Genomic DNA, 72,089 nt, shown 5'->3' with positions numbered 1-72,089 from the left:
TGTACCCCAGTCCTGTTACATTGTGTGAACATAGCCTATATATATACATGCCAATGTTTACGCTTACTAGACGGTCCCAACTCCCGACTTTCATCCACTGTGGGCCGAACAGCTGCCCTTCTGTGGCGCCGCTGCCTTCATTCTTCCATTAGATCTTTAAAAAAAGAAAAAGGTATAGAAGTCATCAGCATCAGTATCATCTACTTTAGCTGTTTTATTATAAACGATGGCTTCCATCATTTAGGGAGGTTTCATGGGGGACTTTGGAATTTGGATTTCCAAGTGGCGAGAATTTTTTCCCCATAGACTATAATGGGATCGAATATTTGTTCGAATAGTCGAATATTGGTGCCTATTCGATTCAAATTCTCGAAAGTTGAATATTTCACTACTCGCTCATCTCTATTAAGGATGGGTAGACAGCTTTAGGAGTCTGACCTGGTAGTGGGGCTGGCAGAGGCTGGGTGGAGGTATCTGGGGGGGGTGCGCAAAGTCTCTGTGCAAGGTGACAGTCTCGTGCACTGGGGAAGGGAAGCAAGATGGCGTAGCTCCCTGGTGGTAAGATAGCCGACCCCCGCCACAGGCGCTGTCACCTACACACTGCCCCGACACAACGTGCGCTGGTGAGCTAAAGACCTCAGAGGTGGCTGCTGGAGTGCTAGATGGGAAGTCAGGCGAAGCTTCTGGTGATCCTCCAAGCTGCCGCAACTCCCGTCCCATGTGGTGGTGAGGTGGTGCCGCTTCCAGGAGTCAAGATGGCCGACCCCCGTTGCAGGTCCTATCCCCCACACTCTGCTCCGGCACACCGTGCACCGGGGTACCACCGACCTCAGAGGCGGCTGCAGCAGAGCTGGAAGGAGAGTCCGGTGATCTTCCGGGCCACCGCGGCTCTCGACCCACGTGGTGGCAAGATGGCTTCGAAACCGCTGCAGACCCAGGCACCGACTGACTGGAGGACACACCTGGTAAGGACTGGGTGGTGAGGGGGGTCTTCACAGCAGTCTTGGCTATCATTCATCCCGGGGTAGGGCCAGTTGTAGCGCCGGTGTGGGTCTGGCTCGATCTCCTCGGGGAGAGAGGACCTGCTGGACTGAAGCGCACCAGGAACCGCTTAATGGGTGAAGTCCCTGAGACGGTTCGGGGGGTTATGGAGGGTGTTTGGTAGGGTCTTCTAGTTTTTTCCATGAAAGGGGTGCCTAAGTATGTTAAGGGCCTTCTATAGCTGCTGCGTGTGTCAGGAGCTCTCCTCTACACGTCCTCCTCAATCGGCTGCTCGCTCCGCCCCCCCCCCCCTATTTCTTCATTTCTTAGTGCAGCCATATCCAAGCTCACTGCTAATTGAGGGTGTAAGAGGGTGGCATACACTATATAGCAGCACTTACAGACTCTATACGACTACCTCCAAAAGTAGCCTGAGTAATATATTTTCTTGGCTTGCTGTGATTTGTAGTGCAGCTATCTCAGTCTTAACTGTGCAGGACAAGGACGACGGAGTGGGGTTCCAAGCGATGCAGTGGGCAGAGGCCATGGTTCTGGGCAGGGTGACACAGCAGCACCCATTGAGGGAGCAATGGCACACCTCAGACATTCACTCCCTAGCTTCTTCAGGCAACTTACGGGTCTCAGGGTACACCGCTATTAAAACCGCAGCAGTGTGAACAGGTGATTACGTGGATAGCGGATGTGTCCAGTAACTTATCCACCACCCAGTCTTCAATGCAGTCCACCCACGCTAGTCAAGGGAGTGAAACCCTTGCTCCAGCAGATCAGCTTCTTTTCCCACAGCCTGGCCCCTCCAGAAAAAGGAGGGATTCAGATCCAACATGCTCCCAGGAACTCTTTTCTGGACCCTTCCCTGAGTCTGGGCAACCGGAGCAGTTGATCTGTCCCGATGCCCAAACTATGCAGCTCACGCAGTCAGTGGGTGATGACAGTGGGGACTTCCAAGTGGGGTTTGAAGAGGTGTCTGATTATGACGATGAGACCCGGTTGTCAGACAGTGACTTTTTATAGCTGGAAGTCAAAGTGGGGAGCAGACTGGGGGGGGGGGCCACAGGTGAGTCACATGATAAAGGGAAAATTACCCCAACTGCAAAAGTAGTGAGGGGGTGTCATGTGATCACGTGGAGAGAACATACAAACTTCATGTAGATGTTTTCCTTGGTGGGATTTGATCCCAGGACCCCAGCGCTGCAAGGTTACAGTGCTAACCATTAAGCCACTCAAAATCAAACTCAAACTCAAATTCAAAACCAAACTCAAAATCAAATCAGCGGTGGGGAGAAGTGGTGAGTTACATGATACAGGGAAAATTACCCTGACTGCTAAAGTAGTCAGGGGGTGTCATGCCCCAGCCCAGGTCAGTCTTGTAACTTAAAAAGACAAGTTATTAAGGGGGGAGGAGGGGAGCAGTCAGCTTGTCAGGCACTGGCCTTTGACCTTCAAAGTGACCTTCAGACCTTCATGGTGCGATTAGGCAGCCTCAGAGGCATCCATGCATGCTAACCCTGCTGTTTCCTGTCCATTTCAGTGGTGTTCTGTGGTGTCTGGCTAAGTTTTCAGGCGGTTCATATGCTACATCTGTTTTAATGGTTCTGTGTGTTCTTACTGCCATGCTGTGTCAGGCTATATTTTGGGGTGGTTCATATGCTACTTCTGTTTTAATGGTGCCCTGTGTCTTCATTGCCATGCTGTGTCAGGCAAAATTTTGGGGTGGTTCATATGCTAACTCTGTTTTAATGGTTCCCTGTGTCTTCACTGCCATGCTGTGTCAGGCTAAATTTTGGGGTGGTTCAAATGCTTCCTCTGTTTTAATGGTTCCATGTGTTCTCACTGCCATGCTGTGTCAGGCTAAATTTTGGGGTGGTTTATATCCTACCTCTATTTTAATGGTTCCCTGTGTTCTCACTGCCATGCTGTGTCAGGCTAAATTTTGGGGTGGTTCATATTCTACCTCTGTTTTAACGGTTTCCTGTGTTCTCACTGCCATGCTGTGTCGGGCTAAATTTTGGGGTAGTTCATATGCTAACTCTGTTTTAATTCTTCACTGTGTGATCACTGCTATACTGTTGCCCAGAATTTGGTGTAATGGTGCGATTAGGCAGCCTCAGAGGCATCCATGCATGTTGCCCTTGCTGTTTTCTGTCCATTTTCGTGGTGTTTCTGAGGTTGACAGGTTTTTCCACAACCTTCCCTGTGCCAAGCTTGGGTCCCCTGCAAAAATGCTCAAGTTTTGACTTCAATGGGGTTCGTTACTCAAAACTAGCACCCAAGTGTCGGGAAATATTTGTCTTGAGTAACTAGCAGCCGAGCATTTTAGTACTTGCTCATCACTAGTTGTGACCCTATCCTTGCTGGAGCAGGTGGCAGGGGGAATGCAGAATGGCATCTTTAGATTAGCGTTTGAGCAGGGACACTGAGCATTGTCAGCTCAGCCAATCAGCGGCTGCAGACTTGTATATCAGTGTGCCAGGCTGTGCTGAAGAAAGATGACATCGGAGTATCAATAGGGCCCCCCCATCTCCCCCCATCTTCCCCCAGCACTGCACCCATCCCAGCAAGAAGTTGCTGATCCAAAGAAGACTTAGACTCCAGAGTTAACCCTCCCCTATGCCCCCTGGAACAGAGCACAGTCTTGTCCACAAAGGGTTCATTAAAGTGATGTTTTTCTGAATAAAAACGCCTCTAAAAACCACCATATGCATAGGCTTTGGCGTTTTTTTAGTGGAACTGAAGACTTCATAGAAGACGTCTATGGGAGAAAAACGTCATAGTTTGCCCCAAAAAAACGCCAAACCCTCAGCCTGCAAAAAACAGCAACATAAAAGAAAAAGCCATGTGTGCAGATGTGTGCACACAGATCATAAACTTCCACTGACTCTTGACTAACATCTGGCCGCAGTTGTTTTTGGAGAAAAAACCCACTATGGTATTTTTAACAAAAAAAGAGGCCTAAGTCCATACATGACAGACATTTTCCATGAGGATTTTGCTGTGGATTCACTGATTCACCCTTTAAATAAGTGAATCCACAAAGAGGGTTTCCCAAGCTCCTGTATATCTGCTATCTGGAATGTCTCCTCCTCCCCCTTTCTGCTTGATTGACACTGCCATGGCCGGGGTAGCTACTAGATAGTGTTGTGGCTAGGTGGGTGTGGGTCACTTGGGCACTTATCACGGTGGGTAGGAAAGGTGTTGGAGCCCACCTCTGGACATACATGCACTGGGCCTGAAAAAGGGCATAGCCCAAGTGCAAGGTGTAGGTGCAGAGTAGGTGCAGGTGCAGCAACAAACATAGGATCTTAACCAGAAGAACCGCTTTACGTTAAAACTTCAGTGCAATACAGGTGGGGGCTGGGTTCACACTATGTATATTTGAGGCTGTATTTGGTCCTCATGTCAGGTCCTCATAGCAACCAAAACCAGGAGTGGATTGAAAACACAGAAAGGATCTGTTCACACAATGTTGAAATTGAGTGGATGGCCGCCATATAACAGTAAATAACGGCCATTATTTCAATACCACAGCCGTTGTTTTAAAATAACAGCAAATATTTGCCATTAAATGATGGCCATCCACTCAATTACAACATTATGTGAACAGAGCCTTTCTGTGTTTTCAATCCACTCCTGGTTTTGGTTGCTATACAGCCTCACAAATACAGCCTCAAATATACATAGTGTGAACCCAGCCTAAGGCTGGGTTCACACTATGTATATTTGAGGCTGTATTTGGTCCTCATGTCAGGTCCTCATAGCAACCAAAACCAGGAGTGGATTGAAAACACAGAAAGGCTCTGTTCACATAATGTTGTAATTGAGTGGATGGCCGCCATATAACGGTAAATAACTTCCATTATTTCAATACAACAGCCGTTGTTTTAAAATAACAGCACATATTTGCCATTAAATGACGGCCATCCACTTAATTACAATGGGGAGCACACAAGTAACTCCTTCATAGCCAGAGCACACAGCAAATGGGTGGGGCTGAACACAATACTAGAAATAGGCCAGTGTTCAGACAGGGTTCAGGTTACTGCACAAACATACAAAACACTGAATTTCAGCGCAATCTCAGACGCGCAGCACGAGCCAAGGGGTGCACAGAGTTCGGCACAGGCAAATTCATGACAGCTGCGTTCTGGATGCCATTGTCTCCTCACTCACTGTGCTGTACAGACTGCTATCTCAGTATATCATTGTCTCCCTGCATGCAGCCATTTCAATTAGACAGAAAGGTAGTGAGATTAGTGATATTACTGAGATAGGTATTGAGATTAGAGAGTTTAGTGGGTTGTTTATCAAGGCTAGGCTAGCATATTTGCAACAAGCATTTTCCTGTCCATAGACAGCATTGCAGTCACAGCAATACTTAGCTTTGGGATTGCAGACTGCATATTGGAATTGCCAATTTATACATAGTTCCCAAAAGTGTATTTTGGTCTGCTCCGTTATCTATTACACAGTAATTAAACGTACATCTCATTTGTGTATGTGCATTTGTTTAGTGATTACAGCTCTATTCTTATAGGCTGAAAAACGTCCTCTGTTCGTCACCAAAAATAAAATATACTTGACATCTCTTATACAGTAAATAAACATACATCTCATTTGGGTATGTGCAATTGTTTAGTGATTACAGGTGTATTCCTATCAGCTGAAAAAAGTTCTGTTATACCCAGTAATTAATTGTACATCTGATTTGTGTACGTGGATTTATCGAGGGTGGGTAGATCTGTTGATTTTTTTTGTTGTATCTTCTATCTAAGATTTCAAATCTATCTTGTGAACATGGGGAGAACCAGAGGTGGTAGGCAATCAATATCAGGTGTAGGAAGGGGAGATAGAGGTAGTGCACAAGGCCCTGTCATGTCCACAGTATCAGATGCCTAGCAGGCATTTCTTTGCAAGGAAAGCTGTCCCTGCTCTGGCCCAGCATGTTGCAGAAAATATCTCAAGCGCATTGGCTGCACCAAGGTCCATCTGTCTACAGACACATGGACCAGTAAGCACGGTCAAGGTCGTTACATATCCCTGACTGCTCACTGGGTGACTTTTGTAACTAACACTGCCTCTGGTGCCTCTGGGTCTCCGTTGACAGTCTTCAAAACTGCTGGGATGGTGCACAGCCAGGATCCCCACAGCTGCCCACAGCTAGTGTTCCAAGTGTTCGAAATGTATTTGTGAAAAATACACCTGTATGAACTAGATCCACACTACATACAAACTCTTTCTCCTCATCCTCTTTGTAGGCCTCAAAATGGTTACTTTTTAAATGCCTTTTTTTCTCCTGCCATGTTCTGCTACCTAATTTAGTTGAACCGCAACCTCTGTGTTCCCCGCTGGGCTCTTCTCGCTGCTACAAATGGTACCAATTTATCCTCAGTGGGTAAAAAGCCTATTTTTGACAGTCTGTATTGCAGAATAATTTTTTTGTAAAACAATCTCTTCATCTGTTAGATGAATGAATGTTTTGAACAGAGGAGTTGGTGGTTAAATTTATCCTGAGTGGGTACAGAGCCCATTTTTGACAGTCTGCATTGCAGAACAACTTTTTTTTTAAATAATGTCTTCATCTGTTAGATGTAGCAATGTTTCGTACAGAGGACTTGGTGGTTAAATTTATCCTGAGTGGGTACAGAGCCCATTTTTGACAGTCTGCATTGCAGAACAACTTTTTTTTTAAATAATCTCTTCATCTGTTAGATGTATGTTCTTAAAGCCAATTTTTAGGCTATGAGTTCTATGTTCCATGTTTCCAGTTTACTGTTGGGGAGAATAATTACAGTTTCTCCTACACATAGGTGTCAAAATTAACCCGAACATCTTCCATTGAGGGGTGTCCTCTGCCTTCCTTTCATTTTGTAGTTATTTCGAAGGCAGAAGCCACTTTATCGTCTGTTTTTAAATCTTCGATTTCAAACCAAATCAAAGGAACAGACAGTGAAAATGCAGCATGGTCATAGTGATGCTTTAGAACATCTTCACATTCTCGCAGTTCTCTTCTGTATTTCAGGTACACTTAGTAACAGCTATCCATTTCATTAATTTCCTGTAGAGTTGAGTATAATGATTCTCTAGTGTGGTTAATGACTCATCAAGTTCAATTTAATCTTTCATTTATTTTTATTTATTTTTTTAAATTGAATCAAATTGAATACTTGAGGCACGCCGTGGCAACAGGCTAAGGATATCTGGCTATTCATGTGTTTTGAGACTCGCAACCGAGGCTCCACAGACTCCTCTTTTGCATATTTAAATTTTGGGGCCATCAGTGGAGACTCTTGATTTAGGACCTTATTGGAATTTTTTCACTGATCTCCTTGAGCTCAGTGATTGCTGTTATTTGTTGATTGATTTGTCATTGCTCCAACCAGCCAGAATCCTGCTCCACACTGACGAGGGGCAAATACCCCAAAACGGCTGTCTGTGGACAGATGCCTGCCTTGGCAAGCCCTTTTCATGTCGCAATACTCGCACCTTGAGTTAGACTTTGACACACACTGTTGTCTCCCAAATTATGTTCCAATACTCGCAACCAAGTGGGACTTAATGGGTCATCTATCAGGGTGCTGTGGTGCTCTCCCCTACTGGAGGCATCCTGTGCCAACAGGCTAGGGATATCTGGCTATTCCCGTGTTTTGAGACTTGCAACCGAGGCTCCATGGACTCCTTTTATGCATATTTAAATATTTGGGGGCATCAGTGGAGACTCTAGATTGAGTACTTCATTGGAATTTTTTCACTGATCTCCTTGAGCTCAAGAATTGCTGTGTTTTGCAAATTGAATACTCCCAAGGGCCAAAAAATCAATTTTTGTTTTTAGGTCGAAAAAGTCACTGTTTAGCAGGCAGGATTAATCAGGTCGGTAGAGGCGGTAGTAGTGGGTGGTTTTTCCATCTAATTCAATTTAAATTTGCCTTCTCTTAGATACTCTTTAAAGGATTTAAAGTGTGAATATTTAAATTATAGGGTCTCTTACATGGTTTCTATGACATCTACACCACTGTAGTCTGACCAAATAACTTAGACACAATGACAGTTAGTGGTGGGTGCTGTTTGCAGGGGAAGAATGCCTGGATGCATCTAACACTAGTGATGAACGTAAAGTAGAAGCATACGTTTCGGTCTAGCGCGAATAGCGTACTATTCAATCTAATACTATTCGCTCTTTACTAAATGAAGTATTTTACCGTCTAAATTTTTTTTTGTCATTCTTAGAGCCCAATTTTCTTCACTATATTGTTCCATGTATCTAGTTTCCTCTTCTGGATGGTAATTCCAGCTTCCCCTCGCCTGTATAGGTATAAGAATTAAAGGGAACTATTCACCCCGTAGCCCCCGGCAGAAACTGACATACAGTGACATAAAGGTCAATATACTTACCACATCGCTCCCAGTCCCGTCCCGGATACCGTTGTTGACACGGAGAAATTGCCGATTCTTCTTCTCCTGCCCATTATGGTAATGAGCTGAGATGAGTCCAACGTCCATAGGAAACGACGGACGAGTCCAACTTATTCATGAGGTCCTCTTCTCGTCGCCGCCCATCCACGCCTCCTGGAACTTGATTGACTTCTTCAGTCTTCAGTCTTCTGACGAATTCCCGCGCAGGCGCCGTTGCGATGGTCTCGCAACCTCTTCTGCGCCTGCGCGGTAAACAGGATACGTGTTCGAGACAATCGGCGCACGCACAGTAAACAGTGAAACTGTGGAGCGGCTTCAATTGTGAACTGTGCATGTGTCGAAAACGACTGTCACGGCGCCTGCGCGGGATCCGGCAAGAAGAAAGAAGACGAGGAGGAAGAGGACCCGGTGTCAATCAAGTGTCGGAGGCAGTGAGAAGGCTGGACTTCGGACCCGGTGGCGCTCATTACCATAATGGGCGCGAGAAGAAGAATCGGCGATTTCTCCGTGTCAACAACGGGATCCGGGACGGGACCGGGAGCGATGTGGTAAGTATATTGACCTTTATGTCACTGTATGTCAGTTTCTGCCGGGGCCACGGGGTGAATGGTTCCCTTTAAGCCGAACATCTCTAATTGACTTTAATGGGGATTTAGTTCGAGTTGAACTTCAAACCGAACTTAACTACTGTTCGAGGTTCAACTCGAACTTGAACATTTTACTGTTCGATCATCACTAACCACTGACTAACAAAAGACCTCGCATCAGGAACAAGCTCCCTTTTATAGGGGTACGTAAGGCGTCCTCTGATTAGTGGGGATACTGGAAACAGGTGAGACAAGTGTAATATGTGGAAAAGAAAGGGAAATATATCTGCACCGTGGTTGGATAAGAACATAACACATGATAATAAACTTTAACCCATTGCCCGAATCTTATTGACAAAGAGTGACACCTAGTGGGGAAAACACATACCACCTTTATCTCCTACTAGTGCGATACCTGACAGAGGCACTCTACCTAGGTGGAATAAATCTTAGTGGACCAACCATACCGGGACACCACAGGCAACTAAGAACAACATTCGGCTGTGTATCCACCTGGAAGCCGAGTCCCAAGCAGGGTCAGGTATGGGAGGGGGGAGTAAGGAGGTGTTCCAGCTTACTGCACTCCATGAGTTCAAGAAAGCCTCTTTGTTGAACAGAGATGAGCGACTTTACATTACAAACAAAGCAAATCGATTTGTTAGCTCAGCAATCAGCCAGCTTACTTTGAAGCCTGTGCCGCTCTGCCCCAGATGCATGTTAAAGCTGGATGCAGTCCTGTGAGAAGTTTCCCAGGACTGAATCCAGCTTTTCCAGGCATCTGGGGTAGAGCAGCATGGACTTCAATAGCAGCAGGCTGATAAGCAGATTGCCGAGCTAACGAAGAGATGCACTACTTTTGTACTGTAAATTCGCTCATCTCTATTGTTGTTAGGGACAGGATTACTCCACCTCCACCTATCCCACCAAGGTGGTGTAATCACTTTTGCCGGTATAAGATGGATCTTGCATGCCCAGAGCATAGGCGTATTTCATGCCATGGAGAAGCCATAGTACAGTGTAGGATTACCTTGATATGAGGCCACCTTAACGTGGTGGGGTAGTTTACACCGTTTGCAAATGGTAACCAAGAGCCTCATTATTTTTGTGGGAATTTTATTTAGCAGTTGGAGGGGCTGCTTTTAACTATTTTCGTGTCTGTAGTGGGTCTGTATCTTGCCATTGCGGTGAGCTGTTGTATTTTTCTGTGTTTTTGTGTGTTTGCCATTTAACCCCTTAACGACAAAGGGCGTATAGGTACGCCCTATTGCCGGTAAGGGTGTTCAGAGCGGGGCCGCGCGGCGACCCCGCTCTGAACCGCGGCGGTCCCGGGTGCCGCGTGTAGCCCGGGACCGTAGGTATTAGCGGGCACGGTCCGATCGCCGTGCCCGCTAATACAGTAATCAGATGCAGCTGTCAACATGACAGCTGCATCCGATTACCGGATCCAGCATCTCCCTGGTGTCTAGTGGCGGAGATCGCTCCTCCGGGATGTTATCCCGGAGAAGCGATCTCCGTTTCTGAAGCCGGCCGGGGACCGCTCCAAGATGGCACCGTCCCCGGCTCGGCACTCGTTTGTTTCCGGCTGCAGCAGCCGAAAGCAAACGAGTGCCGATCTCATGGATCTCTGCAGGATATCTATGCTGCAGAGATCTCAATGAGAGATCAAAGTGTATATACTAGAAGTCCCTCAGGGGGGCTTCTAGTATATGTGTAAAAAAATAAGAAAAGTGTTGTTGTGAATAAAAAGCCCCCTCCCCTAATAAAAGTCTGAATCACCCCCCTTTTCCCAGGTTATAAATAAAAGTAAATAAATAAATAAATAAACTAACATGTTTGCTATCGCCGCGTGCGTAATCGCCCGAACTATTAATTAATCACATTCCTGATCTCGTACGGTAAACGGCGTAAGCGCAAAAAATCCCAAAGTGCAAAATTGCGCATTTTTGGTCGCATCAAATCCAGAAAAATTGTAATAAAAAGCGATCAAAAAGTCGTATATGCGCAATCAAGGTACCGATAGAAAGAACACATCATGGCGCAAAAAATGACACCTCACACAGCCCCATAGACCAAAGGATAAAAGCTCTATAAGCCTGGGAATGGAGCGGTTTTAAGTGACGTATATTTGTTGACAATGGTTTGAATTTTTTACAGGCCATCAGATACAATATAAGTTATACATGTTACATATCGTTTTAATGGTAACGACTTGAGGAACGTGCATAACAAGTCAGTATTACCCCAGGGCGAATGGCGTAAAAACACATTTCGCCCAAATAAACAAAATGCATTTTTTTTTTCAATTTCACCACACTTTGAATTTTTTTCTGGTTTCGCAGTATAATTTATGCAAAAATTCAGCCTGTCATTGCAAAGTACAATTAGTGACGCAAAAAATAAGGGCTCATGTGGGTCTGTAGGTGTAAAAAGTGCTATGGCCTTTTATGCACAAGGAGGAAAAAACGAAAACGCAAAAATCGAAATTGGCTCTGTCCTTAAGGGGTTAAGCTATAGCAACATGCTCCTGCCTAGTGTGAATGGTGTTCTAGGAGAGCTGACCAAATTTGTCTTTTTTTTTTTTTGTGTTCCACATGGGGGGAGTGGCTGCCTCTACTTGGTCGTGCACTCCACCTATCCCACCCAGGTGGTGTAATTACTTTTGACGGTATATGATGGATCTTGCATGCCCAGAGCATAGGCATATTTCATCCCATGGAGAGGCATAGTACAGTGTAGGACTGCCCCGGTCCTACACTGGTGGGGTATTATTTTTATTTTCAGGGTCTGTTATGGTTTCAAACCCAAACATTTTGACAGGTTCGCTACTCTTTGACTTGATTGAATTGATCAAGCCATATTGCTCCGTGTACCAACGTGCAGGTCTCCTGGCTCACACAGGTCCATGCGCTAACTCCACACCGTGTCGGTCAGCGACCGCCACCCCCGCAAAGTGTGCACACGCAGGGAAGGGAGGCCATGGAATGGCCTTGCAACCCCCATGTCACAGGACCAAACCCAAAGTGCCCCCCCAAAGTCCCAGCCAGCACCACCGGCGGGGAAGGCTGCCCCCAAACAACACAAGTGTGGATATGGTATTACACTCACCAAAACTGCTGCAGACAGAATGGGAAAAAAGTGGAGGTACTGTCATGTGAGCACACTTAGGTCACATGGGTCACATGTCGGATTATGTTCACAAACAGTTTAATGAGACCTAACTTTATAGCTTAAAAAATGGCTGTTTTTAGTCATTATTTATTTCATTTGTAATGTTTTCCCTGATTTTTTTACCCTTTTTTTTGAGTAGCAAAAGATATGGGCCAAAAAAATGGCCCCCCAAAAACTAAATTTTTAAAACATAAAATTGCCATTTTATCGCTTTAAAAACACAGTGTTTTTTTTATAGCTCTACTGAACTCAATATAAAAATGGCTGGTAACTCACATTTCAAATACCATATAAAACATATAACTGAAGGGGCAATTCCATTCAGGTTTTTTTTTTGTCAGAGTGCTGGGGAGGTTGAAAGAAATAACATGGACTTAGCCCCTCCACTCCAGCATTGATGCCTGCATCCTGCATTAGAGAGGGGACCTAGAACATGATGCTCAGCCAGTCAGCGGTCATGCCGGTGTTCCGCCTGAGAGTGGGATCCTACGCATTTTTTTAAAATAATTTATTTAAAAAAAACAAACATGTGGGACCCCCACACTTTTTTTCCCATAACTAGCCAGGTAGAAACCAAACAGAAGTAGCCTAGTAATACCAGGGTGGGAAGGGCCATTTATTTTGGTCCTCCCCATCCTAATAATACCAGCCTGCTACCGCCCAGTCCAGGAGCGCTATTCTTTGATTCTCCGGAACTACTGGTACCCGGCTCTTCCTAGTACCCATGCGGCTGTGGGTACTGGGGTAATAATGGGGGGGGGGGGGTTAATGTTTGCCATTTTAACGGCTAACACTAAGCCTCAACTTAGTAATGGACAGCACCTATTAGACAGCTTCCACTACCTAGCCTGTAGATTAATTAAAAAAAACATAATACACCAAGAAATTATTTTATTTAAATAAAGGTCCCCACACCCCTTGTTTATAATTTTATTTAACATTAAAATCTACTGGTCGTTGACGTAGTCCAAACAAATCCGACATGATCCTCTGGGATATGGATATCTGAAAAAAAAGTGTGCCCAAATCAGCAAGTAAGGGGTCAATCAGCGCATCTCAGGTCTTCTTGATCAGACCCAGCACACTGTGGCTGGACACCGCTGCAGCCACAGATTGACTCAGCGGATTATACAGCAGCAAACCCGGCACACAGAGGGCTCAGTGTGCCCGGTCTGATAAAGAAGACATGAGCAGATGGTATGTAATGATACCAACTCCCCACCCCCTCCCCCCATAGCAAGTGCACTGTGCCTGCCCTAGCAAGAAGAGGGGTCACTTAATCCCCATCCTTGCTGGCATAGGTACAGTGGGAGAACACTCTTTCCCCCAGGGGGTTTAGCCTCCAGCTTTATAGGGGAATTCCCTGCTCCTGTACATTAAGGAGCAGTGCACTATGCACTGCTCCTTACTGTACAGACCCATAAAGTATTTAGCGATACTACTGCATTACTACTCAACCTCTTACACTCCGTGGACCAGGTCCACAGAGAAAACCAACTGTACATTAGGTGGTGAGATAACCTCCTCTATAGTGGAATTGATCTGCGACCCATGTGCAACGATTTAAGATAGTTGCACATGATAAATTTTGGTGTATGCTAGCACTGCCCTGCCGGGAAGCAGAGACGGTCGCCCGGTCACAAGTTAGATGGAACAGCGTGACTCCACGGTGTAGTGGTTGGCCCTGCGCAGTGATATTTTGTCGCGAAGCCAGTGCAGGTTGGGCACACAGGTATGCTGGCCCACCTGCTTTTTTTTTGAGTGGGCTGGCCATTTCCCCTATGGACAGTAACCTGGCGGGCTGTTTGGGGGTCCTTTAAGCAATTGTCACAGTGGTCTGGAGTGGAGTAGCGACCCACCCGGACTATTGGCACTGCCACTCACAGAAAGGGGAGATAACCCAGGGAAAGTGTGATTACTGTGTCAGTGCTTGGTGAAGAACCAAGGTCTCTTGTTTACTGTGAAGATACTTGATAAAGGAGAGTACAATATACTTTCGTCTTGATATGTTACTTTTAGACTTGAAACAGGAACAGATCTGTACTGAGAGTGAAGACAGTGATACAGCCGTGCTGAGAGGTAGAAAAGGTTCAGAGGAGTAGAGAGGAGGATGTTGAGAGAGTCCCAACCCAAGTAGTAGGAACTTTAGAGGTAGAATAGGTAGAATACTTGAAAGTAGGGAGAATATTTGTGTCAGTGTTTTGACTCCTTGGTCTTTCCACCACCTATTGCCCACCAGTGTTGGGTGACCCATCCTAGAGGGTAACACAAGCCCCAGACTTTGTTACCTGGGATAAGCAGATGTCACGGCTGCGGCGGCGCCCCGTGCTCCGGGCCGCCGCCGCAACCTCCCTCTGTCCCAAGCAGCCGCCGGTGTCCATGTGCAGGGACCCGGCGCTGCTACTAGCTCGGCCCCGGGGGGCGCCTTACCTCGCCCCGCTCCTGTCTCCGTCTGTCCCAGCCGACGCGCGCGTCCCCTCCTCCTAGGGCGCTCGTGCGCTGGCTGTCTCATATTTAAAGGGCCAGTCCGCCCCTAATTGGTGTGTACACACTAGCACTCCCTATAAATCCCAGCATGCCCTGTTCCTCGTGTTGGAGCCTCTACATGCTTCCCATAGCGTTTGGCCCAGCTCCCTGTTGTACCTGTCCGCTGTCCTTGTCCCTAGTTCCTGCCCGCTGCCTAGTCCATTGTTCCTGTGCACTGCCTCTGTCACCTGCGGTTACGCCTATTGACCACTGCCAGCACTATCTCCTGCCTACTGCTCCTGCCACACCTTGCCCGCCGTCACTAGCAAACCAAGCCAGGGGTAGCGACCTGGGGGTCGCCTGCCGCAGCAAGCCCTTTCCCGCCTTGCGGCGGGCTCTGGTGAAAACCAGCGGCCCCTTAGCCTGGTGCGGTTTATGCCATCGCTAGTGACGGTACAGAGGATCCACGACTCCAGGCGTTACAGTAGGCTCCAACCATGGATCCCGGCGAGGTGACTGATATCCGTGACGTAGCCAGAGTGGTCGCCCAGCAGGCTCAACAGATCCAGCAACAGTCACAGCAGATCCAGCAACTGACTGCCGCCTTACAGCAGCATACTACGGCCCAGCGCTCACCACCTCCAGCATCCTCTTCGAAACTTCGACTGGCTCTCCCGAGTAAATACGGTGGTGACCCCAAGTTGTGCAGAGGATTCCTGACTCAATGCACCATGCATATTGAACTCTTAAAGGGGTTGTCCGGCGATAAAAAATTATTCACAGAATAACACACATTACAAAGTTATACAACTTTGTAATGTATGTTATGTCTGTGAATGGCCCCCTTCCCTGTGTCCCCCCACCCCCCACCCGTGTACCCGGAAGTGTGGTGCGCTATACATACCTGTCACGTGCCGACCACGGTCTCCGATCCTCAGCAGTGACGTCTTCTTCGGGCGGCCAGCGGATCTTCCCGAGTGCTGGCCGCCCTCTGCAGCGTCATCCGAAGCTCAGCCACGATTGGCTGAGCATAACTGTGCTCAGCCAATCGCAGCTGAGCGGCTGATGATGTGGCCGCGTCATCAGCCGCTCAGCCGCGATTAACTGAGCACAGTTATGCTCAGCCAATCGCGGCTGAGCTTCGGATGACGCTGCAGAGGGCGGCCAGCACTCGGGAAGATCCGCTGGCCGCCCGAAGAAGACGTCACTGCTGAGGATCGGAGACCGTGGTCGGCACGTGACAGGTATGTATAGCGCACCACACTTCCGGGTACACGGGTGGGGGGTGGTGGGACACGGGGAAGGGGGCCATTCACAGACATAACATACATTACAAAGTTGTATAACTTTGTAATGTGTGTTATTCTGTGAATAATTTTTTATCGCCGGACAACCCCTTTAAGTAGTCAGTTCTCCACCGAGCGCTCTAAAGTGGCTTTCATCATCAGCCTAATGGAGGGTAGGGCCCTGGCTTGGGCCACGCTGCTGTGGGACCGAGATGACCCGGTTGCTGCCAATCTCCGAACCTTCCTGGCCGAGTTTCGCTCCGTCTTTGAGGAACCTGGCCGTGCATCTTCGGCAGAGACTGCTCTCCTCAACCTCTCACAAGGGAGTTCCTCCGTTGGCGACTACGCCATCCAATTCCGCACCCTGGCAGCAGAATTAGACTGGAATGAGGCCGCTCTAGTAGCCACCTTCAAGAAGGGCCTGTCTAGTCGGGTGAAAGACGTGCTCTCCGTCCGAGACCTCCCTACCTCCTTGCACGATCTCATTCTACTGGCTACCAGGGTCGACATCCGGTTTTCCGAGAGAGAGGAGGAGGTTCGGCAAGAACTGCGACTAAGCCTACCCCGTTGCCATCACCGGCTGGCACCGGTTTTCCAGAATCCTGTCGCTCCAGTGCCCCAGCCGACTCCGGAGGTTCCCATGCAGGTGGAACGAGCTCGCCTGACGTCTGATGAGAGAGCTCATCGTCTGGAGCTGAATCTCTGCCTCTACTTCGGTGGCTCTGATCACTTCCGGCAGAGATGTTCCCAACGTCGTCAGCGTCCGGGAAACGCTCGCACCTAGGTCCGGTGGGAGAGGCCTCCCTAGGTGTGAATGCCACCTCTCCAAGGTTGTCTATGCCAGTTTCCGTCCAGACGCCCTCAGGACAAACTCACCAGACTACTGATTTTATTGACTCCTGGTCTGCAAGCAATTTCATTGCAGCTACGTTGGTCCAAAGATGGCGGCTACTCGTGACCCGGCTAGCCCGATCGCTGACTATCTCCTCGGTCACGGGCGAGACTCTTACTGATGTTGTGCACTACCAGACTGCACCTCTAGTCCTCCAGGTGGGCGCTTTACATCAGGAGAAGATCTCCTACTACGTCTTGCACCATTCCTCTTCCGACATCCTGCTGGGTCTCCCTTGGCTGCAATTACATACCCCTAAGCTAGACTGGAGAACCAGGAACATTCTCAGTTGGGTACTGGACTGCTCTAACCGGTGTCTGAAGTCCCCTCAGCCTAAGTTCTCTGTGACGTCACCTGACTCCGCCAAGCCTCTACCCGGCCTACCGGCGGAATACCAAGACTTGGCTGACGTCTTCTCTGCCAAGGAGGCGGGCTCTCTACCCCCTCACCGGACGTACAATTGTCCCATAGACCTCCTTCCTGGGACTTCTCCTCCACGCGGTCGGGTGTACCCTCTTTCCGTACCCGAGACTGAGGCCATGTCCTCCTACATCGGGGAGAACTTACTGAAGGGTTTCATCCGCAAATCCTCGTCCCCTGCGGGTGCAGGATTCTTCTTTGTGCAGAAAAAGGACGGTTCTCTCCGCCCATGCATTGATTACCGGGGCCTAAATAGGGTGACTGTCAAGAACCGATATCCTCTTCCGCTCATCCCCAAACTATTCGACCGTCTCCGTGGAGCCCGGGTCTTCACCAAGCTGGATCTCAGGGGAGCGTATAATGTGATCCGAATACGTGAAGGTGACGAATGGAAGACCGCCTTTAACACCAGGGATGGGCACTACGAATATCTGGTCATGCCATTCGGCCTATGCAATGCCCCGGCGGTCTGCCAGGAATTAGTCAACGACATATTCCGTGACCTTCTCTACATTTGCGTCATCGTCTATCTAGACGACATTCTGGTCTTCTCCCCTGACCTGCAGACCCACGTGACACAAGTACGTTAGGTTCTACGACGACTACGGGCCAACCATCTGTACGCCAAGCTGCAGAAGTGCGTCTTCCATCAGCGCAGCCTTCCTTTCCTTGGGTACATCGTCTCCAACCGGGGTCTACAGATGGATCCAGCTAAGCTCTCGGCCGTTCTTCAGTGGCCACGCCCTGTGGGTCTCAGAGCTATCCAGCGCCTCCTAGGATTTGCCAACTACTATCGGCAGTTCATTCCACATTTCTCTACTCTGGTCGCACCCATTGTGGCTCTCACTAAGAAAAAGGCGGACCCCAGGCATTGGCCGCCCGAGGCTGAGCAAGCCTTCACTAGCTTAAAGTCTGCCTTCGCTTCTGCACCTGCTCTAGTCCGCCCGGATGCCACCAAACCCTTTTCACTTGAGGTCGATGCATCTTCAACGGGCGCTGGAGCCGTCCTTTCACAAAAGGATGCGTCTGGCAAGACCAGAACTTGTGGGTTCTTCTCAAAGACTTTCTCCCCTGCTGAGAGGAACTACACTATTGGAGACAGAGAACTTTTGGCGATTAAGTTGGCCCTGGAGGAGTGGCGCCATCTCCTAGAGGGAGCTAGGCATCCGGTTAACATCTACACGGACCACAAGAACCTTCTTTACCTCCAATCGGCCCAACGCCTCTATCCCCGGCAGGCCAGGTGGTCGCTTTTCTTTTCACGTTTCAACTTCGTCATCCATTTTCGTCCGGCTGAGAAGAATGTGAGAGCCGATGCTCTCTCCCGAGCATCTGATGTCATGGGGCAAGAGGACTTTCCTTGCCACATCATACCTCCCGATCGTCTAATGCCAGTCGCCACCTCGGCTCTTCAGAGAGTACCCCCCCGGAAAGACCTATGTTCGCCCAGCACTTCTAAGAGGGATTCTGAAGTGGGGACATTCCTCATTGGTGGCCGGGCACCCTGGAGTCCAAAAGACCGGGCAACTGATCTCCCACCACTACTGGTGGCCCAGCCTACTCCAAGATGTCAAGGACTTTGTGGCTTCCTGTACCAGCTGTGCCAAAAACAAGTCCTCCCATATAAGGCCTGCCGGCCTACTACAGCCCTTGCCAGTTCCAGACCGTCCCTGGTGCCACATAGGCATGGACTTTGTAACAGACTTCCCTCCATCTGCGGGAAACACAGTCATTTGGGTGGTCACTGACCGCTTCTATAAAATGTCTCATTTTGTGGCTCTTCCGGGACTACCATCCGCTCCTCGTCTGGCCCAGCTGTTCTTCCAGCATATCTTCCGCTTACACGGCCTTCCTCTTCACATCGTGTCTGACAGAGGCTCTCAATTCGTCACCAAATTCTGGTGCGCTCTGTTCACAACTCCAAGTGAAGCTGGACTTCTCATCGGCCTATCACCCCCAGACCAACGGGCAAGTGGAGAGGGTTAATCAGATTCTAGGCAACTATTTGCGACACTCCGTCTCTGCACGCCAGGACAACTGGTCCAGTCTGCTTCCATGTGCAGAATTTTCTTACAACCATCTGGACTCGAGTTCCACAGGCAAATCACCCATCTATGTTGTCTATGGTCGTCAACCTCGTCCTCCTCTGCCTCTCTCTTCATCCTCAAAGGTTCCTGCCATCGAAGAACTGGTGTCAGACCTTCAATCAATCTGGGGTCAGACTAGACAGTCTTTACTCAAGGCATCCGACCGCATGAAGGTCCAGGCGGATAAGAGGAGAAGACCTGCCACTAACTTCTCCCCTGGTAACAAGGTTTGGCTTTCGGACAAATATATCCAATTCAAGATTCCCAGCTACAAGTTGGGGGCCCGATTCCTTGGACCTTTTGCGGCACAGGAACGTATCAACCCGGTCATCTACAAACTTCGCCTGCCCCCTACTATGCTGATCCCGAATTCTTTCCACGTCTCCCTCTTAAAACCAGTGGTCTTCAACCGTTTTTCCAATAAGTCTGCCTTCACTCCTCTACAAGCCATCTCAGACGACGTCTATGTTGTGAAGGATCTCCTGGTTATGAAGACTGTCAGAGGAAGACGTTTCTTTCTGGTGGACTGGAGAGGGTTTGGTCCTGAGGAGAGGTCGTGGGAACCCGAGACTAACATCCTGGACCAAGATCTCATCAAGAGGTTCCTGCAGGCAAGAAAGAGGGGGAGGCCAAAGGGGGGGTACTGTCACGGCTGTGGCGGCGCCCCGTGCTGTGGGCCGCCACCACAACCTCCCTCTGTCCCAGGCAGCCGCCGGTGTCCATGTGCAGGGACCCGGCGCTGCTACTAGCTCGGCCCCAGGGGGCGCCTTACCTCGCCCCGCTCCTGTCTCCGTCTGTCCCGGCTGGCGCACGCGTCCCCGGCCCCTTAGACTCCGCTCCCTGGTGCGGTTTATGCCATCGCTAGTGACGGTACAGAGGATCCACAACTCCAGGCGTTACAACAGAGGGATCAGAGTTCTCTGATTACACCCGTGCTGCGAGATTGAATGCTTAGGCTTCTAGAAACTTTGCTCTATCCGGATCAGTTCCTTTACTTCTTGTGGATACTGTCCTGCACTGTGTTACTCTTGTCCATGGCGTGAGTTGGGGTGATCCCTGACTTGTCCTCTCTAGTAGTGACTTTACACTGCATAGTGTGTAATAACGTTGTTTGAGGGAAAACTGTGTCTAGGTCTCGCATACTGGGGAACTGGCAGGAGCCAGGGCCCAACTTAACTGCTGTAGAAGGTGTCCTATCTTGCGTCCTTCCTCTACAGAATCCAAGTCAAAAGACCCCACAATTCCTCTACCCATGTGACTTTCTTCCTACATCATGTGTAAACTGTGCTGTGAGTTGGTGAGGAGTGCGTGTGTAAGAAGTAAAGAGAAAAATGATAGGTTAGAAGATGAAAAGAACTCTCATTGGTGTAAAGATCCATGTAGTATATAAGAAAACAATAACTGTTTAGTTCCTACAGCTGTGTAATATCTAGGTACAGTTATACACAACAAAGACATCTTGTGGTAAAATTTTGGTACTGCTACATTACCACCAGGGCCGTTTCTAGAGGTGGGCGCCGACAGCTAGTGGGCGCTGGTGGCACCCCAGGCACCCCGCTCCATCACTTGCCCCTGCGCCCCTTTGCCCCATCACCTGGCTGGCAATACTGGCGCCCGAACGCAGCTCCGCCCCCTCCCCGGACTGCGCCGACCCAGCCGAGCACTCTGCATGTGGCAGGCCGCGGCAGACATCTTCTCCCTCGAGCAGGCGCTGCTCGGCTGGGTCGGCGGGGTCTGGGAAGGGGGCGGAGCTGCGTTCGGGCGCCAGTATTGCCAGCCAGGTGATGGAGAAAGAAGATGTGTGTGGCTTCTTGCAGGCTGGAGAGAAGAGGAGAGAGGGACCCACCGCATGCCAGAATAAGGTGAGTATAATGTGCGTTTTTTTGTTTTGTGTGTGTGTGTGTGTGTTAAGCAATACAGGGGGAAATATTACTATGGGAGGGGAGCAGAACATGGGGGGAATATTACTATGGGGGGGGAGCAGAACATGGGGGGAATATTACTATGGGGGGGAGCAGAACATGGGGGGAATATTACTATGGGAGGGGAGCAGAACATGGGGGGAATATTACTAGGGGGGGGAGCAGAACATGGGGGGAATATTACTATGGGAGGGGAGCAGAACATGGGGGGAATATTACTATGGGGGGGAGCAGAACATGGGGGGAATATTACTATGGGGGGAGCAGAACATGGGGGGAATATTACTATGGGGGGAGCAGAACATGGGGGGAATATTACTATGGGAAGAGCAGAGCATGGGAAGGAAAATTACTATGGGGGAGCAGAGCATGGGGGAATATTACTATGGGGGGAACAGAGCATGGGGGGAATATTACTATGGGGGGAGCAGAGCATGGGGGGAATATTACTATGGGGGGAGCAGAGCATGGGGGGAATATTACTATGGGGGGGAGCAGATCATGGGGGGAATATTACTATGGGGTGGAGCAGAGCGTGGGGGGAATATTACTATGGGGGGAGCAGAGCAGGAGAAGGGAATATTACTATGGGGGAGCAGAGCATGGGGGGAATATTACAATGGGGGAGCAGAGCACAGGGGAAGGAATATTACTATGGGGGGAGCACGGGAGGAATATTACTATGGGGGAGCACGGGGGGATATTACTATGGGGGGAGCACAGGGGGAATATTACTATGAGGGGGAGCACAGGGGGGGAATATTACTATGAGGGTGAGCAGAGCTCAAGGGGGGAATATTACTATAGAGGGCGCCTAGGGGGGATTATTACTATGGGGGGAAGCACAGAGGGGATTATTAGTATGGGGACAGCACAGGAGGGGGGTTATGGGGATAGCACATGGGGGATTTTTAGTATGGGGACAGCACAGGGGATTTTTTTCTATAGGGGCAGAGTACAGGGGAGGATTATTACTATGGGGACAGCACAGGGGGGATTTTTTCTATGGGGACGGCACAGAGGGGATTATTATAATGGGGACAGCACAGAGGGGGATTATTACTATGGGGTAGAGTATAGGGGAGGGATATTACTATGGGAACATAGCACAGGGAGGATTATTACTATGGGGTAGAGCACAGGGGGGATTATTAGTATGGAGACAGCACGGGTGGATTATTAATATGTGGACAGCACAGGTGGTATTACTACTATGCGGCAGAGCACAGGGGGATTATTACCATTGAGGCACTGCACAGGGAGCATTATTATATAGAGACAATTATATTATATGGAGGCAAAGCAGGTGGCATAATTACTATATTAGGGTACAGCAGGGGGCATTATTACTATATGTGGTACAACAGGAGACATTATTACTATATGGGTGTACAGCAAGGGATCCTACATACAGGAGGCAACCCATATACCTATTAACTCTGCACATGACACAAAAAAGTAGAAGTTTTTGTAAAAGTGCAGAGCCTAAGATGTTTGTCTGGCAGGTTCAAAAGAGATGAATTGTAGCTGCAAGAAACTGTCATGGACGCCGGGGCCAGATGGAGAGGAAAAGGAAAGTGAACAAAGAAGAAGTCACCTGTGAGTCACTGAATGCCTTTTTTTTTTAAAGGGTTGAATAACTGTGGTCTATGCCATAGTACACACACTGCTTCTCCTTAGCAACAACCCCCCCCCCCCGGCATCACTTGAGGGGGGGGGGGGGGCGCTTTTAGCAAGATTCGCCCTGTAGTTAAAATTACCTAGAAACGGCCCTGATTACCACTTACACTTTCAAGTACAGGCTTTTGCGAAGGGTGTAACCTATAGCAATACCCATGGTAAGACACCACAAAATCATGCCTACTTTCAGCGTAAACTGAAGTAGGCATGATCAGCCTACATCGGTGAAAAGAAGCTAACTTTTGTACAGCAAAAAAAAAAAAAAAAGTCTCTCCCATTGTGGAAAAATTTGGAAAAGTTCATGTCAGGTCTCCATCAGTCACATTCTTCAAAATTGGGGCCTATGTGCACGCAGGGCCACCTTCAGGGCAGTATTGCCAGTAGTGCTGTAAGGGACCCGACTGAGATGTCATACAGAGGGGGGCCTGCCCCCTCCCCTGGTGCTGTGTAACAACACAACCAACCCTCCCTGCCCCCCTAGTGATTTCATCATCTCCTTTTTGCTCTGCCATCAGTACAGAAGGGGAGGGGCACGATGCTGGCTGTGAGTAGGGAGGGAGACGTTTTCAGCACCTGAGATCTAAGGAGCTTATTCATGAAAAGTAATTGGGTGTTTTGTCTGTGGGTGTGAGTGCATATGTGCAAGGTGAAAGTGTATCTGTATAGTGTGTTCAAGTAAGAAATGTGCACAGTATGGGTATTGTGTGTGTAGAGCAGTGGCGGACATATCACTTGAGCAGCCTGTTCAGCTGCACAGGGGGTCAGGCAAATAAAGGGGCCGATCACATGAATAGGTTTCATCCACGGCTTGGTTAAAACGTAGAAAATGTATTTAAACATCACAAAAAAAACAAAATAAAACAAATAAATAAAAAACACGCCGACGCGTTGCTGGGTCAAAACCCCTAATCATGGCTGATAAAGGGGCCGGCCAGGCTCAGACTCTAAAGTGTCAGTGTCAGTAATGGGCCCACTTAGTCACTTGATGCTGTGCCCGGCCGGGGCTGGTTCTTCTCTTATGTCTCCGCCTGCACCCTGCTGCTGCAGCTGACAGCCCCTCCCCCTCTTCTCCTCCACTGTCCAGTGTACCTTGTGTGAGGAGCAGAGGAGAGCAAGCGTGTGATGACAGGTGCTGGAGGGATCCTTCAGAGTTATGGCTGTTAGGGACGGGACCTTTTTTGCCAATATCTGTGCCCCCTCCCCTCTAAAGCATGGTTGTTTTTCTCTTTCATCTCCCCCTTAAGCAGCCACATACAGTACATGTATCCCACCTGTACCCCAACAGTGATTAAGGGCCCCTTTGTTCTATCCCCTATTAGGGCTGTTCTAGGGGTCACTTCCACACTCTGAGCTATATATTCTAATCTCTCACAAAGCATCCAGTGTACAATGCACCAAGGACCCTCCAATTACAACAGCTGCAAACACTACAACTCCCAGAGTAAGCAGTACAGTTCCGCACGCTGTCCGCAGAACTCAACTGGAATGACACTGCCCTAGTTGCCACCATCAAGAAGAATCTGTTTAGTCGACTGAAGGACCTACCATACTCCTTGAATTACTTCATCCACATGGCTACTTGGATGTTTGAGAGAGCGGAGGAGGTTCGTCAGGAACGCGAGTTGGCCCATCCTTGCCGCATGTTCTGGTTGACATCAGCTTTCCAAAATCTGTCCTCTCCATCATTCCAGCAAGCTAATGAGGAGCCCATGTAGGTGGAGAGAGTTCGCCTTAAGTAGGAGGAGAGCACTTGTCATCGGCAGCAGAATTTGTGCCTGTACTGTGCCAGCCCCTACCTTCCGTCTGAACTGCCCTCAGTGTCCACAGCGTCTTGGAAACTCTCACACCTAGGCTGGGTAGAAGAGGCCTCCCTAGATGTGAATGCATCTTAGCTCCATCTGGACAAGCGTCTCTGCAGGCAACTTAATTGCTGCATCCCTTGTTCAAAAGTAGCAACTCCCTGTGGTCTGACTTGCTAAACCTCTGACCACTTCCTCAGTTACAGGCTTGTCCATGAGTGAAGTTGTCCAGTTCCAAACTAAGGGTGGGATCAGACTAGGGAATCTGCACGGATAAATTCCGGTGGATTCCGACGCTAGTACGTGCTTACTGCCGCGCACCTTTCCGCTGGCTCCATAGACACCATTCTATGGGCGGGCCAATTCCGCTGTCTGCCAAAAGAATTGACACATCAATTCTTTCAGTGGAATGCGGAATTCAGCCTTGCATAGAATGGTCTCTATGGCACGGGTGGAGAGGCGCCGGCCGTGAGCGCTTACTAACGACAGAATCCGCCGGAATTTATCTGCGCGGATTCCATAGTCTGAACCCACCCTAAACGCGTTACGAGTAAAGATCGCCTTCTATGAATTGACTTGCTCTTTTAGGACTCCCATGGCTACAGCTCCGCGCTCCTAACCTCAATTGGAAGACTAGGGAGGTCCTACATTGGGGCCTGGACCACTTCAACCACTGTCTGCAGACTTCCCATGGTGAGTCCTCTTCGCCACCTCCAGATACTTCCAAGCCATTGCCTGGTCTCTTAACTCAATACCAGGATTTTGAGTGGAGAAGATGATGGCAGAGGCTAAGGGGATTGGCTGCTGAAGAGGATGATGGCAGAGGGATGCTCAGTGTCCCTCCAGTGCCCTGTGTCCCTCAGTGTCCCCCTGCCATCATGTCGGGTCATGACATCACCATTTTATCCAGGAAGTGAAGCCTTGATGCAGTAGTAAGTGCAGGGAAAAAGAACTTTATAGAACTTTATTTCCCGTAATAAGTGTATATTGGTAATTTGTATAACTTTTGGAGGGCAATAGAATACTTTAATAAAAATTTTCGCTGGACTTCTCCTTTAAGGATATAGGTGTATTGTTAGCAGCAATAGATTGTTTGGCTGTGATGTAAGTTCCCCCCTGTGGTCTGGTTAGGTCTTCGTACATGAAGAGACTTTCTTGAAGGATATAGATTTACCCTATGTTAACCTCTTTTTCTCTTACGTCATCTTGACTATACTTCTGCGACGGTGTCCCAGTGTAGGGGTTATCTCCCGTCTGCCTTAGCCTTATGCTTTTGTATCAAAACCTCTTTGTATCAAAAATTTAATGAATTTGTATATTTATTGTTCTGCACTCAAACAAACTTCTGCACAATGTCTGCACTATCCTGTGTCCACCACATTAGTCATTCTTCCAATTTTTTTCTGTTTATGTAGCTATACTCATGAGAACCATTTAGGCACCTTTCAACTGTCTGTAGACCTCAATTACTGAACTTCAGTGGGAGTCACCCAGAAAGATTTTTCAGGAAAGACTAGAACATGTGGCTTCTTCTCCAAGACATTTTCTTCTGCTGACCGAAATTACACCATAGGAGATCATAAGCTATTGGCCATCAAATTGGCTCTAAAGAATTGCGCCATGTTTTGGAAGGGGCAAATCATCGGTTTACCATCTATACGGATCATAAAAACCTCCTAAAAAATATTCAAAAAAGGAAATTAGTATGTATGTATAGTTTGGAGGATGATAAGGTGTAACGTGTCGTTATAATTACAGGAAAAGTTAGGAAAAAGGACAATAGTGTTTGACACATTTAGATATGGTGATACAAAAGAGAAAATTTATTGGTAAAGGTAAATTGTATTGTAATTGTGGTATCCCACTAGGGGTGTTACTACTTTTTGTGGTCCTGTAGTACTAAAAGATGACCACTAGATGTCACTGTGCTCTGTATTGAATTGTGGAAGCTGCACGGCTGAAGTATCTCAAAGAGTTGTTTATATGTACCAGATTCTGTGAACCAGTAGGTTCCTTCCTTTCTTCTCTCCTATCACCTCTCCCCTTTCTACTCTTCTATTGCACTCTTTCCACCCAACCACAGCGCACCTTATACACTGGTTAGGAAGTTAGTCTGTTGGGTGAGGGAGGAGTATTAGTTGTGCTTCTGTGGAGAAAGGACGCAGCTCAAAAAGCTCTCCACAATGGTCCTACCTGGGCCCTGGTACTCTGCCAGTTTCCCTCAACAGAGAAGTTGCAGTCTCAGTCAGTACCCCGCATGGGTAGGACGCAGGAGAGAGCCCTCTTATAAACTTCTTTCTTGAAGTACCTGTATCGAGAGTGATGCAGTGCTAAACCCTTCAGGAGAGGACTAGCAAACAGATCATCTCAACCCACACCGAGGAGTAGGAGTTACAACAGTGCAGGACAGTATCCATTATAAAAGCCAAAGAGCTAGAAACTGATCCGGGTGGAGCAGTTACTGGAAAGTCTAGGCACTCCATCTTGCAGTGCGAGTGTCAGCCAGGGAACCCTCAGCACTCTGCTCATTCCAGGTAACAAGGTCTGGGGCCTGTGTCACCCATAAAAGCTAGGGGGCATAATTTGGTGTGAAGACTATAGAAAGCTCAATACATGGGCACAGGTTTTCTTCTTCTTCTTCTACAAGTATCCTTTTCTACACTCCAACATCCCGGCAGAGCACATTACTACTTGGGTTGAGATTCTCCTGGCACCCTCCTCTCTACTACACTACCTCAGTACAACCTTATCAACTCTACTACATCCTACTCAGCACTTACCAAGCAGATCTGGTGGTTTTACGTCTCAGTATTTATTGGAACTTTGTCAAGTATATATATATTTTCAAGTACTTCTTTATTACCTGTTTGGCACATTTGCCAATAGTAAACCAAGTCAACGTTATCAACAGAGTCTGTTATTATTCACTACCACCTGCACAGCACTTACACCGCAACCTTGGGACACCTCCCCTTTCTGTGGGTGGCGGGTCCTACGATTAAAAATGAGGATGATCGCGCTCCTGTGTGAGTGCAGCAACTAGAGGAATAGATTACTCTGCTAGATGGATACCCTGTCTAGCCGGATGAAACAAGGTCCTAATGATGCCCTACCTGTCTAGGAAAAACTATCTCTTCCACTTTGTCAGATTACAGTCATCAGTCCGAAAGGAAAATGGAATAGGAAGTTCAGAAATTAGTTTAGAGACCATAATCAAAACCTTTGCTCCTGGTAACTCTGGTAAGTCTGGTTTACTGCCAAATATGTGCAACTGAAAATCCAACATGCGTGGTCTTCTCCTGGCTTCTTCTCATGATCGGTACGGGGCTGAACACTCAGACCCAGACTGATCACAACTTTTGACATGTCTCTATGACTGGTGCTGGGTGGCTGGTGCTGGGTGCTGAAGACTGATGGGGGTAGACTGGTAAAGACTGATGCAGGGTGCTGCAGACTGGTGAGGGCAGACTAGTACAGGTTGCTGCAAATTGGCAGGTGCAGACTGGTACAGAGTGAGGCAGACTGGTGGGTGCAGACTAAGGCCCCATTCACACTACAGAATCGAGGCCGAGATTCCGTGTGGAACCCACCTGCTGCTCCTTGGCTCTCCACTTGACATATCAATTCTTTGAGCAGATAGGCACGGAGAGCGTAGGCATGTGAGCCCTCCTATTCAAAGAGATTGAAGGCAGGATCTGCACCATGCGGGGGTTTCTGCACGGAATCTCAACGCCGATTCTGTAGTGTGAAGGGTGCTGCAGAAGGGTGCTGTAGATGTGGAGGCAGACTGGTACAGGGTGCTGCAGGCTGGTGGGGGCAGTGGTCTGCAGATTGTTGGGTGCAGACTACAGATCAATTGTGCCTATATTGCCTGCAATTGCAGATACTCAATTACAGTCAGTATGTGGAACTGGAAATATGTTAATGTGAAGGAGGCCTTAGGTAACAAGCTACCTGTGGAATCACTTCTGTTTCTTCTTTGCCCTAGATAACTCTTTTTGTCATAGATGATATGAAAAGTGTCAACTTCGGAACCTTGTCTTCTCCTTTTACTCTAGTTATGGCAGTGACTTTAACCCTGACGGTAACCCCTCCCCTCATGGAACCTGGTCTCCCAAGGCAGCACTTTCTGCCATCATGTTGGCACAAAGAATTGCCTGTTCAGTGGCCAGAATGGAACACTACCACAGCCAATGATTGGTAATCCCTTGGGCTCACACATTGTGCATCACAATTGGACTGGATTTGCTGATAATGGTGGTAGTGGTGGGGAGAAGAAAGGTGAGTAAATGATTTTTTTTTTCTATATTTTCACCAGTCTGAGCATAAATATATGGAAATAAACGGAAATACCCCTTTAACCAGTTGTGAAAAGCAAGAACCAGAACTATTTCACAAATTACTTTCTTAATCAATAGTTTTGAAAAAGTAAAGTGGTATAATATTGGAGAAATGAAGCAACACAACTACTGACTGGACAGAAACAAAGAGAAGACACAAGGGTGCGACAGTGGAAAGATTAAATTACTATTCAAGCACAGAAGCTATGCTAGGCCAGACGACTAGGCCCATGGTTGCTATGGTAACCTAGTGAGTACAGCGCCATCCTTACCCTACCCAGAATACCACGCGCCCACGCCCCAGCACCAACGGAAAGAGAACAACCAAGCCTGACGTGCAGGACGTTCCGCCCTGCGCGAGGACTGGGAAATCCGGCTCTCCAATTGGTCGGCTCAACTGCCTGTCAAGGAGCAGTTTCTGACACGCAGGTTAGGTTGTGGTTGCTCCGGGGGCTCAGAAAGCGGAAACCCCGGTCACGGCCAGGCAGGGAGGGGAAGTGTTTGGTGTCCGCCCCCTCCCTCCTCCTGTATCTTCGGCTGGATGCTTGGCGCCCTGTGAGGAGGCTCGGAGACCGGGGCCGTGAGCAAGTGTGCCCCCCGGGTGGGAGAGGCCCCCGGTGCGGGCCGTGGTGCCGGGGGAAGGGATGACTCTGGACTCCATGATGGCCTGCTGTCTGAGTGAGGAGGTGAAGGAATCAAAGAGGATCAACGCCGAGATCGAGAAGAAGATCAAGAGGGACAAGAAGGAATCTCGGCGAGAGCTGAAGCTGCTGCTGCTAGGTACTGGGGCGAGGGGGTAGGTGGGGGCGGCACAGTGCCCGGGCCTCTCTGTGGGCAGGTAACCTACCTCTAGGTGTGCTGATGGATGGCAGAGGATACATAGATAGGAATAGCAGCTGGGACTGCAGGGAGCCGCCTGCTGAGCTTCTACTGCAGCCCCCTCCATAAAAAGGGCCATTCAGGGGCTATGGAAATACACAGGTATAGAGAGGTGGTGGTCACAGTGCCCCCCTCCCCATGTATCTGACAGCGGCTTAGTCCCTTCTCTCTATTGAGAGCATATGCCACTCTGCTGCCCTAGGTGTGGAGGAGCTAGGATGGATAGATGTGGGCATAAGACAGCTGTCTATATGGGTAGCTAGAGAGCAGTGGAGGCCTGTGTGGTACACTATAAGGAAGTGATGGCCACAAGACCTGTGAGAACCCAGCATTGTGTGTCCTGGAGCCCAAGCTCTGTGAGAACCCAGCATTGTGTGTCCTGGATCCCCAGCTCTGTGAGAACCCGGCATTGTGTGTCCTGGATCCCTATGTTTGTGAGAACCCGGCATTGTGTGTCCTGGATCCCTATGTCTGTGAGAACCCAGCATTGTGTGTCCTGGATCCCTATGTCTGTGAGAACCCGGCATTGTGTGTCCTGGATCCCTATGTCTGTGAGAACCCGGCATTGTGTGTCCTGGATCCCCAGCTCTGTGAGAACCCAGCATTGTGTGTCCTGGATCCCTATGTCTGTGAGAACCCAGCATTGTGTGTCCTGGATCCCTAGGTCTGTGAGAACCCAGCATTGTGTGTCCTGGATCCCCAGCTCTGTAAAAACCCGGCATTGTGTGTCCTGGATCCCCAGCTCTGTGAGAACCCAGCATTGTGTGTCCTGGATCCCTAGGTCTGAGAGAACCCGACATTGTGTGTCCTGGATCTCCAGCTCTGTGAGAACCCAGCATTGTGTGTCCTGGATCCCCAGCTCTGTGAGAACCCAGCATTGTGTGTCCTGGATCCCCAGCTCTGTGAGAACCCAGCATTGTGTGTCCTGGATCCCCAGCTCTGTGAGAACCCGGCATTGTGTGTCCTGGATCCCCAGCTCTGTGAGAACCCGGCATTGTGTGTCCTGGATCCCCAGCTCTGTGAGAACCTGGCATTGTGTGTCCTGGATCCCCAGCTCTGTGAGAACCCGGCATTGTGTGTCCTGGATCCCCAGCTCTGTGAGAACCCAGCATTGTGTGTCCTGGATCCCCAGCTCTGTGAGAACCCGGCATTGTGTGTCCTGGATCCCCAGCTCTGTGAGAACCCAGCATTGTGTGTCCTGGATCCCCAGCTCTGTGAGAACCCGGCATTGTGTGTCCTGGATCCCCAGCTCTGTGAGAACCCAGCATTGTGTGTCCTGGATCCCCAGCTCTGTGAGAACCCGGCATTGTGTGTCCTGGATCCCCAGCTCTGTGAGAACCCGGCATTGTGTGTCCTGGATCCCCAGCTCTGTGAGAACCCAGCATTGTGTGTCCTGGATCCCCAGCTCTGTGAGAACCCGGCATTGTGCGTCCTGGATCCCCAGGTCTGAGAGACGGCCTGCTCACCAGGCTTTATGGAATGACAGCTACAGTATTATTGCCTGCTAGTGCAGCGATAGGACTCATAGCTAGGACACTTTGAAATCTGGAATATCTCAAGGTCCTGTTTCATATGTTCTTTAGCCTGCTGTCTTTGAAGATATTTTTTTTTTTTGCCCTTAAAAAACATCACAAAGCAACTTTTTCTTAGTACTCCATATTGCAGTTTTTGTTCCATATTTTGCAAGATAATCTGTTATCTGCATATTTCTCTTTACAAGTCATGTCTTTGTTTAATCACATGACTCAAGGGTTTCTATTTAACGCTGTGAGCAAAAACGCCCACACACCACACATTTACACATGCGCTTTTCCAAGGCTTTTTTTTTCATCCTATAAAAATCGATAAGAGTTAAAATGTCACAAACCAGGTGAAAAAAGAAACGCCACAACTGCAGTAGCTATGGTTTTTCCCTATGGACTCCTAGCTGACATCTGGCCACAGCATGAGCTCAGTGTAGGTGACAATGACTGTTTTTTTATTTATTTTTTTTTATTTACTACTTCCCTGACAAAATATTAAAAAAATAAATCCATGGACAACCCCTTTAATTGACTTTTTTTATAGGTCATCCCTGACCTATAAGGGTAACACTGTAAGCACGGTTATTCCTATATGTTGTACAGTGGATTAGTGGTTAGCACTTTGGCTTTGCAGTACCAGAGTTGATGAATGAGACCAAGGGCATTATCTGCCTGGAGTTTGTATGTTTCCCTGTGTTTGCTTGCCCCCACCCTTCAAAACATACTGATAAGATAATTTAGATTGAGTCCCACTACTACAAGCCAATGCTGCAGAAATGAATAAAATATATAAATGGGAATTTCTGTGATGTGCAAGTTTACAAAATGGCGTCATCAGGAGTTGATCTGTTATGTAACTATGCTGGTAGGATCTCTTTAACTCATATTTGAGGTAATTCTGGTCATGTAGCTTTTAAGGGAAACAAATCTTTGTCACGGCACCATATTCTGCGTCAATTCACAGTTGACTGAGCATACATACAGTTTAGTGTAACCAATAAGGGTAAGATTCCCATTGGTTGCTAGTTAGCATCTTTGCGTTTTGTGGTAAGTCCCACTGACAAGGAAGGCAGTAGTGCTAAACTCCAGTTATATCCTTTTAAAGTTTTCGATTTTTCAGTCAGCGGTTGTTGAAACCTGTGTAGTAGCAAAGTGATGCAATCCATAATACCTGTGCATGGTACTACCAAGAATGGAATTGCTGTGTTTCTTTGCCTGGCAGGGTTTAGAGACTACACTAGACTTGTCCTCGGAAGTGGGCTGGCTGTAATGAATGAAACATTCTTTTTGTTGGATTGCTAGTTATATGGACACTTTATGACCTCTGTCCAATTGTACTTATTATTCAGCTCTGTGGGCATTGGTATATTCCGGAACTGTGATACCACTGCTTTGTTTTATTTTTATTTGTCCATGTTTGGCACAAAATATAGGCAGCATTGAGTGCCTTGCTGGCAGCAGTGATTCTAGCACTTCTGGGGGAATATACTACCATATATGGCACCTAAAGCAGAACGGCGCTCGGTACTGTACCTATAATAATACATTGGCCCAAGGCATAAGATACTATACACTACACTATTGCCTATTAGCCTTTTTTCCCCTGTACAATGGCATTTTATGCCAAAGATTGGCCGGTCTGTTATAAGCTTAAGTGTCAAACTTAGCAACTCTTCTACATAATTAAAACATTTTTTCAAATGTTTCTGAAGGAGATTAAGTCATATCATTCTTTCATTTGATAGATGTGTAATTTTTTTTTCTAATGTACATAGCTCTTGTTTTCTGCTGTATTTATAGTGATTTATTAAATCTCTGTTTTAAGTTACCTTTGTAGTCATGTACTTTGGCTACATACAGTCACACATCTGTAGCCCTCCCCATAGCTCCTCTCCATGGACAGAACTATAAATGTGCATCTGCAATTGTCCACAACCTGTCTGCAGTTACACAGACACTTTAATTTAAAATAAGGGCAATTGCGGGACATATTATTGCTCACCATTATTTTTTGCATCACAGATCAGGGACCTGTAACGGATATGTGTATGGGGCCAAAGAAATAAATGGGACAGACATATCGGATGTGTTAGGGTGCCTTCACACATACCGACTCGCAGCAAAAAACTCGCTGCGAGTTTCTGCTATGAGCCGAGGTCCTGGAAGGCCCCTATCACTACATACAAGCAGTGGTCTGAAAGACCGCTGCGTGTATGTAATGCAGCCGCCCCCTTAACCCCTTCGGCTCCCGCACCGGTCCTGCACAGCTTTCTCCATACATTACCTGACTCTGGCTGCACCGGGTGTCGGGGTCCTGCTCTGCCGCCCAGCCAACCAGTGGCTGCGGCTGGGCAACACACTGGCTGGGCGGCAGAGCAAGACGCCGGGACCCCGTGCACCCAGAGCCAGGTAATGTATGGAGACAGCGGTGCAGGACCTGTGCGGGAGCCGAAGGGATTAAGGGGGTGGCTGCATTACATACACGCAGCGGTCTTTCAGACCACTGCTTGTATGTAGTGATAGGGGCCTTCCAGGACCTTGGCTCGTAGCAGAAACTCACAGCAAGTTTTTTGCTGCGAGTCGGTATGTGTGAAGGCACCCTTAAATTAAACATCATAGGGCAATTAAACATCATAGGGCAGGCGCATCGACTGCACATCGTTAGATGCAATTGCCTTGATAAATCTTGCACTTTTCTTTTTGAAATGTAGGGTAGGAGTGGAGTACTGCACAATTTTTTTTTATTACAAAAACTAAAATTGCCAATGATAAATCTAACAAAGTTACTAATAAGAAACCGCGCCACTGATCGTAAAAAAAATAAAAAGACACAGCCTGCTTAAAGGGAAAATATAAGTAGGTTAGACAAATCTACAGACGCACCTTCATCCTCGTTGACTCCTGTACACTAGGGGGCTTCAGGTTATATTCAGACGCCTTTATGAATAGAGTGCAAACTTTTACACCATGTGCAAAAATTAAGCATTAGCTAATGTAATGGTGCAATCACCATGCATTCCCCTCCCACCCCCAAATGTTTCTCCAAAAATAGGTCCTAGCTTGATTATGCAGGTTTTTTGAGTAGGCTTTAAATATAAGCCCTTCTTAAAAAATAAGCCCTAGTTACAGTCAGCATCTCCAGTGCTACGTTATGTCAGGAAATAGGCATACCTTAGCTTCCCTGCCATCCTGGACAAGTGCCTCTCTACCTCCTGCCATAGCTCAAAATATGCTCGCCCGCTTCTGAGTCTCACTTCAGATTCGAGCTAAATCTACAAGTAGATTTGCTTATCTCTAACTGGTATACTGTATAGGTAACAGTTTAAAAAGAAAAAGCTACTCTGTGGATTACAAGTAAGGGATTGTTCATGGGAAAAAAAAATAAGTATGTGTAATAAATAGAAATAATGACACTATATGGATAAATACAATTAAAAACATTAGTGTCATATATATAGTCATGCTATGTTATAAAAGCTTTGCATTACATGGGGGCTTGTTTGTATGTATTATATGTAAAGTGGTCCCTTAACTTACGATGGCCTCAGGATACAATATTTGCAACATACAGTGGTCTTTTTGGACCATTGTAACTTGAGACCAGACTCAACATACAATGCTACAGTCAGGATCTGTGAATAAGTACATGATTGATCAATAAAAGTGGCCATTTTACTGGTAAAACCCAAGTATTAATGCAGTGATAGGTGCAGTAAAGTGCATGCAGTGATAGGATGTCTAGTATCTCCTCTCTGTAGTGCAGTGTGATACTACATGTTCTGTACTGCTGTGTATGTGTGGTATCTCCTCTCTATAGTATTGTGTGATACACACATACACACAGCAGTACAGAACATGTAGTATCACAGTGTACTATAGAGAGGAGATATTACATACACACAGCAGTACAGGACATGTAGTATCACGGTGTACTATAGAGAGGAGATACCAGACAGACACACACATACACACAGCAGTACAGAACATGTATTGTGTGTTTGTCTGGTATCTCCTCTCTATAGTACACCGTGATACTACATGTCCTGTACTGCTGTGTGTATGTAATATCTCCTCTCTATAGTACACTGTGATGGTACATGTTCTGTATTGCTGTGTATGTGTGGTATCTCCTCTCTACAGTATCGTTTGATACTACATGTCCTGTACTGCTGTGTGCGTCTGTCTGGTATCTCCTCTCTATAGTACACCGTGAAACTACATGTCTTGTACTGCTGTGTATGTAGTATCTCCTCACTACAGTACAGTGTGATACTACATGTTCTGTACTACTGTGTATGTGTGGTATCTCCTCCCTACAGTACAGTAAGATAGTACATGTCCTTTACTGCTAACTTGCTAAGTATCTGTGCCAGAATGAGTTGATCCTTTAGGCACTAGTTCAGAGCGGCTATATTTTATTTTTCTGGGACCCTGACGGAACTGTACAGGACCCTGAAAACAGTACAGTCTTCTACGTAGGAAGTAATTTACAGCTTCCAGTAGATCTTTCTGACTGTTGTATGTAAGGATTTGCTTTATCTATCTATTGGGGCGATATTTTGCAGCTTTAGAACCAATTACCAGTTTTCCATAGAGTTATGGACCCAACATACAATAGTTTGAACAATGGACGTCCCAGAACCAATTAATATTGTATGTTGAGGGACCACTGTATATGGGGTATATGGAGATAGGGGAGGGCAGTATGTGCAATATACAGCTATGTTCCCACTTTTAGAACATATCCGGCAAAGAAGGCCGCCTCATTATATATTACAGGTATATATATATATACTTTACGGGATCAACAAAGCGGTGGTAGCCGCGAAACTGAGGTCACCCGACTTCTCTCCCCAATGTTACTTCAAGTTGCCTGAATAAAAGCTGGATTGTTTGACAGGGCTGTGGAGTAGTGATGCACGATGCACCGAAATATCGATACTAATATCGATATTTGGGGCAAAAAACGGTTCGGTACCAGGATTTCCTGGTATCGATACTTTATGTTAAGATGTGCAATAGCGCAGCTTAACATAGAGTATAGTGCAGAGAACACGGCCGGCGGCTATCTGAGCACCGGTCGTGTTCTCTGTGTGCTCCCCACCCCCCGCGCGGCTCACCAACTCCTTCTCCATGCTGCCTGGTCCCGGTGTCATCTTTCTCCCCCACGCGGCTCACCAACTTCTGCTCCATCTCCATGCTGCCCGGTCAAGCAGGTTAGTGAGCCAGCGTGCCACAGCACATGTGTCACGGCCGGGGGTTAACCCCACACTTCCCACTGGCCGACCCCTGGTCTGCAACCTGCGCGGGCTGTCCGGGTATGGCATGCCGCTGTCACTAATAGAGCGGTATTTATACTGGGCTGTGCTCCGTTGTGACTCCCAGCCCCCGCACACAGGCCGCAGCCTCCTCACTACGGGACAATCTCCAAAGCCATCGGCTGCGGCGTACGGAGCAGCTCGGATGCTGCTGAGTGCTGACACTTCACAGCGGCATCTACACAGTTACACCGGCTATTTAACTGTGTAGATGCCGCTGTGTCAGCAGCATCCGAGCCGCTCCGTGCGCCTCAGCCGATGGCTTTGGAGATTGTCCCGTAATGAGGAGGCTGCGGCCTGTGTGTGGGGGCTGGGTGTCACAACGAGGAGGGAGGGAGGAGTGATGCCGGGACCGGGCAGCATGGAGCAGGAGGTGAAGGTTCTGCTCCACTACAACTATTACTATCCCCAATGTACTATACTAGTGCTGGGTCAGCACTAGTATAGTATGTTGGGGATAGTAGTTGTATAGCTATGTGTCAACCATACAACTACTATCCCCAATATACTATACTAATGTTATGTGTCAGCCATACTACTACTACCCCCAATATACTATACTTGTTTTATGTGTCAGCCATACTACTACCCCCAACCTACTATACTGTGCATCTGCCATACTACTACCCCATCATACTATACTGTGCATTTGCCATACTACTACCCCCAACCTACTATACTGTGCATCTCCCATACTACTACTACCCCCAACCTACTATACTGTGCATCTGCCATACTACTACTACCCGCAACCTACTATACCGTGCATCTGCCATACTACAACTACCCCCAACCTACTATACTGTGCATCTGCCATACTACAACTACCCCCAACCTACTATACTGTGAGTCAGCCATACAACTATTATCCCCAACATACTATACTGTGTGTCAGCCATACAACTACTACCCCCAACATACTATACTGTGTGTCAGCCATACAACTATTATCCCCAACATACTATACTGTGTGTCAGCCATACAACTACTACCCCCTACATACTATACTGTGTGTCAGCCATACAACTACTACCCCCAACATACTATACTGTGTGTCAGCCATACAACTACTACCCCCAACATACTATACTGTGTCAGCCATACAACTACTACCCCCAACATACTATACTGTGTGTCAGCCATACAACTACTACCCCCAACATACTATACTGTGTGTCAGCCATACAACTACTACCCTCAACATACTATACTGTGTGTCAGCCATACAACTACTACCCTCAACATACTATACTGTGTGTCAGCCATACAACTACTACCCCCAACATACTATAATGTGTGTCAGCCATACAACTACTACCCCCAACATACTATACTGTGTGTCAGCCATACAACTACTACCCCCAACATACTATACTGTGTGTCAGCCATACAACTACTACCCCCAACATACTATACTGCGTGTCAGCCATACTACCTTCCCAATCTCGCACAGTATACAGTGTTTGCACCAAAGTCATATATGCAAACACGGTACCAATCAAAGCTGCAAATCACTGCGCACTAAAAAAAGACTCTCAGACAGCCCTACTGGCTGAAAGATTTTAAAAGTTATGGAAATCAGAAAACAGCATTATATTGAATCAAGTATCGAAATGGTATTGAGTATTGACATAAAAAAGTTGGTATTGGTATCGAACTCAAAATTCTGGTATCGTGACATCCCTACTGTGGAGTCGGTAAGCCGCAGCTCCGACTCCTGAATTTTATCAGGACCGACTTCTGCTCCTTCATAAATGGACAGTCATATACTAGGGGAGTTATTTATCACACTAGCTCAGCAGCTTCTCCTTAATGTCCTACATAATCCTGGGGCAACTTCTGAGGGAATGAGGAAAGATATAAAGCAGCTCTCCTGAGTGTGCAGTGGATGCAGCCAGTCTCCAGCCTCCATGTCCTGAACAACTCACAACTAGACTAGAAGGAGCAGGTGGTCTTTTAGTTTCTAACTAAATTATTCACCATACCCACAAAAACACTGCTAACAATGCCAGATACCTGTAATATAGAGGGGTCACTGTGTGTGTAGGGGCATGCCATAGCCCACACACACAACCTACTGCAGCCATAGCACACACTCACACGGCCTGCTGCAGCCATTGCACACACTCACACGGCCTTCTGCAGCCATAGCACACACTCACACAGCCTGCTGCAGCCATAGCGCACACACACACAGCCTGCTGTAGCCATAGCATACACACACAGCCTGCTGCAGCCATAGCGCGCGCACATGCGCAGCCATAGTACATACACACACACCCTGCTGCGGCCATAGGTCACATACTCTCAGCCTGCTGCAGCCATAGTACACACACACACACACACACACAGCCTGCTGCAGCCATAGCAAACACACACACACACACACACACACACACAGCCTGCTGCAGCCATAGCGCGCGCGCACACACGCACAGCCTGCTGCAGCCATAGAGCACTATAGAAAAACACCATATTGAGGACAGAGGTTACTGCTACACTACTTATGTCTTCTCCTCCTCCTCTATATTACGCAGAATATCTCCATATTACACTGCTGCTCATATAGTCATCCAGCATCCAGGAAGAGAACAGCACAGATCTCCCCCCCCCCACACAATGGACTCTTCCAGCTCAGAAACAAACTGCCAAATAGTGACTGACAACTTTTCCCTGACCACCCTTATGTAATAGGGCCAGTGTCCTATTACTGATATATTCTCCAACCACCCTTATCTAATAAGGGCCAGTGTCCTATAAGAATGTTGCTCATAATATATATTGATGAGCAAAACTCAATTCTAAATTCTGTACTTTTTTTCCGACTCCATGGCCCTGTTGTTTAATCACGTTGGTGAGTGCCGTCCTATACTTCCTGGAATATCCTCATTATATAGATGCAGTCTCTATGAGGAGATTGCGCTCATACCGCATGGGGCAAATATTATACGTCCAGCAGTCAGGGAAGCCATTTAGGAGCCCTCGATCAGACAGTGACAGGAGCCGCTCTTGTTACTTTCATTTGAATGCTGTGATCGTTGCTGTCTGTTATTGACTGTGAGGACACTTTTATGAAGCAAGTTCATCTCCGTAGCTCCCTTCATAGAGCTACAGAGCATTATGGCATACAGTTATGTCATGGGTCCTTAATAATGTTGAGCTGATCTGTCAAAATGTTGGGGTTTAGCAACGTTATCAGAACACTGGATATCCGAACATTATCCAAAAGGGGATGCTTACTTATGGAGTCCTGGGAAACATTTATACAGCCATAGGCTGTATTCATGCTGTCCTGGCAGCCCTAGGGTGGCATCTGACTTCTGCAGCTGTGAGAAATCAAATGCTGAGTGTTAGGGTTTGGATAATGTTGCGGAGTGCAAACATTTTGCCAGATCCACTCAATACTAGTCCCAGGCTTCCCAAACTGGTACATCATAGGTCCTGAAATGGGTTAAACTTTCAGCCACACCCTGCAGCTTTAAAATCTTTGGAAGACTGCCCCAGCTGGCCCCTGGTTGGTCATTCTGAGTTGGCAAGGCTGGAAAGTATCATGGGTATCATAGGTTTCGACAGGTGTCTATGACACTTGTGAGTGCATTAAAGTGAAAGTCCGGTGAAATAAACTAATTTGCCAGCAGGGCAGGAGGGACATACAGTGGGGAAAAAAGTATTTAGCCAGTCACCAATAGTGCAAGTTCCACCACTTAAAAAGATGAGAGACGTCTGTAATTGACACCATATGTAGACCTCAACTATGGGAGACAAAATGAGAAAACCCAGAAAATCACATTGTCTGATTTTGTAAGAATTTATTTGCAAATTATGGTGGAAAATAAGTATTTGGTCAGTAACAAAATTTCATCTCAATACTTTGTTATATATCCTTTGTTGGCAATGACAGAGGTCAAACGTTTTCTGTAAGTTTTCACAAGGTTGGCACACACTGTTGTTGGTATGTTGGCCCATTCCTCCATGCAGATCTCCTCTAGAGCAGTGATGTTTTGGGGCTTTTGCTTGGCAACACAGACTTTTAACTCCCTCCTAAGGTTTTCTATAGGGTTGAGATCTGGAGACTGGCTAGGCCACTCCAGGACCTTGAAATGCTTTTTACGAAGCCACTCCTTCGTTGCCCTGGCGGTGTGCTTTGGATCATTGTCATGTTGAAAGACCCAGCCACGTTTCATCTTCAATGTACCCGGATCAGTCATGCCTTTGCAGAGAAACAGCCCCAAAGCATGATGTTTCCACCCCCATGCTTTACAGTAGGTATGGTGTTTGATGGATGCAACTCAGTATTCTTTTTCCTCCAAACACGACAAGTTGTGTTTCTACCAAACAGTTCCACTTTGGTTTCATCAGACCATAGGACATTCTCCCAATACTCTTCTGAATCATCCAAATGCTCTCTAGCAAACTTCAGACGGGCCCGGACATGTACTGGCTTAAGCAGTGGGACACGTCTGGCACTGCAGGATCTGAGCCCCTGGCGGCGTAGTGTGTTACTGATGGTAGGCTTTGTTACATTGGTCCCAGCTCTCTGCAGTTCATTCACTAGGTCCCCCCGCGTGGTTCTGGGATTTTTGCTCACCGTTCTTGTGATCATTTTGACCCCACAGGGTGAGATTTTGCGTGGAGCCAGGTGACGGGCGTACCGGAGTGTTAAGGCAGCTCTGTGGAGGCACGGGAAGAGGTAAGTAGAGCTTGTTTGTTTTTTTTCCTCCCTGTCCCTGCTGGCTTGAAAATGATCATTTTCACTGGTTTTCTTTAAAGGGGTAGTGCGGCGCTAAGAAATTATTCACAAAATAACACACATTACAAAGTTATACAACTTTGTAATGTATGTCATGTATGTAAATGGCACCCTTCATTGTGTTACCCGCTCGTGGACCCGAAAGTGTAGTGCATTATACATACCTGATTCGTGTCGACCCCCGTCCGCATTTCTTCTGATAATGATGTAATCTTCGGGAGGTCGGCCGGCCCTCATGTTGGCCCCCCTCTGCCGCGTCATAACTGTGCTCTGCCGCGTCATAACTGTGCTCTGCCGCGTCATAACTGTGCTCTGCCGCGTCATAACTGTGCTCTGCCGCGTCATAACTGTGCTCTGCCGCGTCATAACTGTGCTCTGCCGCGTCATAACTGTGCTCAGCCGCGATTGGCTGAGCATAGCTACCCCTTTAATACGACTTCTGGGAGAGAGTGTTTGGTGCGCAGCTGGGGTATGTGTATGGGTACTGTTAGGCAGACAGGCAACACAGTAATGGGAAAATATTGTACTGGCGCCTAACCTTTTTAGGCTTTGTATTTATCTCTTTAAAAATTATAGATATTATAGGTACAGATTTTTCTATCATCATAGTTCTGAAAAACATTCTTACTGTACAGGACAGGTGTTTTCTTGTGAGCCTCAGGTTTCTTTGTAGTGTAGCGTATGCCTTGACAAATAGTAGCCAGGTCTAGGAGCCAGCAATGACTCACAGGAGATCAGAATTTATACGGACTATTTGAGGTGCATTTTGCTTATTGGGGTAAAAAAACAAACACTTTGCTTTTAAACTTTTGCCCAGAATGCAGACCAGTTTTTAATCTAGAAAACTGTCATTCCCCTTAATGTATTTAAAAGAAACAAAAAATTAAAGAACAAAAATTTATTCTGTGCCAAGTAGAAGGGAATCACAATGTAAATCTTTATGGCAGAATTACAGTAAGGGGGACATTTACTAAAGAGTCTAACTAAGGTGTGACTCTTCTAATGAGGATTGGTGTATATTTTGTTCCAATATCGTGACTTATTTATTAAAATGTAGCTCTGCCATAGTGAATGTATTTAAGTAAAAAGTCTCAAATGTTGCAAAAATTGCACAAGCAAATTCACCTGGTACTGATCAGACATAGGACTGCACCAGTTTGTGCGACTTTTTAAAAAGTCGCAAATTGTGGGTAAATGCTCAAAAAGGGCAGATTAAAAAAAAGTTGCATCTAAAAAATATTCACCCGTTAAATACTGGTTCATACATAGAACTTAGACCAAAAATGGATGAAAAATCCAATTATTCACCTAAAAATAGGCGCAAAGCCATTGATAATTTTCCCCCTAGGTCATTTTGACAATAACACCAATTAAAAAAAGCCAAATTAACCTGATTGACCTATTCATCTTGAGACAATACCAAATCACCCATCCAATTTCTTAATATGATTAATCTGGCATAGAAATTTTATTAAGAGAACCAGGAACAGGAACCAGGAACAGATTAAACAGAGATCAGGTAATAAAGGAAAGACTGAGAGTTCCCCTCTTTTCAAATCCATTCCTGGCTTTGGCTTGTAAAAATCTGTCAGATAATCTGTTGGTGTAATAGGACCCTTACTCAGAAGCACTCCCATAATATCACCCCAATATTTTCTACTCCAAGAACAAGACCAAAACAGGTAACCTAAATTGGCACCTTTTTGACTACAATACCCACAGGAGGAATTACTACTTGCCCCAATCTTATACAGAAACTGTGCTGTATAATGTGTTCTGTGGAGAATTGTAAACTAAATTAACCTGTGCTCCGGATTCAGTGACACACTTTCACATTTCTTAAAATTCCCACCCACCGTGAATCCAAATAAAGTCCACAATCCATCTCCCATTTACATCTATATCTAGGTAATATTATAATGTACTTTTCTTTTATTCAGAGCTTATAAATTCTAGAATGCAAACTCTTGAATCCCTGAATTTTTATATTTCTGTCTACCCCATCATTTTGTGCTACATGAAACATATTTTCATCACGTGTTTTACTAACAGCATTGCTAAGCTAAAAATTAGGGATGGTCCGAACAGAGTTCGTACGAACCCGAACCATCCGCAATGATTACCGCTGTCTGCCCGCTCCGTGCAGCGGACGGATCCAGCGGAAGAACCGCCTGGAAAACTGGCATACAGCCATAGCCATAGGCTGTATCCCAGTTTTCCAGGCGGTCCTCCCGCTGTATCCGCCTGCTGCACGGAGCGGGCAGACAGCGGTAATCCGATGCCGAGCGTTCGGGTTCAGCCGAACCCGAACCTCGGCGGGTTCGGACCATCCGTACTAAAAATACCTAAATTTGTGACTCCACGACCTACCACTATTCCCAAAAATATCTCTTGGTTCCTTAAAGGACAACTCCCACGAAAGATTTTTTGGCTTATTTAACACACATTACAAAGTTATATAACTTTGTAATGTGGTTAAATACACGGTCTGGCCACCTTCCCCCACTTTCCGACCCCCGACCACCCCGGAAGTTAAAGAATGTATACATTACCTATTACGGTCGTCATGGTCCTCTTCTCCCGGGCGGCATCTGATGACAACGATGTCAGAGCCGGGGGGCGGTCCGGGTCTTCTTTCTAATCGGCCTCTTCATTGAAAGTGAATGGGAGAGAAAAGGCTGCTGGTGCACATGTGCACCAGCAGCCTTTTCATTGGCTGGAGCGCCACACATGGCTTCCAGCTTGCTCAGCCCTGATTGGCTGAGCTTGCTGGAAGCCATGTAATGCGCTCCAGCCAATGAAAAGGCTGCCGGTGCGCAAGCGCACTGGCAGCCTTTTCTCTCCCATGGACCCGGAAGTGAGAGACATCGCTGGACGGCGGACGCAGGTGACGGTGAGGCGGACGTCGGGCGAATGGAGTGGCGATCGTCACCGGAGGGATGGTGAGTATGGTGTCTGTGTGTGTCTTGTTTTTTTTGTTTTTTTGGGGGGGGTCCCGCCGGAGTTGTCCTTTAAGGACACCATCCACAAAAACTCACAAACTTTACAAAGTGCATGTTCCTTCCAGAACTTCTGCATGGACAACTCAAAAAATTTAGGGAAATTTTAATTATTCCAAATTTCCGTGCATACTATATTCCCCTCTACCATACAAATTTTCTTTGTAAGTGAAACATACAAATTCCTCTCTCTTCTTTTAAACACGTATACCACCTAGTTCTAGTCTACTAAAAATATCCTTACCCCTATTTAGCAAAGTGTGGGAGTTTAACCAATTAGATTCCTTATGTGCTGGTATAAATGCTAACTGAAAAGCGCAAAAAAAAATAACCAAAAATAAGGCAGGCTATATCCTCGCCTATCAATACTCGGGCAGAAATAATCGTACCGGATCCTGACTCTCTTCCTCCCCAAAATGAGTTCATCCAGCAACCTTTCTATTCTTTGGAACCATTTTACAGGAATCCATATGGGAGCAGCTGCCAGAAAAAAAAATTGATCTGGGGAAGGAGAACCATCTTTATAAGGAACATCCTTGCAGACATTCCTATAGGTAGTTTAGTCCTGTATCACTGCTGGTAATTTAAGAGAAATCCGGCGAAAATTCTTATTAAAGTATTCTACTGCAAATTACCAATATACACTTATTATGAGAAATGCCTATAGTGCTTTTTCCCTGCACTTTCTATTGCATCAAGGCTTTACTTCCTGGATAACATGGTGATGTCACGACCCGACTCCCAGAGCTGTGCAGGCTGTGGCTGCTGGAGAGGATGATGGCTACAGCAGTCATTCTCTATGGGCGTCGGACTCATCTCTGGTGAGCGTGTGTGGGGATTTCCGCGGCGGGATGGGCTCCGGGACCGGGACTTCAAGGAATGGGGTCAGGCGGGGTTCATCCCAGCAGCCAGGGTGACAAGTCCCCTTTAAATTCTGAGTTAGTCATCCCATTAATCATAAACCTCTTTTTTGGGATGTCTATATAAGGTTTGAACCCAACTTATTAGTTTATTTCTAAATTGGAAGTTTTCCAAAACTTTTCACAAGTAGGGCCATTCGACCTGGTCAAAGACTTTACATGCATCCAATGCTACTATAGCTCGATCTTCCCCTCCCTTCACTTGTAAATTAATGAAGGCTGGCTTTATATTATTAAATAGGAAAATATTAAATGCCATTACTGCATGGTGTTTGTGTATAGGGAAAAATACCATGGCTATATGCATGTTGGTATTTTTTCACCCAGTCCTTCAATAGAAATCTGGGAATCACATGACTTTTAAAGAGGAAGTCTGGCGGGGGGTTGGGGGAAATTGAAAAAACAAATCTGCTTACCGCTCCCTGAGCCCGCTCTGCGCCGCATATCTGAGCTCCTGGACCCAGTCGGCTGTCGTTTTCTCCTCACGTCACGACCCGGCATCCACGTCACAGGCTGGTGGCATTTAACCGGCTCCGCCAATCAGTGACTGCAGCAGCATCCTGCCCCAATTACTGACTGGCTGAGTGAGCATCCGTCAGTCGGGTCGGGACATTAACCGGCTGGAAGCTTAGAAGACAACCGTTGATATCCAGGAGCGGGTCGCGGCTCAGTGTAGGTGGCTGCACAGGTAAATGTAACCACCCCCTGTTCTTAAAGTGTCACTGTCGTGAAATTTTTTTTTTTGCAGAAATCAATAGTCCAGGCGATTTTAAGAAACTTTTATTATCGGGTTTATTATCCGAAAAATGCATTTTTATCATGAAAAAGCAGTTTGAAGCTCTCCCCCTGTCTTCATTGTTCTCCTATGGAGAGAGCTAAAGAAAAGACCAAAACAGGACAACAAAGAGTTAATCTACAAATCCCTCACGGGATATCTCCTGTGACAGTCACCAGTGACCTGTCTGAACTCAGATTACAGCTGTCACTCAGCTCCGTGCCTGTAATCCTCTGTTATCTGCTTTCTGCTGCCGGCTAACTCCCTCCTTCCTCCTCCCCCCTCCCCTCTCCCTAGAACAGACAGGGTACGACTCCTGCAACAAGTCACAATTTTCAGATTTTTCAGAGTGGATGAAAAAGAGGAAGGAGGGGGGGACCTGGGAAAAGGCTTTTTACATGCAGATAATGGCAGATTTGGCTAATAAACCCAATTACAAAGTTTCTTAAAATCGCCTGGACTATTGATTTCTGCAAAAAAAAAAAAAAAAAAAAATACGACAGTGACTCTTTAATGATTTTTTTTTTTTTGGTTCGCAGCCGGACTTCTCCTTTGATTTAAAAAAAAAAAAAAAAAAAGGGGGATAAAATGCCAAATAAAAAAACACCAATACTATTACACAATGACCCACTGGAACCTCACACCTGTGTATTATCCTGTGCAGAATTTAAATTGTAATACCCCTTTAAGGCCATGTTCAAATTGTGTAAGAACATAGGCCGTTGTTTTACACGGCAGGGTCAAACAATGGCTGCTGTCTTACATGTTTACCCGGCTGATACTGTAGTATTGGCCGGATGAACATCATTTGATTTTAATTGGAATGTGGGCACATTTGGGTGTGCCCGCACTCCAATTTACCATAGACCACAGTGTAAAGTACGGCCTGGAGCAGTACTTTAGACTGTGAGCACAGCCTATTTTCTATGGCCACTGTTGAATGAACTGCAGCCGTAGAAAATAGACCTGTCAATTATTTTCTGCAGCCACAATCGCTGATCGTCCGGACAGCCTATAGGATACAGCAGCGTCTGTTGCCGATGCTCCTATTTAACGGAGCGCCGGCAGCAGATCGTTGCTGTATCAGTCGCTTGTTTTTCAACATGTTGAAAAACAAGCGACTGCAACGATCAGCCAACATGAACGATGTCGGCTGATCGTTGCACTCTATTCCACGGGACGATTATCATCCGTAGCGGCCGAATGCGGACGATAATCGTTCCGTGGAATAGGGCCTTTACTTCAAGGAAAGCGGTGTTTTACTTCCTTATGAGCTATTAGGCAAACCTACTGTGTGAGTCTGGATTATATAATGGTTGCCAGTCACACAGAGCTGTGTAAGTAACTGGCATGGCTGCAGAACTGACAATTTAATAAAGTTCTGTTGGTTTTATGACTTGTTTTGATTCGCTAAGGAACATTGGCACCCACCCTCCTTTTGTAAATACAATTCCACCCTTTTATAACAATAAGGCACAGCATAGAATATGAACTTGTCCTTAAGGGCACATGACACATCTTTCCTCAGATTTTCTCTGTGCCGTTTGCTCTAGTTTTAGACGTGGGTTTAACATCATTTTAAGGGACTGTCTGGTATTTAATTTTTTTTTTATTTTTTCATAAATATGCCCAGGCTGTCTTATAAAAGAAAAGAAGCTCAACAAATCACTAGCTGAGGCGGCCAGTGATTGGCTAAGTGTCAGTGTCTCGTGCCGGCCCCAGCAGCAGGAAATGCTGAGCACTATGGTAATAGAGGCAGTGTGGGAGCATGGAAGGTGAGTATTTTAGAAGTATATTTTATAAGACTTGCATTTAAAAAAACAAAAAAAATAAATAAATAAACTTTTTCACAGACAACCACGTTGAATCTTTAACCCCTTCATGACAGAGGTCATTGATGCCCAGATGTCCGGGTCCTTGTCCTGTCACTGGCTACTTTAAACCCTGTGAGCGCTGTGCATCACAGCATTTAAGGGGGTCAGTGACAGGCAGCTGCAGGGCTGCGGCTGCCTGTCATTCCCGGGTCTGGGGAGAGTTTCAATGCGATTGGCCCTGCACACATTAAAACCCCTTCACAGCCAGGATTGTTTATATATAATAATGGACTAAATAATGAACTAAATCTCCTCACTGAGGTTCTAGAGTGAGAATGAAAGGAGGGGGTTTAAGGGCTTTTTCCCAGTAATTGAAACACATTACAAAGTTATATAACTTAAATAATATACTTCAAGCACCTATCTGCCCCCCTTCCCTATCTTTTCCCCCTCAACCCCCATTGTTACCTAATGACTGTTGACCCCAGGCTTCTCTGTGGCAGCCATTTTGTAATAATGACATCATCAAGATGGACACTGTCTAAGCCCTGTTAGGCCAGCCTCCCTTTGTCAGATGACTCTGCTTGGCTAAGAAGCTTTAAGCCATCTAACAGTTCTACAGAGTCAGTTGGACATCACAGGAGACAAAGTGCATCATGGGAAAAGCCAAACCAGGAAGTGAAGAAAGTGCAGAAGTTGTCCTTTCTCCATTCTAGTGATAGGTAAGTCTGATGAAACTTTCTCACCCAGCCTGTGAATAGGCAATAAATGTCAATTGTGGGAAAACCCCTTTAAAGGGGCATTCTGAAGAAAATAATTTCTCTGATCAACTGCTACCAGAGAGTTAAACGGACTTGTAAATTACTACTACAGTGGTGCCTTGGATTACGAGCATAATTCGTTCTGGGACCTTGCTTGTAATCCAAATCTGCTCTTAAACCAAAGCAAATTTTCCCATAAGAAATCATAGAAGTGCAGACAATTGGTTCCACACCCCAAAAATAATGATTTATTTTTCTGAATTAATGTATGAAATAATGTATGTATGTATGAATGTGAATTCATGTAAAACAGATGAAACAAAGATTAAGAAACAGCAGAATATGTGATATCATAAACTACTGTACAGTAATGGAGAGGATGGAAAACACAAGAGCTGACAGAGACTGCAGGGAGCATGAAGGAATAAGCAGGGCAGATGTGGGCACATACATGCAGCGCTCTTTGTCCGGGGAGAGAGGGGTTACAGCTATGGAGAGATTACCCCCACAGTCCTGTCCCCTGATGTAAGCCCCAGCCTGAAGTGGATCTGCTATGATTTGGAAGGTGACGGAGACTTCCTGGGTCAGAGTACAGTGCTGTAGACCCCGCTATGCAGACCATGCCCCTCCTCCACTCGCACTCCTACCCAGAACATGGAGCTTTTGAACCAAAGCAATGCTCTTAAACCAAGTCACAATTTTGAAAAACTGTGAGCTCTTAAACCAAAACGCTTTTAAACCAAGTTACTCTTAAACCAAGGTACCATTGTACTTCTTTTAAAAAAAAAAATAGAAATAATAATAAAAACAAAGAAGAGATCCCTCAGGATTCTATTTTCTGACAGGACAGTAAAATGAGACCATCTGTTTATCCTGTTTAGTTTTGGAACCCTGCTGCTCCATTTGTTTGGGGACAAGTGACCCCGTCTGTCATCATTATCAATGGGGTCCACAGCAGTTAAACCCTCAATGATCCGATAAGAATCACATATTCTGTTAATAGGTGGCAAGTTCTTTACCGTTTGGATAACTCCTATAATCACTTTTTCCTGTGCTTTAAATTTCATATTTTAGGCTTGTCTAGGGGATAGTACCCTGCATTGCTTTGCCTTTTGACAGTAAGGGTCCTTGTAAGAGTGCCTCTGTTCTACACCAGTATTAAATATACTGTTGACTTATAGCCAACAATTAATCTTGCCAGTAATGTTTCACACCGTCCCTGATTATTTTTCCAATTTAGGTGTTGCTTTGTTTCTTGGCATTTATAATACATTTTACTTAAAGGCGTTTCTAAATATTCACCTTTAGTGGAGGCTGATGTGGGCAAAGGTTTCAGAAAATGTAACTTGACAGAAGCATGATGGAAACTTTTTAAACCGTGTTGTAGAGGAACATTTTCAGTTTTTCAAAGACCCCAATATAATCCGCCCTTTGTATCAAAGAGTTACTTCAGAGAAAAAAAAGTTCTTAAATCAACTGGTGTCAGAAAGTTATATAGATTTGTAATTTTACTTTCTATTTACAAATGTCAAGTCTTGCAGTACTTATCAGCTGCTGTGTGTCCTGTAGGAAGTGGTGTCTTTTTTCCTTTGTGACGCAGTGCTCTCTGCTGCCACCTCTGTCTGTGACAGGAAAAAAAGTCAATAGGAAATGTATTCTGAATTGAAATGTTTTAATCCGATAGATAAGATAGATTGATAGAGAGAAGGATAATTCATAGAGCAGGGGCACTCAACAATTTTTAGTGAAGGTCAACTTACCGGAGTCTATTGTCAGGTGAAGGTCCAAGCTGAACATCAGTAGTAAACGTGTTTTGTTAACTTCTAAAAAAGGTTGTTGAACTATTTACATACAGAATTGATGCCCTGTGCGCTCTCCCCCAGTAGTATATAGCCCCCCTGTGCGCTCTTCCCCCAGTAGTATATATCCCCCCTGTAGTATATAGCCCCCCTGTGCTCTCTCCCCCAGTAGTATATAGCCCCCCTGTGCTCTCTCCCCCAGTAGTATATAGCCCCCCCTGTGTGCTCTCCCCCAGTAGTATATAGCCCACCTGTAGTATGTAGCCCCCCTGTGCGCTCTCCCCCTGTAGTGTATATAGCCCCCCCTGTGCTCTCTCTCCCTGTAGTATACAGCCCCCCTGTGCTCTCTACCCCCGAAGTATATAGCCCCCCTGTGCGCTCTCCCCCTGTGGTATATAGCCCACTGTGTGCTCCCTCAGTAGTATATAGCCCCTCCCTCCCCCTCCCATATAACAAAAAAACAAAAAACAAACACACTTATACTCACCTGGGTCCGGCGTCTCCTCTCCCCTTTTTCCCTCTTGTGGCCGCACTGCAGCAGTCACATGAGGCCGCTCTTCCCTTGCCCTGTCGCCTGCACAGTCACTCGAGTGCCGACACCAGGGGCAGAGTGCGGCCTCTTGTGACCGCTGCGGTGGCCAGTGAGGGGTAACTGACAGCTAGCAGCAGGGGTCCGGACAGCTGGTCTCGGACCGCGGTCCGCCAGTTGAGGACCCCTGTCATAGAGTATGGTAAATGCTCCTGTTTGTTTAGTACAGCAAAAGAAATGCAGCATTTACATTACGGCATAAATAAAATAAATCCTGCATGTCTATACTTTAACACAAGTGTTGCTAACTACACAGGCGACTTGCTCTGTCACCCAGCATAAAATGAAAAACAAGTTGGGACAATACCAGTCCCAGCTGACCTCGCTCTTCACTCTCAGGAGAGTTATCCACACACAGCCCCCTACTGCACTGTGTGCAACCTTATTTTAAAGGAGAAGTCCAGCAAAAGTTTTTATTAAGTTTTCCCCGACCACCCTTTATGTAATAGGGCCAGTGTTCTATTAGAATGTTGCTCATAATATATATTCATAAGCAAAACTTGTAAAATTCATATCAAAATTCAGTTTTACTTTTTTTAAAGATTTTTTTTAAAGCTGGAGTCTGTACATTTTTTTTCTGACTCCAGGCAAAACTAGCTACGACTCCGACTCCACAGCCCTGACTGCATGCACATGTAGTTTTCTCTTTATCAGTGTCAGTGAAGGGTACCTGCCAATATCCTTTAGTATGGTCCAGGGTAGAGAAAAACCTAGCATGGCCAAGTTGTTCAATAAATTTGTCAGCCCTTTGTATTAGGTAGTCATCAAAATTTAACACCTGCAAAACCGCGGTATGCCATCTGGTTTTGTAATGAGGACAATGGGACTTGACCATTGACTTTTTGAATCCTTAACGCCTTGGTCTAACTAATTTTTGACTTCTTCAGATATGGCTCGTCTACGTGCTTTTTGTACCCTGTATGGTGTCACATGAACCTGTACCTGCTGCTTGGTGACAATGTCCTGTTTTATCACGGAGGTGTGCCCAGGCATGACATACATTATCAACAGTAACATTCTCAGTGCAGGTTACCCGTTTTCTCTGCCAGTATTGCATTATGCATTAGTGATCTAACCACACCCACTTCATAAGATGCTACCCCACAAAGAGTCTTAATGGTGACCACAGTGGTAGGATACTCTCTGGTTTCACAATGTATGTCTACTGTATGTTCCAGGGTCTATCAGAGAAACATGTACTAACATCGCCAAACTCCCCAAGCAGAGCTAGTACAACATAACCTCCAATTAACCCAGTACACATTTGAGGTTCAGTCTCTTGTTCCCTGCACCAAGAACAGATTGTGCAAATAAGGATGTCAGCATCTGTAGGCCTAGCTTATAAATTAAACATATTTGGTATCGCTGTGTGCGAAATTGGCCAAACTATTAAATTATAACATTCCTGACTTTGTGCGGTAAATGGCATACGTGCAAAAAAAAGTCAAAATGCAAAATTGCTGATTTTTAGTCACATAAGCGATCAAAAAGATGCATATACGCAAGCAAGGTACCAATAGAAAGTACAGATCATGGCGCAAAATTTACACCTGACACAGCCCTATAGGCCAAAGGATAAAGCATTATAAGGATGATAATAGGGCAATTTTAAGAACATTTTTTTTTTTTTTAAGAAGGTGTTAATTTTTTATAGCCTCTAAATAAAATACAAGTTGTATAAGTTGCCCATGGTTGTAATCGTACAGACTTGAGGAACATAGATGACATGTCTGTTTTATTACAGAGCGATTGTCGTAAATACAACCCCCCGAAATGTAAGCAATTGTTTTTTTTTTCCTTTCCCTGCGCAATTAATTTTTTCCCCTAATTATAATTATTAATAATAATAATGATATATATTTTTTTGCTGCATATTTTATGGAAAAATTAACTGTCGTTGCAAAGTATTATTGGTGTTGCAAAATATAAGGGCTCATGTGGGTCTGTAGGTTAATAAAATGCAAGCGCTATGGTCTGAAACACGAGGGGGGGGGGGGGGGAGAGAAAATTGGCCTGATGATCAAAGGGTTAAAAAAATAAAACCCTGTTTAATTTAGCTTATTAATTTATATTGCAAAACTTCTTATGGCCTAAGCTAACTAAACCAAAATTGAAAAAATATTTTATAGTTACGCTTTAACTTTATAGTTGGCCTTAAGGCTAGGGCAGTCAATGTCAACAACAGTACCCATGGTTTAGAGGCTTCCAGTTCTCAGATTCAGTCTGCACTGATAATAACACAAAAGCAGTTAGGATTGTTATGGAGAAGAAGAAAAAAAAACAACCTTAATGTGCGTGCATCCATATCCAGATGAAGTTGATACGGTTTAGTACTGTGCATGTCTAACGGTGCATTTACACAGACAGATTTATCTGACAGATTTTTGAAGCCAAAGCCAGGAACAGACTATAAACAGGGAACAGGTCACAAAGGAGAGACTGAGATTTCTCCTCTTTTCAAATCCATTCCTTGCTTTGGCTTCCAAAATCTGTCAGATTTATCTGCCTGTGTAAACGCACCATATGTCAGTGGTGTTTGGGTGCAGATTGTAAACAATATGGTACATTGCAGTAAACAATTGAAAGTAGTTGACCTATTTTTGATTAACCCCTTCACGACCCCTTCAGGACCACATCCTGGGTAGTGGAGTTCAGAGGGGGACTGCATGGCGATCCTTTAAACGTTCCCGGCCTGGCCTCAGCGTTGGAGTGGCGCTGATCCTGGCCCGGTAATCAAAAGATCAGATCTGCAACGGATCATGGCCCAAAAATGGCATACCACCTAGCCTCATAGACCAACAAATAAAAGCTTTATAAGAATGGTGTAAGAGCAATTTTAAGGAACATTTAGTTTTTGTTTTTGTTTTTAAAAAAGGCTTTAATTTTTTAAAAGCCATCAAATAAAATAAGTTATACAATATGTAACTCTCTTAAATTTTTGTGTTCTAGGTACTGGAGAAAGTGGGAAGAGCACTTTCATCAAACAGATGAGAATAATTCATGGCTCTGGCTACTCAGAAGAAGACAAAAAAGGTTTTACTAAGCTTGTGTATCAGAATATCTTTACTGCCATGCAGTCTATGATTCGTGCCATGGAAACATTAAAAATCCTCTATAAGTGTGAGCAGAACAAGGTAAGATGTGTGATACATTGAGCATGTAAGGGTCCTCTTGCATTAACTTGCTATTACGAACTTCTAATAATTGTTAACCTGCAATTATTCATATGTGCAAGCTACACCTGCTACTGGGCATGCCAGAGCTCCCTTATAATGTGTCTCCACATTTGTGCTTCTGTTGCATTTCTTTCTTTGTGTACCTAAACTGTCTGTCTGGGCTGCAGTGTGATCAGCACTGCCAGGCACATAAGATTGTTCATAAGAAAGACTGACTGTTAGGAAATCATGTTTTGCCAGCTGCTGTTTATCAGACTTAGGCTAGATTCACACAGGACGGATCCGCAGCGGTTCCCAAACTGTAATTTTCAATGAGATTACATATTTGCAGCGGAATGACAATGCAAGTAGGTAAATGTCAGCCCCCTTAACCCACTTTTGCCCATAGAAAACTTTACCTGGTTCGTGCTCCAGCTGCTTCTGTAATTTACTTCTATTTAAATCTCAAGTCTTCCCATACTTCTAAGCTACTATATATTCTGCAGGTAATGTTTTATTTATAGTCTGACACAGTGCTCTCTGCTGACATCTCTGGCCGAGACAGGAACTGTCCTGAGCAGGAGCTGAGCTGTTTTCTATGGGGATTTGCTCATGCTCAGGACAGTTCCTGACATGGACAGAGATGTCAGCAGAGAGCACTGTTTCTTAATGTAAATAAAACATTTCCTGCATGACACATAGTAGCTTATAAGTATGGGTAGACTTTTAAATATTTTTTAAAGATTTTTAAATAGAAATAAATTACAAATCTATATAACTTTCTGACACCAGAATGAAAAATTTTTCCGCTGGACAACCCCTTTAAGCACTTAGAATGTCTCAAGGCTACTGTTGTCGCTATTTGATATACATGTAAAAAAAAACCTGTGTGTCATTCAGGATGTCTGGTCAGAAATATGAGAAATGACAATGGTGGTCTATTGCAGCAGGATAATGCACCCTGCCAAATTGTTCAGGAATGGTTAGAGGAACATAACAAAGACATCAGGATTTTGAGTTGGCCTTTAAATCTGTGGGATGTGCTGGAAAAGAAGCCTGAACCATAGTAGCCCCACCTTGCTATTAACTTAAAAGATATCACTGTTCACCAGGTGGTAGATGCAAGCTTATAGGACCTCCGGCAATTCCATGTACCTCTTCCTTTAGCAGCAGAGTATAGAGTTGCCAGGACTTTGCATGTGGATCCTGCTGCCTGGTGAAAATACAGGCACCCCTTTAAAGGCTCTACTAAGTCTTGGTGTCAGATACCACTAGAACACCTTCAGAGGTCTTGTGAAGTCCATTGCCTCCAGAGCTGTTTTGGCAGTCCTTTACAATATTAGGCAGGTGGTTTTAACGTTATGACAGATCGGTGTTTATTGGGCAAAGATAGAAATAAAATGCTTTCCTCTGCGCAGTCTGCTGCTGTATTAGGGTACAAGTACTGATATATGTGTACTGTAGTGTGGCAAAAGTCTTGTTTATTCTCAAACATCATCTTCTCTCCAGGCCAATGCCCTCCTTGTTCGAGAAGTGGATGTGGAAAGGGTCTGCACTTTTGAACAGCCATATATCAATGCAATCAAAAACCTGTGGAATGACCCAGGTATCCAGGAATGCTATGATCGGCGACGGGAATACCAACTGTCAGATTCAGCCAAATAGTACGTTCTTGTAGGGTGGTTGTTGTGTTGTGTTTTGTTTTTTTTTTTGTTTTTTTTTTTAATATTGGCATACATCTTTCTGATAGCAATCATCTGAGTAGAACTTTAAAAGGAACCTGTTTAAAGTTTTGGGCAGCATGGAAGACACAGGTATCCACATTGCAATACATTATGGTTTGCTCTGAGAATGTTTAAAAGATGAAGCAGGTATACACTAAACTAAACCTGACTGACAAGTCTCTTCTTACGATATGATATAAAGAGAAACCTGTCAGTTAATCCCAGTGAGGCAGTGAGTAGTGGTGGATAGTGCTTTAAAGGGTACCTATCATGTAACTCGTGGGCAAAATCCCAGCAGGTTCATAGTCTGCTTCTAAAGTGAGTGGTGTGCCATAGAGTTGTAATACACTTACAGTGCAAGACTATGGCGCCTCTGGCAGTTCCATACACTGCTCAGTTTAGGAGTGGACTGCAGGCCTGACGTGCTTTTGAAAGGTCATCCTGACACTTGAGCGAAATAGGTACCATTTAAAAGAGGGTGCCTGTGTCTAATTTAAGATGCCTGTGGTTGGGCAGCATAAAATAGCTAACGTGTTTCTGTTAAGCGTAACTTTCATTTAAATGTCATTTTTCAGAAAAATAAATATCAATAGTACAAGCGATTTTAAGAAACTCTGTAATAGGTTTTAGTAAGCAAAAGAGTTTCCTTCTGTACTCAATATGCTGTTTTCTTACCTCCCCCCTCACTTCAGAAGAAGCTGGATTTCTGTGTCCTTTATGCTCTATGTAGAGGGGAGGGGCCAAGGGCGTGGGTGAACATGGATAGGAGAAAAGGCAACACTACATCCTGCAATCTTCTCTCACCAAGCTCCCAGACTAGCACTGATCTTTTTGACCTGTGAATCCAGCGTTTTAAGTCCCCAATTTCCAAACTGTACAGCTGCTTGTCTCCTCTTCCTGCTTAATCATCCCCCTTGACCCCTCCCCCCTTTATTGGTCATAATGGACTCTGCAAACCATTCTTTACTTTGCTCCTCTGTAATGAAGACGCCTGATAACGCACAGACAACAGCTTTTTGAGTATCGATAGAGGCTTTTTTGCCTAATAAAACATATAACAGAGTTTCTTAAAATCGCTTAATGATTTATGGGGGAAAAAAAACATTTAAATGACCTTTTAGGGTGACCAGACAGCTGACAGCTATTCCTCCTAATTCCCCCTTCCCCAATAATTGGTTTGCAGTTCCAGGGGAAAACATTGTTTTGATGTGTGTGGGCAGTCAGTTGTAGAGGTTCTACGCAAGCAGTTTTAATGAGAACAAATAAGTCTTTTGCCCCATGTATATGGATTACATAATAACTAGCATTTTGTTTTCTTCATCAGTTACTTGACAGATGTGGATCGTATTTCCAAACCAGGATACCTGCCCACCCAACAAGATGTTCTTCGAGTCAGAGTGCCAACTACTGGTATCATTGAGTACCCTTTTGACTTGGAAAACATTATTTTTAGGTGAATTTAACATTGCCCATTGCTGTCTTTTATGCTTTTTCTTTTTCACATTGTATTTGGAAAAAAAGGGGAAGGGGGGGGGGGGGGTCCAAGATTATCAAGTATTGTGAAAATATCCTTAATTTGTACAGGATGGGTGAAAGCTGCAATGTTAATGTAAATACTGTATTTTTTGGTACCATGTCAATCCAGTGCCATGACCTGCTTCTTGCTCTGCTGTCAGTTTTCCTAGTGACAACACGGGACTCAAGGCAGTGCTAGAATGAATGAATGAATATTTTTGCTCTGTGGAATCTTAGGCCCCAATCACACTACGGCAGGGGTGGGGAACCTTTTCCATGTCAAGGGCCGGTCGGGCATTAATAAAATCATTCGAGGGTGGCATACCGTGCGCGGCAGTTAGTAGCGTGGGTTTGCAGCACCCAGGGCAAGGCAAAGTATTGTTCCCCTAGTGCCCCTGCTATTGTATTTAACCCCCAGTGATGCCGCTGCTATTGTAGTTAACCCCCAGTGATGCCGCTGCTATTGTAGTTAACCCCCAGTGATGCCGCTGCTATTGTAGTTAACCCCCAGTGATGCCCCTGGTAGCCTAGTTAACCCCCATCAGGCATGTCCCTGGTAGCCTAGTTAACCCCCATCAGGCATGTCCCTGGTAGCCTAGTTAACCCCCATCAGGCATGTCCCTGGTGGCCTAGTTAACCCCCATCAGGCATGTCCCTGGTGGCCTAGTTAACCCCCATCAGGCATGTCCCTGGTGGCCTAGTTAACCCCCATCAGGCATGTCCCTGGTGGCCTAGTTAACCCCCATCAGGCATGTCCCTGGTGGCCTAGTTAACCCCCATCAGGCATGTCCCTGGTGGCCTAGTTAACCCCCATCAGGCATGTCCCTGGTGGCCTAGTTAACCCCCAAATAAAAAAAATAAACATCCCACACACCTTTCCTCCCACGCTGTCCAGGTCCTCTTCTCTCCCAGGTCCTCTGTGCCGATCTTCTCCTGCAGGCGGCGCGCGATGAAATGACGTCATCGCGCGCGGCCCGCAGGAGACTGAAGACACGCGCTGCTCTGCTGGGGAAGAAGCCGGCACAGACAGCATCCTCCTGTGTGTGGCAGCTGTCACAGACACCGAAGGATGCTGTGTGCGCCGGCTCCTTCCTCCTCCAGAGCGCCGCACATCACAGGGGAGCTGCGGGCCGCATCGGGAGGTCTCGGGCCGGATGCGGCCCGCGGGCCGGAGGTTCCCCACCCCTGCACTACGGAATCGGCGCCGAGATTCCGTGCGGAACCCCCTTACGCGGACTCGAATCCTGCCTTCTATCAGTTTTAATGGGAGGGCTCAAGTGCAACCTCTCTCCGTGCAAAGAATTGACTGGGTACCGCACGGAATCTCTACGCATAGTGTGAACGGTGCCTTATATAGCAAAGGGGTTGGATTTTGAAAAACTCCTTATACAGTGGTGCTTTGGATTACAAGCATAATTTGTTCTCGGAACGTGCTTGTAATCCAAATCACTCTTATCAAAGCAGAAATCAGTGAAATGCAGATCATTCGTTCCACAACCCAAAAATATCACTGTGTACCAGTATAGTTTAACCCTTGATTATATGCATAGTACACACCACACCAGGATTGTAAAGATTAAGTTGTTTAGGGTGTTATCAGGAAGCTGAAAATGGCCAGGGTATACAGGGCAGAGACAACTTTACATACACTTCTGTGCCTGCACTGTAAGGATGTCTCATCCCACTATTGCATGTGCACGTAATGGTAGCCAAGTGTATCCCAGCCCCCCTCCTCCTCTTCCAAATCCTTCAGTTCAGAAGGGGTGCTCCAACAACATCCCCCCCCCCTCATGCATAGTGGTCTAGATGAGGTTGCGGCAAGGGTTAACAAACTCCTCAGCCCTGGTGCATTCCAGTCCCCCAGCCCCACCAAATCCTGCCTAGGGCTGCTGCAATTAAACGTCCCACCCCTTGTGGTCCAGATCCATGTAACATTTCAAGAGATTCTGTCTTCCCTTCATGTTCACTACAAAATAAAAGTGTGAAAGAGACCTAAATGTGCATTTTTTTAATTTTTCAAATGTTGGGGGGGGGGGGGGGGGGGGGGTTAGAAAAAAATATATATGTATTTTTTTTAAATTTTTTTTTTTTTTTTTTTTTTAAAGAATGGTGGATGTTGGAGGGCAGAGATCAGAGCGAAGGAAGTGGATACACTGCTTTGAGAATGTCACATCCATCATGTTCCTTGTAGCACTGAGTGAATATGACCAAGTCCTTGTGGAGTCTGATAATGAGGTATGTATTCCTATATGTTACCTACTGCCGAGTAGTGACATCTTTTTGTATGTCCAGTATGTAGCCTAACTTAAAAATATAGTGGTCTTTGAAAAATATGCAGTTGAAACTGGATGTGTCTGGTAATATTTTTGGGCTTAAGAAAATTCTTATCAAATCATAGTTATTGGTGTTAATTATTTTATATTATTTTCGTTAGAATCGGATGGAGGAGAGCAAGGCCCTTTTTAGAACTATAATCACCTACCCATGGTTCCAAAATTCCTCAGTCATCCTTTTTCTAAACAAGAAGGACCTTCTTGAAGATAAGATTATGTACTCTCACCTAGTAGATTACTTCCCTGAGTTTGACGGTAAGTACAACAACTCTGAACATCGGCAGCATTACCAAAATTGTGGTTCATTGTAATATTTTCAGCCACACGTGGTACGTGTTTTTTTTTTTTGCAGTTTTTTTATGAACCATAATGTGGCGCTAATGTTAATCCCTTTTGTGACACAGCCTATTTTGGCTTAAGGCTACGTTCACACAGAGCAAAAGGGGCGGATTACGCGAGGAAATATTTCTGCCTGAAATCAACTGACTCTGAATTCCGAGCAGAATATAAGCAGAATCCCTGCGTATTCCGCTAGGAAAGTGTTCAGCTCGTAATCAGCTCTTGACAAATTCAGCGCGGAATACTCGAGGAATCCGCGCTGAATCCGCATGCATTCAGCGCTGAAATTCAGCGAGTATTTGGCGAGTAAACTAGACTATACCAGAATATATACTAGAATCCTCCCCCCCTTTTTTCCCCTTTTCCGCGCTGGTTCAGCGCGTAATTTCCGCTTTTATTACGCTTATATTCCGCGCTGAAACAGAAAATCAGAGCCCCATTGGTTTGTATAGGCTTCCGCTAGCGGAAGAATGAACATGTTCATTCTTCTGGCGGAAAGCGGATTAGTTCAGTGCGGAAATTCCACTGTGTGAACTGCAGAGCAGAATTTCCACTCAACACAATGGAAATTAGCTCTGCACCTATTTTAACGGCTGAAATTTCAGCGCTGATTCAGCGCAGAAATTCATCTGCTTTTGCTCAGTGTGAACGAGCCCTAAAAGGGTGGTGTCACGAAGCAAAGAAGGTAAATTCAAATGTGTATCACATGATGTGTACAGGAGAACACATGTGCTGTTTTAGTAAAGTAACTTCTATCACTTTACCAGTTTTCTTCTATGTATCTACTCACTCCCTGGTTTCCTCTCTGAACTGTGACCCAACAGTGCAGACACTTCCCCACAATCCCCCTTGCTTGCATGTGAAATGAAAACCAACTGCCAGTACTATTCAGACAGATCATGTGACGACTGAACTGAGCATGTGCGACACAAGAAAGTGGATGCCCAGTGGGCCGTAACAAAGGGCAACAGATAATGAAATAAAACAGCACATGGGGAATTAGTGAGTCTATATATTTCAAAAATTTTAAGAAATGCTTATACCTTAGAAATGTTTCATTTTGCATAATGTCTCAGTTAAGACCTAGTTTTCTTCATGGCACCGTCCTTTTATATCTCCTTTAGCATTGCCGCACAGATAAATATCAGTTGCTGATCACCAGGGCTCTGGGCCCTGGAATCTTTAACCAATGTATGGTTGTTTTTCCTCTTTTTAACCATGTTCTTTGTGTTTTACATGCTCTTGTGTTCTAGGTCCTCAACGAGATGCAACAACTGCTCGTGAATTCATTCTGAAAATGTTTGTGGATCTGAATCCTGATAGTGATAAGATAATCTACTCACACTTCACCTGTGCCACAGACACAGAGAACATCCGCTTTGTTTTTGCTGCTGTCAAAGACACCATCCTACAGCTTAACCTGAAAGAGTACAACCTGGTGTGACCTGACACCCCCTATATAGGACGTAGTAACTCCTTACTACTACCAGATACTGACTTTTTTTGTTTCGTTTTTTTGTTTTTCCTGTAAAATTCGTGATTTTTTTTTTTTGCCAAATTAGTGAAAATGCAGCTTAATGCTGTATGTCTGCCTTTGATAGAAGTCGTAAAATTAAGTGATTTTTATTATTTTTTATATATATATATATATATATATATATATATATATATATATATATATACATATATGTATTTTAAATTGTTTCTACGGAAATATGTCTTCATCTTTTACAATAAGTGAGATGAGCAGAGGCAATGGGACAGTTCTTGTCTATATGTACTTTATTCCTGCCTTCACAGCCGCATTTCTCTTGACTCTAGGTTTATTTTTACTGGGTCATTCCTCACAGAAATTTTATGTTCTTTTAAATTGCTTTGTAACTGATAATACAAATGACAGGGCTAACATGTATTCTTTCTAGGGATAATGGAATCGGTTGTGTGTATGTGTTTGTATATTATATTCCCTTTTTCATATAATCTTCCCTTATAGTATCTGTTATTTTCCCAGTGATTGTTAATTTACTCATGCAATTTACACAGGTGTCATTGAGGACCAGAAAGCTGCTGTTTGGTGGTTAAAAAAATTGCAATTTACTCTATAGATTATAGTGTAAGCAAAGAATGGAGGAATTGCCCATAGCAATAATTTCCAATCTGTAGTCCTCATGCACATGGCCATATTATAGCTACATATAACAGTTGTAATACAGCACCTATATAAGTGTATGGTGCCCTATAGTATTACTAAGATTGCATACTGAGTATTTTCTTTTCTGTGTCGGATTCTGTTTGAATCGGGGAAACTTTTTTGTGCCATGTTACTTCAAATGGCGGATTGTATGCTTCCCTACAAGTGGTATGTCTAGAAGAAAAGGCCTCTGTAATATAGAGCCCCAAAGACTTGTGTACAGCTTATGCTGTGTGCATGAAAAGGACAATAAGAGCTGCATTGGTTGCTGTGGACAAAACTTTCACTTACCTGCACCAGTTTTTTTTCTTTTGACCTGGTGAACTCAAGTTTTACCTCAAAGCCCTGTTTTTGGAGTCCTTTTTATTACTATGATACTAGTTCACAGCACTGGTAGTTTGTACTAATTGATTGTATCATAGTTGCTTTCTTTTACGGTAGCCTTTCTCAGTTTATTAGCGTTATCTTTCTGAGAGTTGTAAAAGGCAGGCTATATCCTGTTGGGGGCTCCTGCCGGGAAATTCCTAGCACCACTGTGGATTATTGTGGTGTGTGTCTAAAATATTTACAATAATTAATATTACAATGGCACTACAAATTCTAAAGTGAAGAGGGTCCATCTTGAATCAGCATTGGCTAATGTCAGCAAATGTAATATCTACTATATCTGTTATCTAACAGCAGCATGCCTGTGGCTTCTGGATGACAAGTGTCTCACTTAGAATATGCTAATCAAAGGTGAAGCTTAAAGTTGTTTCCCACTTTATAGTAAAAGAGTTCAGTGTACAGTATTAGTGTACTCAAATCCTTTACTGACAGCTCCCTGTGTACCTCATAGAGCTAAAATCAGACTCCTTTGCTCCAGGCTGAGCTGCTGTGTTCTGTGGTGAGTCTTTCCATAAGATGGCTGACATAGAGGAGCATGTGACCATGCCCCACCCCCAGTATCCACCACTGAGCTTGTATATGCCTATCGTGGACACTGAGGGGCGCGGCATGGTTGCATGCTCCTCCATGTCGGCAATCTTATGGACAAAGTCACCACAGAGCAGGACAGGACAGCCTGTAGGAGGGGAGTCTCATTTTAGCTCTAAGGGGTACACAGGGAGCTGCTGTCAGTTAGTGCAGTAAGTACACTTACTGTATACTGAACAGTTTTACTATAAAGTGGCCAACCCCTTTAACACCAAGCATTTTGAAGCAGAAACCGGAAGGAATTTCTCCATAGGCAATATCTATTTTCTCACCATTGTCATACTTCTCCCTTCATAAACTTAAATGGGCACTGTGCTAGAGACATGAAAAAATTAGCTAGAACGAGCCAAGAGAAGCTCGTTAAGTGCGTTGTCTCCTCATTGCATGAGACAGACTTAGGGCACATTCACACGTTCTGTAAATATGGTCCATGCATGGAAAATGTGCAACGGACCAGATTCACAAACCTCCCAGCATCATGTATTATTGTGATGCTGGGAGCGCTGTAAGTGTTTAATCCTTCGCCATACTGTACTGACACAGTGTCATGGCTGTATCAACATCACGAAACGTGTGAATGCGCCCATATGTAGTAAGTCAATGGGCATATCTCCTTTAGCTAGGAAAAATATGGACAGAGAAGGGCTTGGATGAGCACTTCTTCTGGCTCATTTCTAGTGATCAGTGGGGGTGTAAGCACCCAGACTAATTAAAGATTTTTTACATGTTTCTTGGGCATCAGAATATTTTATATTATTTTAAAATAAATTACAGGTACCATTTTTACAAACTGTGATAGATACCAGTGATTTAAAGCAATCCTCTGGTTGTCCATAAAAAAAATTCCACATAAAATGTTGAATGTAAAGTTAAGTACTAGGAACCAGTTTTTTAATCTTTCTGCCCCTGGTTCCCTGTCCCGTCTTCATTTAGGTAGACTGCCGGCTTTCTAGATTGCCCTCTGCAGTGTAGTCTGATGTCCTTCCTGCTATTGGATGGACCAGTACTAAAATATTTATGGAAAAGCGAAGGGTTGTATTAAATTTTGTGTGGTGTGGACGTTGGCTGTATAGTTACTAATGCCTTTGTATTCTAGACTTATATAATGGTTATTTCCAGATTCTTTTGTATTTTTATGAAGATTTATTTTGATGTTGGGAAGAAGAATGTATAGTATTAGCAGTCCCCCTGAGTAATGCAGGGCTTTATAGCTACTACAGTTATATAGGAGATAATGTGCGCAATGCCATATAACATAAGGATATTAATTTGTCAAAGCAATCCATGACCTCTAAAAGAACAAGACCCTAGAAGTCTTTCAATACATTTATTTGCAGTAATATGTACTTTTTTTTCTTAACACTGTGTACAGATCTAGCAAAGCTGAACTAGTCATTGATGTGCGTGAAGGTAACATGCTGGGTAATGATGGTATTGGGTGAGACAAATTCAGCTCTGTTACCTCTTTGTGTATCCAGTTATAATTATTTGTATACATACCATATACACACATTCCAGACCTGCTCCTAACCAATTGCTCACTTGTTCTGTATTCTCTAAATTGCCTATTCCAGCCTGTAGGGTCTCATAGTGGCACACTGTCCTGTCCTGCCATTAAACAGAGTGCAGACCTTGCAGAGGGGCTGAACATATGTAACATGTTGTATTATATGCACTTTCTTAACAATTACAGTAACACTAAGAGGCGATGCGTGTAAAACACTTTACAATGTCAAACTGCAACACTACATTCAGTATGATAGAAATCTCCAGAAGTGTTCTCCCATTTACCTTTAATTATACCTTGTATTATGTGTAATAGCGGCCAGTGGCTAGGAGTTTTTAACATTCACAAAGACTCTATTTGCACTAAATAAAAATGGATTCTTATTGTCTGATATTTTACCATGCCAAGTGTTGAATGAGCTTAGAGGTATATGGCGTGCTGTACCACAACTGAGAACCCTGTAACTTATTTAAAGGATAAGAGTTGTTGCAAAAATGTAACTCCTTCCAGGTAGCTCTATGTAATAAGAAAGCTTGCTAGCTCCATAGTTACTACTCCTCTTTCCTTACATGGAATACAGTCCACTAATTAAAGGAATATTCCAGATAACAGAATCTTTTAAATATTGCTAAGGACACACTGAAAATAAAAATGCTTCATCTGCAATGTCTTCTGGTTCCCTTACTTGAACGCTCAGGCTGCTACATTTGAAAAGCATTTGTCTTGCACAGCTTATTACTGAGAGAGATGGGCCTCCTTGGTAGTTATCTAAGCCAGCTGGGCAAAGAAAAATCCTTCTCAAAGCCAGAGCAGCCAGAGCATTCAGTAAAGGAAGCGGAAGACCTTGCAGAGGGAGTGACGTGTGTGGGGGGGTTGTTTTTTTTTCTTTCTTTTTTTTTTTCAGGACACCCCCAACATGTTTAAAAATTCTGTTATCTGAAAAAGCTCTTCAAACTTAAAATATATGTTAGTTCTTAACCTCAATTATTGCTTTCTGCAAGGTTTTAATGTGCCTTATGAATATAATTGGAAGGAGTCTTATTTCCTAGAAGTGTCAGGCAGGCCTGTGTGGTCATATACTGTATAAGCAAGTACGGCACCACAGTATGGTAGCTTCCAATTTTTACATAGTAAGTATATTTAAATGGTACCTGTGAAGCCTTTTTTTAAAAAAAAAATATATATCCTATTTGAACTTTTAAGTATCACTCAGTATTTCAGCCATTTCCATAAAAATGCCCAATTGGATGTCATTTTGCTTTGCCAGTATTATGAAATCTTTAAATCAAAGAAAAAGAGGGAGGTCTGCTACACCTGTTCCATAGAGATGGGATCCACCCTTATCGAGTGCACTACTGTCCCGGCGCTGACGGGATAAAAATAGAAATCAAATGTATAACAGTGTAGTAGGCTCTCAAGAAGTGGGTGAAATAATACTATAGGTGTAGCTATAATGATTATATGTCAACAAAATTGAATGAAAATATTTAATGCTACAATTCATAAACGGCAATAATCTAAATGCATAGAGAAATAATTAAAAATACCATAAAAAAAAAAAAATGGATAAATACACGTATATATATATATCTGATAAAACGTTTTATCAGTGGACGTTTTATCAGATATATATATACGTGTATTTATCCATTTTTTTTTAATTTTTTTTTATGGTATTTTTAATTATTTCTCTATGCATTTAGATTATTGCCGTTTATGAATTGTAGCATTAAATATTTTCATTCAATTTTGTTGACATATAATCATTATAGCTACACCTATAGTATTATTTCACCCACTTCTTGAGAGCCTACTACACTGTTATACATTATGAAATCTTTGTTCTGCTCAACCTTCTAAATGTATTTTTTGTGCCTACTTGACATCTAAAGCAGTGTTCTCCAATCTATGGCTCGCTAGTTATTGCAGAGCTACATCTTTGGGCAGGTTGATGTGACACTCCCTTCCTGGAGCACAGCCAGGATACCGTTAGGCACTTTATAAGGCAGATTTTTAGAGTGCAGAATTTTTGACCTTAGGTGTTTTTTTGTTCTTAAAAGGTAAAAGAGGAACCACGAATGTCCTTGCCAATTTTATGCCTGTTATTTTGTTTCTTTTATTTCTTTAATATTCTTTCTTTTTATTTCAAGCCATTCCTTCTAGACAATGCATACTATTCTGTTTATGTCCAATTTAGGATGTCAATTAGGATGTGTATCTTGTGACCAATGATACATTGTGATCAGTTTTGTAATCCAGGATAAGAACAACTTAGCTGCCTCTTGCAGAAACAGCGCAGCGCAGTTCTCAGTTTGTAAATGTTATTACAACTTGAGAATAGGTGTGTGGCGCTGTTTCTGGACAAAAGCTGTGTTTTGTTTTTGTTTTTTAAATTCCTGGTTAACTCAATTCTTGCTTGATGTTATGGCTGTTAAGGGTTAGGGCCTTGGTAATATTGAAACACTAACATTGCCTCCAATTTGCTCACTATGTTCACAAGTTATGTTTTGTTTGTGTGTGTGTTTTTTTTTTAAAAATATATTTCTAGATCTTGCCTCTTGCCCATTTGCACTGTTTGGGCTTTGACATCACAATTTGTCTTATAACTTTTCTGTTTCACAGCTGTTTTATATGATGTACATTATATATAATATATGTGTTTTTTTCTTAATATGCACTTGTAATTATTGTGACATGCGAGTCCCCCTCCCTTCCACATTGCAGTTTTGTGTTGCACTGTGTAAAGAAATAATAAATACAGTACCCAGTCTTCATCCCTGTTTGTGCATGAGAGTGGTGTCTGTCATAAGAGGTACAAATGCTCAAAGGTTTTCTATTGAATGTTTTTATCATTTTCCTGGCCCTTCATTATGTAGCTACATCAGTTTCTCTAGTTCATGACTACATTCTGCCATTGCTTTTTTTTACCTTTTTACTATAAGTAAAAGTGCCAAAGTTGTGTAATCATAGGCTTTAGCACCTTAAATTTTTTAGGGGAAGGCATCTACACTGGTAATTATTTGGGTGCGCTGCTATGTTTAAGTATATTATGTAAAATGGATTCTTAACAGTTATTCAAATTAATATATATAGAGGGGTTGGCCAAAATAACTAGAAACCCTCTATTTTTACTTAAAGTGACATTGTAAACACCTTTTTGCATTATGACTTTTCTACACAGGTCTTAAAGGTCAAGTTTTCATACCTTATTTTATATCATATGTCATGGTGCTTGTTCCAGTAAAGTGATCTTTTATTATCTGTGGATTGTGCTATCTGGGCGGGGCTTCACAGGCGAAGCGCCACTTAGCCCCATCCCGAATGCACCGTTGACCCCGCCCTCGTGATGTCATCAGCACAAAGGCCCTGCCCCTCAACTTCCATTGGAACAGGCCAGCCTAAAGGTCCTGGCCCCAACCCCTCCAGGTCAGCCCATACCAATGGCAGCTGAGGGGGCGGGACCTATGCTGTAATAATGTCACGGGGCGGGGCCAACGGGTGTGTTGTGGACGGGGCTAAGTGGCGCCTGTGAAGCCTGGTCCAGATAGCACAATCTGCAATTGATAAAAGATCACTTTTTACTGTAACAAGCACTATGATGTATGATATAAAATAAGGTCTGAAAACTGCTAAATGTACCCTTTACACCTGTGTAGAGGAGTCATAATGCAAAATGCAACAGTGTCACTTTAAGTCAAGTTGAACTGTTCTTGACACCTGCACAAATGCCCCCCCCCTTTTTTTTTCAGTCACTTAGCTGCACCCACCCAGACATGCACCAACAAGCAATCCCTTAAAGAGTTCTGTCAGATTGTACGTAAAATGCCACTGTAATAAATAAACATATTTTTTTATAACAGCACAAGTATTAGTATTTATCAAAGCGATAGAAGTATAATAGATGTGTAGCTGAGGCAGGCATTACTGAGGATGGCAAGTGTCAGTAAGAGTGCAACTTGACTGAGTATAAATAAGGTTGTTCTCATTTTTTCCAAACCCCAGTATTACAAGATATGCGAGGATTAGAGGTCAATGATGACTTCTGTATGTTTTTAATCTTACATGTTATAAAAGTTTTAACTTACTTTCTTTGCTTTAGTCATGCAACTGCCTATTTAAACTTATAGTGCTTCACATTTCCCAAAAGCAAGAGATCTAATCTATATCCCCACTGAGATGTCTTAGTAAAGCTGCTATTTCTTAAATTTTTGTTTTGTTTTAAAGAGAGATGAAAATGGCTCAGAAATTTAAAGGCAATTAGTTTGTTTTAAATATCAAAACCAGTGGTTAAGGGTTGGTAGAGGCTGTGGGTAAAATAAGATTCAAATATGGATGATGTCGCTTAAGAACTAGTTTATTAAAACTATTTCATGAAAAAATTGGAATACTGTTAACTAACAGTACCCATTTCATATTTGGGTGAGATATTGGTGTTTTGTCGAGCATACATATGTGATACGGGTTACTTGTTTAAAATCTACAACAGATTTGAAGCTGCCTCCATTAAAGACTGAGAACTTTCAGCCTGAGACGAGAAAAATGAGAAAAGAGTAGACAAAGGACTCTTTTTGGCATGAACTTACACAAATTTCTTCCTTTTGAGCATAAAACAATTGCATTTTGCTGCTTGTTTAACCTAATGCATATAGATTTTATCTTTGTTAGCCAATTGATAAAGTAATTTTTTCTTTCTTAACTTGTTTTCTATTTCCTAAATGCTTTGGCTTGTGTCCGTTGTGCTCCCTTATTGCTTATATGCACACTGGAATTTGATTTTCATACTGTGCTCCTCAAAATAAATTTGTTTGAAATTGGAATACACAGTATTTGTTTTTATAGTCTTGTGTGAGATTTTCATTGTGGGTTTTGAGAAAGTGTTTAACACGGTATGGATCCCTGATGCAATGGCAGAAATTTAAATATACATTTTTGTTAAACATACTTTTAAAGAATTGTTTCCCAGTTTTTCTTTTTTTTTTTATTCAGGACATCTCAGGCAAGATGGTAGCCCCCATACCAATGTACAAACGATCAGGAAATAGATTAGGAAAAAAGAACATGCTTTAGTGCAGTGCTTCTCAAACTTTTTCTACTGGAGCCTCACCAGACTAACCAAGAGGGTGCCTGGGCCTCACGATCTGTGGTGAATGTCGATTTAAAAGCTTGAGATAATGCAAGGACTACCTTTCACCCATCTCCCAAGCTCTATATGCTAATAAAGCAAGTACTACATAAATTAACAATGTTGCTAAAATCTAGACTTTTCAAAACAGCAAAAGGACTGTGCAGATCATAGTAACTTTTGGGAAAACTGGCTCCCCAGCTGTGCCTCACTTAGGGGGCGCCTCACTGGTGAGGCCCACCTCACAGTTTGAGCAGCACTGCTTTAGTGTATGGCTCTAATCAGTAAAGACAAATCTAGGCAATACATTCTCGTCAGCAATACCCCTTCACCTCAGCAATACGTATATATGCATGTTCCTGCAGTAGGAACGTGTATATATATGTTCCTGACAGTGAGGGGCTTTAGATGTGTGCGGAGCTGCTACAGTGTGAGCGGCCTGCACACATCAGTGTGTCTGGACCAGCTGCCTGTCATTAAAGGACAACTCCCTCGGGACACCCACCAAAAAAACACACACACAGACACCATACTCACCATCCCTCTGGTGACTATCCCCACTCGATTCGCCCGCCGTCCGCCTCTCCGTCGCCGACGTCCAGCGATGTCTCTGATTTCCGGGTCCTGGGGATGGAAAAGGCTGCCAGTGCGCTTGCGCACCGGCAGCCTTTTCATTGGCTGGAGCGCATCACATGGCTTCCAGCAAGCCCAGCCAATCAGGGCTGAGCAAGCTGGAAGCAATGTGATGCGCTCCAGCCAATGAAAAGGCTGCTGGTGCGCATGTGCACCAGCAGCCTTTTCCATCCCATTCACTTTCTATGAAGACGCTGAGGAGGAAGAAGACCCGGACCGCCCCCCCCCCCCGACTCTGACGTCGTCACCAGATGCCGCCCGGGAGAAGAGGACCGTGACTACCGTAATAGGTAATGTATACATTCTTTAACTTCCGGGGGTCCGAAAGTGGGGCAAGGGGGCCAGACCGGGTATTTAACCACATTATAAAGTTATATAACTTTGTAATGTGTGTTAAATAAGCTAAAAAAAAATTCGTGGGAGTTGTCCTTTAACCCCTTAAACGTCCCCATTATTTGTACCTACAGGCCCATTTGTACATAGTCTGCTTTCAGGCAGGCTCTATGCACAGATCGCTGATAACACTGATCTGTGCTATGGCTATGCTATGCTAAACCCCCAATAAAAGTTTAAAAAACCTTCTTGCCCATTATAAAAATATGTAAAAAAACAAACGTATATATCGTAGCATGCGAAATTGTCTGATCTATATTAAAATGAAACATTGTTGCCACCAATATGATACTAATAAAAACTAGAGATCATGGTGCAAAAAAATGTCATCCCAACGGCTATGGTGGAGAGGAACATTAATTTGACCCGGACAACCGGGCAGCAATGACCTCGGTGTTAAAGACCAGAACTTATTTTTGAAATCTGACTTGTCTTGCATTAGGTGGTTATAGATCAGTGATGCTATAACTTATCCATGTGGTTAGGAGATTTGTTTTCTCATGACATATTGCATCTTTCTAACTGATGATATATGATAATTTTATTGTTGGCGTCATTACACATGTAGCAATACTTAATGTGTGCTTTTTTTTTTTTTCTCCCAACATTTATTATTAGCATTGGGGGCTATGGTTATGTGTTTGTTACACTTTATTTATATTTTTATTTGTGTGTGTTTTTACTTTTATAGTCACCATGGGGACTTCAATATCTGATTGCCTGATGACAGGCACATTACATTGCAATTCTCCTCTATAGGTGCTGTGATTGCGCTGACAGCTGGGACCCACCTCGGATGGCACATGTTTCATCCCAGGACGTAACTGTTTGTCCCTGAGCGTGAACACACCGCAAAAAGGGACGTACAGTTACGTCCATGGTCGGGAACATTTTGGAAAAAAGAGCTCTAATAATACTTACCTAGCCCTCATTACTCTGCACTATTTTCTCGCCTCATTGTTTCGTCTTGAAAAATACCATTTTACAGCACATAAGCTTTTTAACCCCGTAAAATCTGC

General features: G+C 44.9%; 1 protein-coding gene across 1 annotated transcript; it reads left to right on the top strand.

Annotated features, from left to right (window-relative positions):
* The first annotated feature begins 29,467 nt into the window (after positions 1-29,467).
* Positions 29,468-66,383, top strand: GNA11 (G protein subunit alpha 11). Its single transcript, XM_069962366.1, has 7 exons — positions 29,468-29,836; positions 54,133-54,317; positions 55,848-56,002; positions 57,387-57,515; positions 59,683-59,812; positions 60,012-60,165; positions 61,503-66,383. The coding sequence occupies exons 1-7, from the start codon at positions 29,701-29,703 to the stop codon at positions 61,691-61,693; spliced, it is 1,080 nt and encodes a 359-aa protein (XP_069818467.1). The 5' UTR covers positions 29,468-29,700; the 3' UTR covers positions 61,694-66,383.
* The last annotated feature ends 5,706 nt before the right edge of the window (positions 66,384-72,089 follow it).

The sequence above is a fragment of the Dendropsophus ebraccatus genome, chromosome 3 (assembly GCF_027789765.1).
Source record: "Dendropsophus ebraccatus isolate aDenEbr1 chromosome 3, aDenEbr1.pat, whole genome shotgun sequence".
In the NCBI taxonomy this organism is placed as follows: Eukaryota; Metazoa; Chordata; class Amphibia; order Anura; family Hylidae; genus Dendropsophus; species Dendropsophus ebraccatus.
This window is presented reverse-complemented; position numbering and strand designations above follow the sequence as displayed.

Excerpts from the sequence above, each read along its gene's own strand:
- GNA11 (XM_069962366.1), top strand. The coding sequence starts at position 29,701 with ATGACTCTGGACTCCATGATGGCCTGCTGTCTGAGTGAGGAGGTGAAG. Across the intron at positions 54,318-55,847 it reads ATAAGTGTGAGCAGAACAAG|GCCAATGCCCTCCTTGTTCG; the intron begins GTAAGATGTGTG and ends TCTTCTCTCCAG. Across the intron at positions 57,516-59,682 it reads TTGGAAAACATTATTTTTAG|AATGGTGGATGTTGGAGGGC; the intron begins GTGAATTTAACA and ends TTTTTTTTAAAG.